The 72,089-nt window shown below is 38.9% G+C and overlaps 3 protein-coding genes across 3 annotated transcripts; all 3 read right to left on the bottom strand.

Annotated features, from left to right (window-relative positions):
* Nucleotides 1-8,249: 8,249 nt before the first annotated feature.
* Nucleotides 8,250-24,392, bottom strand: LOC139715001 (ubiquitin carboxyl-terminal hydrolase 44-like). The gene is made up of 12 exons (XM_071626639.1): nucleotides 24,105-24,392; nucleotides 23,401-23,519; nucleotides 21,844-22,017; nucleotides 19,861-20,271; nucleotides 19,240-19,390; nucleotides 17,878-18,041; nucleotides 16,402-16,551; nucleotides 14,442-14,651; nucleotides 12,612-12,845; nucleotides 11,853-12,011; nucleotides 10,049-10,095; nucleotides 8,250-9,513 (listed from the first exon to the last, which is right to left on the bottom strand). The coding sequence occupies exons 1-12, from the start codon at nucleotides 24,210-24,212 to the stop codon at nucleotides 9,317-9,319; spliced, it is 2,124 nt and encodes a 707-aa protein (XP_071482740.1). The 5' UTR covers nucleotides 24,213-24,392; the 3' UTR covers nucleotides 8,250-9,316.
* Nucleotides 24,393-39,763: 15,371 nt separating this feature from the next.
* Nucleotides 39,764-51,505, bottom strand: LOC139715002 (E3 ubiquitin-protein ligase RING2-like). Its single transcript, XM_071626640.1, has 10 exons — nucleotides 51,491-51,505; nucleotides 50,504-50,537; nucleotides 49,629-49,824; nucleotides 48,548-48,671; nucleotides 47,207-47,320; nucleotides 45,265-45,525; nucleotides 43,865-43,972; nucleotides 43,356-43,500; nucleotides 41,940-42,031; nucleotides 39,764-40,355 (listed from the first exon to the last, which is right to left on the bottom strand). The coding sequence occupies exons 1-10, from the start codon at nucleotides 51,503-51,505 to the stop codon at nucleotides 40,263-40,265; spliced, it is 1,182 nt and encodes a 393-aa protein (XP_071482741.1). The 3' UTR covers nucleotides 39,764-40,262.
* A 13,553-nt stretch (nucleotides 51,506-65,058) lies between these two features.
* On the bottom strand, nucleotides 65,059-72,077 carry LOC139714999 (uncharacterized). Its single transcript, XM_071626638.1, has 4 exons — nucleotides 71,524-72,077; nucleotides 70,609-70,758; nucleotides 69,733-69,948; nucleotides 65,059-68,828 (listed from the first exon to the last, which is right to left on the bottom strand). The coding sequence occupies exons 1-4, from the start codon at nucleotides 72,062-72,064 to the stop codon at nucleotides 68,521-68,523; spliced, it is 1,215 nt and encodes a 404-aa protein (XP_071482739.1). The 5' UTR covers nucleotides 72,065-72,077; the 3' UTR covers nucleotides 65,059-68,520.
* Nucleotides 72,078-72,089: the final 12 nt, after the last annotated feature.

Below are 72,089 nucleotides of genomic sequence, written 5' to 3'. Positions count from 1 at the left end.
CAATAAGAAGAGAAGATATATGAAACAAAGTCAACCTTGCCCAAGTTGAATCTATTTGGACTGAAGAAATAGCTTCAACTTTTTTAGAGAAAATTTTACTTATGAAGGATTTAAAAGATTTGAAAAGACCCTGACTTAGGCGATTATTGGACTTATGCGAGGGTCAACGTAAGCAAGGTCGCCTTTATAATAAATGAGCTTTCTATATCCATGCAAAGAGTCTATTTCATCCTTAAAGTTTTTGTGTTCCTTTTGTTACCCTGAAAGCTAGATTCTTTTCAAAAGCTGGTAGCCTATATTGTAGAGGTAGGTATCTAAGACCTTTCTTCTGAATAATCAAACTGCAAACTTCTTTATGATTGAGAGGGAGCAATACTATAGATTTCCAGTGAATTCATTCTGACCCTGAAAAAAAAATCCAATTACCGATACTCTCGGGACAAAAGTGAAGCACATTCTCAGTGTTCTTGGTGTTTAGTTTTTCATTTCTGTTTCAAGAACTATGAGGTGTATTACTGTAAGATTACATAGAGACGATATTGGGAGCTATTACATTTCAACCATGCAAAATGTTGTGACATTTGCAAAAGGGATACACAACCTTTTAATGAATAGGATGTACAACTCCCCGACTCCTCTACCTGTTCATAGGGCTACGTTGCTAGTGAAAGCAGGCTTTCAAGCGGGATAATGTAAAAAAGTAGGAATAAAGTAGGAACAAAATCTCTAAAAAAGTAGGAAAAAGTAGGACATGAGAGGGAAAAAGTAGGGCAATAAAGAAAAAAAAAAAGTAGGAATAAGTCAGGACATGTGCAGGCTTTTTGGAGTAGTTTTCGTCGATACTCACCAGAACTCTTGATGTTACATGTAAATCTTATTGTACTCACAACCCTGCTGCCTAAGCCTCACTTTTGCTCCTGGGAGAGCCTGGTAATTTTGAGCGATGATGAGAGCTGCTTGAGCACTGCTCCAAGTCCTAGGCTGCAATATCAGTGGGATCAATCACATCTGCACAGGAGCAAAAGCTGAGGCTGGCAGCAGTCTTGTGGTTGATTGGTGTGTGTTATCCCTCTTTCATGCTGAAGAGGCTCTCCCCACCAGTAAGAATCTGCAACTAGAGTCTACTAATCATTTCTGAATATAAATTATTCAAGTACCCTTGCACATTTTTTTTTTTTTTTTGCGGGGTTTTTCACCAAAAAAGTAGGAAAAAGTAGGAAAAAGCAGGATTTTGAGCAAAAAAGTAGGAAAAGTAGGGACAGCAGTAAAAAAGTAGGAAAAAGTAGGAAAAGTAGGGCCACTTGAAAGCCTGTGAAAGGGTTTCTTGGTTTTAGACATCCCAAACTTTCTAAGTGATAAATAGGGACGATTTGGCTCAAATGTAAGGAAAAAAGAGCACTTCTCATGGGAGTACGTAGTAAAATTATCAGGAAAAATAGGAAACTCCTACTGAAATAAAAGCTGGGAATGGCCACGATTGAGATTCTTTCCTCCAAATTCAGAGTGGATGGGAGGTCTGTGGTATTCATACGATCAGTATCATCTCAATTTACACTGTGCGTCCAGCTTATAACCATTTCCAGTTGACGTAATGCACTTATCTTAGTGATAACACTTACCTACAACCCTACGGGACTTTTCCCTACAAATGCACGGCCGCTATCATGTGCACAGCCAAATCTGGGGGATTCTCAAGGGCCATAAAAGCAGGGAGATAAACCGCGTCTCACATAATACATCTCACTAATAAGCCAAAACATTTCCCAAATTCGGGAGGTAGGGAATATCCTTTAGTTAGCACATAGAGGAAATATCAAAGTTTTCGGAAAGCCTCCTGCTAAATCTGGGAAACTTTGCAGGTTTGAGAACACAGAGAAAAAAAAATGACACCGTAATAATCACATGCATTGTTCTTGCTCATAGTAAATTATAGTTGATTCTAGATAGCATCATACACCAACAAGTTTGCCAGTCTCCAGATATGGCATTAATTATAAAAATGCCGTTGGCAACATAAGGAAAGCATTGAAAATATCTGTCTACAAATTAAAAAGAAATCATTAGGATGCAAACACTCCTAAAATCTTTGTGTGAGCATTTAAAAGCAAACTAAAAAAATGCAAAGTGCTACTTCTGACTAAAATGTGACTTGGGTGATGTGGGTTCTTGAGCGATACATCCAAAGCACTAAACATCATGCACAAAGAATAAAAGGACACTCACAAACAAATATGGCATAGCAATATCTACAGGTACACAGCATCTGAATTCATCTTTATGCAAATAACCCTGAGAAGGAGGTGTGCCTTATAATGTGCCACGCCCACACCTGACAACCGCTGTCAACAATCAGCAATACCCACTCCACTTGTTATCAAAACAAACAATTCTGCAATTGATACAATCATGTAATGCATACGCCACATTCTTCCCATAGATAAGCCTTATATGACAACACTTACACAATGATTTATGTACTCACTTTTCTTAATCCTGACTGTGCTAATCTTCACCAATTGGCACAGATATCTGATGGAAACTAACTGTCAATAAATAGAGATTACCTAATCCACCTAATCCCTATAGTGTCACTATGGCCTTCCTGTTGGACTGAGACACATTGTTACACCTGAGAGGGCTTGCTAACTTTACAGATACAGTCAAACTTGCCTACATGTATGTTGAATCTATTTCGACTGAAGAAATAGCTTCGACTTTGAGAAAGTTTGTCTTATGAGGGATCAAAATCAATAGAATATAAAGGGAAGAGGACTGGAAAACGCCTTCGACTTAGGCGATTATTCTACTTATACGAGGCCAAATTAAGCAAGGCTTACTGTAGACTACTGATAACTGAACGTTAATGGAAAAGCTGGACAAATTAAGCGAAGTGTCTGTGAACATAAAAGGTTAAAAACTTTGCAATCAAGTCTGCAATAAAGATGTGCCACGAAATATTGACTTTTTACAATCACTTTGCACTGAATACCTAACCCCTTGTGTGCATTGAGTGCTAATTGGCACAGAAAACACCATAGCATTGTACACACTGTCCAATGTCCCTGGCACAGACAGGATTACAGACTCTGTTAATGGTGGCCTTAAGTTGAAAAATTGGAGGCAGGAATGGCAGTATAATCGACATGGCAGTATTCAATGACTGGTGATTCAAACAAAAACTAGCAAAAAGTAATATTGATGAGGCCAATCGGCAAATGCTGCATTGAAGACAGAGACTCCAACTCTCCTGTTTTCGACGGGAGATCTCCCGCCGAAAGCCCATTTTTGCAAAATCTCCCGCTCTCCTGCTCGAGATTTAATTTCTCCCACCCTGGCTCTGTGTCTCCCGCTTAAAATGATTTCTTACTTAATATCATTGTATGTTGAAAAATAAGCCTTGGATAGCATGAGAGAGCATCTAGAACCCTAGAGCTTCCAGGGTCCTTAAGCGGGCCCTGGACCCCGGCCGCAAGAACTTCGTGCACATCAAATTGGAGTCTCCCGTTTGCAAGGGGTTTCAGGCGAGAGAATCTCTCGATCACAAGGTGCTTGGGATTGGAGTCTCTGTGAAGATTCTGACCCGGATTTTGTGTCAAAGGAGCACGAACTACGACAAGTATTTTTGATGAAAATACCCACTGATTGTTGGAACGCTCCTTTGATGAAGTTTGGTCAAGGAAATGTTAACCAACCCAAGCTAAATGGAATAGGCAAAGGACTGATATAACCTGTATTCATAATCTGTATTTATACTGTATTGTATCAATTTTCTATCAATCAACTTGCGTTCAATTGTGCATTTGAGCAAATTATACAAAATCGGCGAGCTGTCGGCAGACTGAGTCGGGCGTGCGAACATAGCACAGAAAGAGTTAGCGCGGGGATGGGAATGAGAAGTTTGCGTGAAGTATCGCTGACTGTTGAGATTCGATTTATGTTTTGGTGTTTGATTTTTCTCAGAAGTGGGCATGGCAGACCTTCACTCCAGCTGTCGCAAACAATCTGGAGGATTACATAACACTGGATGTATTTACAATTTACACATATGTATGTACGTATGTATGCATCTACGTATGTACAGGGTCATAAATAGATTGACAAGCTTACAGGGTATGCCTTATGCACTTTTGGTCATAGTACATTTTGATTTCATATCATTTTTGTCTTCTCTTTTTTAGGCAGCATGACAGCAGAGTATATTTCAACTTTCTGACAACGTAAGCAAAAGAAAATAGATAAATATGAAATAAAATTCCCAGCAGCTGTGTCAGCAGAGGCATGAAGAACAAACATTTGAAATCGTAAGCCCCAGTCACATATAGACACGGATCCTCAAGGATCTACACGATGATCCGGGGAGTTCCTGGATAATTTCGCCCTGGATGGAGCGTTGGCGAGCGTTGATGACTGTACACAGGGTATCACCACAGCAGCTACATGGATAAGGTCGGAACAGCATGGCAGCTAGGCGGCGGCCACATGGACCATCCCGGATTGCTCGGCAAACATGGCACTCCCCGGATGACGCCAGATGTTTTTGACCTCCAAAAGTTGCCGTGTTGGCCTCCCGGATGTCCAAGGATGCCCAAGGCGTCAACACAGATCTCTCCCCGATCAACCCCGGATCAGATCCAGGGTGATCCAGCATGTCTATGTGACTGGGGCTTTAGAGGATAGACGAATGCGTACAAGGTCTACACAGCATATAATGTCAAACCACTATGGGAGCGCACAGGCTTTGATATTTAGCACTGACCTCACTAGAAAAGTTGCAAGCTACATGTAGTTTCACCAACAATCACCATGCAGCATTTCAGCAGATCCTAGCAAAACTAACAACTTTTAGGCACTAGGCACTAGGCACTAGGTAAAGTATAAATAAGAAAAAAAAAATCAGACTACAAAAATAAGGACTAAAAGAACTATAGAAGCCTTGAACCCATAAAAGAACAACAAGCTGCCTTAATGAACACAAAATAAGCATACTGCAGCAAATGATACAACTAAAATTCTAGTGAGGTTGTTCTCAAGACTGACACAAATTCCATCACCAGATGATAGATTAATGCTAGCAAAGTAATGACCCTATTGCTTCTTAGCACTGCAAAAGATTTCAATGTAAGAATATAAAACAGAACAGACTTGGCCTTTGGCTTTGTATCTTATCTTTGCCTGCACTCCGAATTACATGGAAGGCCCAAAACGATAACCTTCAAGACAGCAACTATCTGCAACTACCAAATCCACAATTTTGTTCAAGTCCATGTGCTGACCGAACTGAAACACTTTGTGGCTTAGACTTTGTGAGCATACATTGAATGCACAGTTGTTAGCAGCAAATCCTCGCAGGTTGAAGGGAATAACAACTGCACAAGGACATTGACTTGGGTTGACGTCAATTCCACAGAAATCATATCAACTTGATATTCTTTTGGATGCTACCAAACATCTTAGCTTGAAATGTTTAATGAATTGAAATTAAGCGTCTGATACGTTTAATTTACATATTACAGCAGTCAGTTTTTTTGGCAGTATGATATACATGACAAAATGTTGAGTTTAAATACCATTCAGAATAAGTTAGATTTAAAAAAAAATGTAATTACAACTGGATAGATAAATTTAAAAAAAAAAGAAAAATGTTTGAATTTGCATAGTCTTGGTAAAAACTTTTCATGGGATAAACTATATGGAACTACATCTTAGAATTATGATGGAAATTCCACATCTAAGGTAGCAGACATAACAACAGCTATCATACTAGCAATTTTGGTGCTCATCGGACATATGTTGCACTGATAACGTCTTTTTGCAGCTCACAAGGTCCTTATAATCTAAACTACACAAAAATGTGTCAAGTACGCTTGATACCCTATGGCAGTTCAAGTCTGGGTGGAATAACTCTCAAAACGGTATCAGATCTTACCTAAAGAAAAGATAATTCCCTACATCTGAATATTTTGTGTCTAGTTTTGGCTTGAACTAGTCATAGGAAGAACTAGAAATGTCGCTATGGCGACTGATGCCTCCGCCATAATGCATGATTCTCCCAATAGGCGTATAGTACAATGACTTCACAATGTGTGATCCATGACAGTTTCACATAACTGGCAAAATATTGATATGACAGGTTTGTCAGAAATGACTTGAATGTTCACTTTCCTTGAACTGGGTTTGCTATAATTGTCGAAGAGCGCAGGTACAGTATATTTGGGGAATTGAGAATTTTTACTTGAATTCTGACAGACCCTTTTATAAGTTTATGCATTGAGTAATTTCCAAGGTATGAAGAAAGAGTGTAATTACAGTACAAAATAGATCTATTTTTTTTTTTTTTTGGTGGGGGGGGGGGGGGGGGGGGCATTGAAACCTGGCCTTTGACTCTTAACCTTTGACCTTTGACATTCTTATGCTGACATGAAATCTCTCTGGAGAATCTGCAGTAGTACATGTCTACACCAAGTTTCAAGTAATGCATAGATATTACATAGCAACATTTTTAGCATTTGACCTTGAACCTTTGACTAATGTCACTATGCTCAACAATTTCATCATACATCATCCTTGTGTATGATCCAGTTTTGAGTAATCACGTAGATATTTGACCTTGATCTTTGACCTTTGACCTCAGTCCGATTTCACTAAAAAACTAATCAAGTAATTGTCCCATCATACATCATCCTCCCACAAAGTTTGGTGAAATTTGCTCGATCCAGTCTTGAGTTATCGCGTAAACATCATACAATTTCATGATTTGACCTTGACCTTTGACCTTTGGCGGATTTCACCCAAAATCTAATCAACTAATTGCCCCATCATACTTTATACTTGGACCAAGTTTGGTAGAATTCAAGTCAATATTACTCAAGTTATCGCGTAAACGAAAGCGGACGGACGTACGGACGTATGTACGGACGGACGGACAACCCGAAAACATAATGCCTCCGGCACCACTTCGTGGCGGAGGCATAAAAAGGTGACAAGCCAGACTGAAGATTCTAAAAGTGAAGCTGAATAAAATTCATTGCCGGGATTTTAAAATATACCTGAGGGGGGCCCAGCCTTCCTGCTACATACTGTGAGCAGACTACATGGTTTTAAAGGGTGTGTACAGTTCTGGTCGAGGTGAGGATTTAGCTTTTAACGTTTTGCGAGATATTCAGAAACCACTCTATGAGATGCCAAAGAGCATGCAATTCTAAGGGGTATCAAAAGTTTATGTGATGAAAATCGGTTTTGAAATGGCCGAGATATCCGAAAACAAGGTAAAACAAAGAGATCCTAATAAAGTTGTGGCATGTCACCTTCTATTATCATCACTTTTTTGGATATCTCAGCCATTTGAAAACCAATTTTCATAAAATAAATGTTGAATCCTTCTTAAAATGACATGCTCTTTCATATCTCACTTAAGAATGTTCAAAACATGAATCCCCACCTCAACCAGTACTGTACAGTCCCTTTAAGCTACGGCATTTGACTGCTCTAATGAGGCCCTTTTCATAATCACAGTATGATTTGTTATTTTTCATGGGAATGAAGCCATGAAAGTTTCAACTCCATCACAATGACCTAAAATGAACTATCACCTTTGACCTCATTAAATTCTAACCAAGAACCAGCACTCTTACACTAAAAATCATTACTATAAAGAAACAAAATAAGTTTTGTTCAAGGGACACAGTCCTCACGAAATTTAAAAAAATATGTTGTTGTTGGTACCTCCAATGAACTACTTTCATCAAAAACAAACTTTCAAATCACCAAATAAGCTCGTACATTTCGGTTAAAAAAGTGTGACTCTGCAAATGAGCAAGTCTTGGCGGAGAGTCATACGTCATCGATGCACAACTCTTTCCAGCGGTGTTCTGCTCGTCATCCCTAGTTATTCATAAATACATGTTTACTATTTATTTTTATATTAATTGTATATATAAATAAGCTTGAAATATTTTGTTTGAAATGATAAAACCACATATTGTCACATTTTATGAAAAAATCAGATATGATCATTTTGAGCGCTTAAATTGGTTTTCTGAGGCACGGCTGTCAACTTGAGAGTAGGGCATCAATGACGTTGCACCTTTTGGCAGGCTCTTACACGATCGCTTGCAGGAATTATTTTTTGAAAATCGCGTACGGAGACAATTTTTGATGTCCGCGCGTATAAATTGGTGAAAGGTTATATTTTTTACTCTTCTTAATTATCAGTACAGTGAAAATCTCAGGACTGCTGCCCTTTCAGTAGTCTCATGACAGTTAGAAGAAAAAAAAAGAGAAACACTTTCAAGGAATGCAAGATGAACTGCACACAAATATATCACACACTTTCAGAAGTTTTGAGTGCGTCCCTTACGGTGGATCTTCCCTGAAAAGTGGGGAAAACGGATGTGATATCTAGTCTCATGTAAAGATCATTTCAGCGATGCAAGTTACTGAAAAGTCACTCTACGAAATCAGACAGATCTGGACGAAAGTTAGAGTATGATGCAAACTGAAAATAACAGACATAACCAGACCAAAGCAAGAAGGTGTTACCTCCACACAGCAAAGCATTAATGTCCTTCTGCCTCTTAACTGACATTATAAGGCTCACTTCTGTCAGTAAAGAATAAAAGGGCAAAATTGTCAACAACAACAAAAAATCAGACAAAAAAACAAAACTATTTTAAAGACAACACCCTCTTTGCTAGTGGGTCCGATTGGCGTGCAGTTTCCAAACCAGGCTGTGGGCTTTAGACACATTTGAAGAAGATTATATAGCGAAGTCTATTCCCAAAACTGGATGCTCTATCCTGGCAGCGAGGTAGCAAATACATGCACCACCACCTTGCAGTTTATTTTTTCATTTCTCTTTCATAGATCCTATTCACACTAAGGAAATAAAAGCATTTCTCTTTGCAGCAATCAATGAGACCCTTCTAACAATCAGTCTGAACACCCATCCTACTTTCCCCCGCTTTTTGAAGATCAAGTTAATGGGCATTTGGGGGCAACAATGACGAACTACTGTGATGAGCCTCATTTGGAACGCTTTTCTCTTTACTGAACGGGGTAATGGCAGCTCTAAGAAAGTACCACGCCTTAATAACACTTGTCTGAGGTAATTGGATGATAACTCCTGCAAACTACTTGCAGGAGTGGTTGTACATTGGCTTTGGCTTGTTTTGGAGTGCATTTCACACAAGCCATCCGGCTGGAAAGCACCCTTACATGTCGGGTGTGAACAGGGCCTTGCACTCGCTGTGAACGTCACACCTCGCAATGAATGGACAGCTCCCATGCTGAGCACACTGAGGAGCACCACGTCCAAAGTTCAGAGTGTGAATCGCCTCCGCTTCATCCGCCCCGGCGCCGCCTCCTCCTCCGCCTCCTCCTCCTGCTCCTTGCCCGGGGTGGACGCCGTGGCAACGGACGTTCGCTTGGTGTAGAAGAGGATGTAGGCCTGGCAGGCTGTCACGTCCTCGATGGAGCACAGCTCCAGGCGCGCATCATTACAGTGGACCCAAAAGCCTGGGAGGTGGGAATAGAGAGAATGACATTTATACATACAGTATACATTCAGATATATTCAGGGCTGCCAATGGTCACACATCAAAATCTGGGCAATTCCACATAGCCTCCCCAGAGATTCTCACATATTACACGCATCTCAATACGCAACCGCTTTCCTTTTTCTTATCGACGGTAAATGACTGTAGGAAGCAACATAAATCCAAAATTACAGATAATTGCAAGGAAGACTTTTAAAACTCTAAATTTAGATACTAGCATGGTGACTTGACTGCTGTCTAAGACGTACCACAATCAACTATTGCACATGCACTTGATACCAGTGGACTTCCTGAGAACACAAATAATGCATCAGGCAGAAAACGTTACCACTTCTCAAGCAAACTACAGCACTTTACTATAACCCCCCTCCCACTCCTCCTCGACCAGATCACACTTTTTCAGAAAGAAGCAACTCTCTCCTTGTTGTATAAAGGTGAACAGCTTGTAAATGCAAGAATGATGATAAGAAAAAGGATAACGAAACAAGTCTTACCGCCTTCATGATTCCAGGAATATGCGGTGTAATGCCCTGAGCCAAATCTGGAAGGAAAGATAAACATGATAGGATCAAGATGTAGATCTTGATCTTTCTATGTTCTTTCTCATCTTTCATTATCGCTGTCCCCTTCTTCTTTGTTTTTCTTTCTTAGCATCACCTGCGTACATGTCCGTGCATGTTTTGTTGTGTAACTGTTTTTGTTGTGTAAAACTAGTTTGTCTTGTTGTAGAGTGACAGTTGGTTGAAACTGTTTAATTTATCTGACGAGGCCCCAATATCAAGCTCACTGGGGATCCTCCTGTGTGGTACCTTGACTTTTTTGTTTATTATCATTATGTCTTCATTCTTTGTCACAAAGATTTGATTACCTGTCATGTGCAAAATCAGCCATGAATTATCATGAATCATGTGTTTACTTCTGAAAGTGATCAGAGTTGATTATATTGTGCCATACAGAAACAATTGAAATGAAATGAAATGAAAGATGATTTATTATGATTATGGTCATGCAGAGAGTATAATGACTCCTCACTGCCTCAAAATCCAATTACTGTAAAACAAGGAATGTTCATGTGCACTTTGATACAGCAAATTTCACGAGAGCCAAGATTTGCCAAAGTTTTTGCTTACGCCATACAAAATGAATGCCAGTGGCAATTCACAAAAATTCCATGCCGCTAAGAATACCATTACCTCCAATTCGCAATAATTTTATGGCACAAGTATGTTTACAGTACCCTTCTTTCTCTCCTTTTGCCTCTTTTTCATCTTTTTTTTTCTTCTTCCCCTCCTCCTCCCCTTACCCCCTTATTCCTTACAGCAAATGCGATAACTAGATTGATTTTGCAATCAATTACTGTATATGCTATATATTTCGCAGGGGGGGGGGGGGGGTTATTTTCGCGAATTTCGCAAGCCGGGAGCTATTCGCGAAATTAACAACACGCGAAAATATTACCTTCCAAAATGAATCCCTTGCCCTGATGATACGAAACATTTCAGTACTAGTATACCATGTCACGGCTTACCGAACAGACCATACTGGCTAAGCTTGTTTACGTAACACAGCACGTCCACGTCTACTTACGAATACTGTTGAGAGCAAATCCGTTATCGCAAGGGGACCAACCACTCGTCAGAAATCTAGCGCGATGGACTTAACCACTTCAAAGATGTTGAATTCTAACTTACTAGTTCGCAGAGTTTGGTAAGTTTTTTTTCATGCAGTGTATAACTAGATCATTCTTATTTGCTAGTAAGTTGAAAATTCACACTTTCTTTGCCACTTCATATTTTCTCTGGTCCCCCAATCGCGAATTTAACCACTCGCGAAAATGTGTGACAGCGGCAATTCGCGAAAATTTATGTACGCGAAAATTATAGCGTATACAGTAAAGGATTATTTAAGTCTTCTTTCTTTTCTCATCCTTCTCCTCCTCCTCCTCCTCCCCTCCTCATCGTACTCCTTCTCCTTCTTCTTCTCCTCCTCCCTTAACTCCTAATTCCTTATAGCAAACTTGATAGCTAGATGGATACTGGAATCAATTAAAGGATTATTTCTTCTTTCTTTTTACATCCTTCTCTTCCTTCTCCTCCTCCTCTTCCTTCTTATCACTATTATTATCATATTCTCCTCCTCCTAATACCTCTTAATTCTCTCACAGCAGATTAAATACTATATAACCATTGGTAATATTGCAATCAAATCCAGGATTATTTCTTCTTCCTTCTCTCCTTCTCCTCCTCCTCCTCCTCCTTCTCTCAATCTTCCTGTGACTTACCCCCTGCCGTGACTTACCCCCTGTGGATGACCGCTGCGGTCAGGTCATACATGTAGTCCTCGGCGGTCAGTATGCGCCGGCTATTTGGGTCCAGGAGACAGAACTGCCTCATGTCCAGTTCTTCATCAAACTTGACCGGCACGTGGATCTTCTCTCGGTGGTTCCTCCCTGACCACCTGGGCAACAAATGACGAAACAATACACTTTCTATGAATAGATAGATAAGTAGAGAATGAGATAGTATAGATAAATAGATAGATAGACAGACAGATTGATGGACTGACGGACAGATAAGATAAATAGACGAATATAGATAAAGAGACAGATAGATAGGTGAATAGATATGTAAATAAACATATAGAAAGACTGTATGGACAGATACATAGACAGACATATAGACAGATAGACAGACAGATAGATACATGTAGATGAACAGATAAACACATTTCTATGCAAATTGACAGATAGACATATAGATAGATAAATATATTGAAAGACAGATAAATAGACAAACAGATAGAGAGATAGATAGATAGATAGATAGATAGACAGAGAGCTAGCTGGATAGATAGATACATGTAGATAGATAAATGGATAAATAGATAGATACCTAGCTGGATAGATAGATAGACAAACAGTTAAATACATACATACACTGTAAATAGATAAATAGACACACAGACAGACCAACAGATCTACAGATGGCCATACAGTATGTTGTGCTTCTCTTCAACATGAAGAAAGATCACCATCATCACCACGGTAACCAGATTTACCTGAATCTCTTGAGGTGGAGGCGGAGGACATGAGGTAGCTTGGTGATGAGAAGCCGCTTGGTGGCCTCCGTCCGGATGACGGGTTTGCCCGAGGCCTGCCTCCGGCGGCTGTTGCACTCCTCGCACTGGTAGACGGGCCCGTCGAGATGCTCCACCTCGGTGAACTTGGACAGCATCTCCGTCAGGTGGCAGGTGTCCTCCGAGATGTCCGTCCGGTGGCAGCTAAACTGATACCTGGAGAGAGCAAAGAAAGAGAGAGAGATAAATAGACAGGTACAATGAGAAACAGAGGTGACAATAGCCCCATTCACACATAGGAGTTTATCCGTTTTTGCATCATGGACTGATGAATCTATTCTATTTGCCAAGTGATGACATGAGTTGCGTGCACACACCTAGGAGTTTCTGGTTTTTACATTTCGTCATCGTTCACATGTGACCAAAAAAAAAAAAATAATAATTTGGCTGCATATGAACCATATGAGGGGGGGGGGGGGGGGGGGGGGGGCATCAAAAGATGTGGGAGACTCAAAAGAAAAAAGTCACGAAACATCACAGCGAAAGCTTTTCGCAATAGCGAGGGGGAGGGGCCTCAGAGCCCCCCGGCCTAGCTAGGGTTAAATCTTTGAGGTTTTGTCTGTCCTGATGCAGCTGTACTGATACCTTGGAGAAGAAAGAGATATGGGTAGAAACCACAAGATAATCGTGGTGACACTACATGCATCCACACAAAAGAGTTATCTGTTTTTGCATCGCGATGAGTCATGACGAGGCCACAAACCATAGTATCCTCTAAACTCTGTTCGAGCGATACAATAAGCTGGACAGATTTAAACCCATTATACCAAGGTCAGAATTCACTATGAGGTAATTTAAGGCATGCCATGCTTTTTGACAGGAGTTTCTTTGCAAAGCTAAAAAGGGAATCGACACATCTGAAAGTAGAAGGGTCAAAGAGAAATTCCATTGCAGCTGAAAGTTAGTCTGAAAGAAGGAATAAATTTTTCTTCGCACAATAATGAAACTTTGATGAAATCACATGAAAAATATTAAAGCAAGATATGACATTTTGAAGTTTCAAATTTTTCAGGAAACAATTTTTGAACAGTCAAAATGAATATCCATCTTTGATGTAAACCAAAAACGGTTCGTCTTCGGACTTTTATGTGGTGTTTTTTTTTTTCAATAAAACCAAAATTGAATTGAATTGAATGCTAATGGTGAAGTGACCATATCATCCCCTCACAACTTGCCATATAGTTTGTACATAAAATTTTGAAATTTCCAGTTTTTCATTCAAATGCAATTACACCCCAGGCTCAGATTCTGATATATCTAACTGATCATAATTCTGAAGATATTCAACCAGGAAAAAAAAATCACATGTTTTAAACATTGAAGTTTTTATCATCATCATAATCATCATTTTTTTTTTTTTTCGTACACAATCCATGGAAAATTGTGGTGATGACATGATCAGCTCACTCATTTGCATATTCATATCAACTCTCCGAGAAAAATGCTGCAAAAATTAGCAAAGCTTCGCAACATCATAACTTCCCTAATTTCCATCTGATTTTGACATAATTTTTACTGTTACATTCATAATATTTTACTCTTTCTTATCAGACTAACTAAACTGGGCCCTGTTTCATAAAGCTGTTCGTAAAGTTACGAACAACTTACGAGCAACTGGTGATCAGTTCTGATGTACTATACTTATCAGAATTTCAATAATTCAGCACAAGAACTGATCACCAGTCGCTCGTAAGTTGTTCATAACTTTACGAACAGCTTTATGAAACAGGGCCCTGGAATGATTTGCCTTACCTTTCTGGGAACTCTAGGGACAGGTCCCAGAAGGGTTCGTACGTGTTGGACTTGGTCCGGCACTTGAGGCACATCACTTGGGACACCAGCCATCCCTCAAAGATGTTGGGGACAATCTCCTTGGTTGCCACGGCAGCGCCGCTCCCTAGCGACAGGCTGACGGGCGCGGCCAGCCCCTGCAGCTCTGAGTGAATCTTGTCCATGAATTCACTGTAGAGAGAAAAGACAGGGAAGAGGTTTAAGTACAGTTTGACCTCGATTATCTGGCCTCCTTTTATCAGGAAATCTCTATTATCCGGACGCGTTCATGCAGTGAAGGACCCTTTTTTTTTTCATCCAAAACTTGAGAAAAAACATTGACTTTAACATCTTTTCATGGATCTATTTCACTACTTTCATAAAAAAGTGCATGATAGGTTTCTCAATATCTAATGAGGTAAAACATGCATGATTTTCACATAAAGATATACTTCATTTTTGTGAAAATGGGACTACAATTTTGCGCAGGCTAGCATAGATTACACCACCGTTGCGGGATACGCTACCTGCCTAGCTGCCAGTGTACTGGGACGGCAGCTTGGACGGCAGCTACATGTGTATACATTAACATTGTGTCTCCCATATCCAGCCAATTCGCTTATCCGGATGGGCGCCGGTCCCGACATGGCCGGATAATCGAGGTCAAACTGTAGAAATCATTTCTTGGACAGCTCACAGATTTCTGGCTCTAAAGGCCTCTAGAAAACCTGTAAATAGTACTGCCTGTGTGCTCTGAAGACGACATCTCTTCTTCAAGTTGTTTTTGATTTCTTCTGGGCTAAATCATCAGTGTCTAGTGAACGATTCGGGTTCGTTGAGGGCAGCAGACAATTTGTGGCACTGGGTGCAGCCATTAGCTCAAATTGCGGTGTTCCAGCCGACCCCCCCTCCTCTCCCCCACCCCCGGGCAACATGTTTATCACGCACTTAGTAGCAGGAGTACGCGCACTTGTAACAAAGGTTCGCGCACTAAGCAAGCGTTCGTGCACTCAGTACGAGACGCCTATTGGCTAAAACAACCATGCATCAGTCTTTCATTCCATGCGCGTGAGAAGGGTGGGGGAGAGGGAGGGGGGGTCGGCCGGGACACCGCAGTAATGGCGCTGCCCATGCCAATAATACACAAACCGCCTCACAGAATCAGTCTATAAGCTCCTGTACTTTTTTGGGGGCTCTTTCTTTACCAGTCTACCTCACCCAGTGACTGATAACAGCCTGTTCTTAGCTGAATGTTCAATTTGTTTTCCACTACTGTCTAATCCCTTTTAATCATCACAGCTTACAATGTATGTCTGTATCCTTCTAGTGGCATTTCCATTTCAACAGACTGATTATGATCGATCTCTATTTTCTCTCTCTCGTCATTATTCATCTGTCAGCCCATCTGTCATTCTCCCTCTCCCTTTCCATCTGTCCATCTCTTTTTCTTTCTTTCTTTCTCTGTCTGTCTGTCTGTTTCTTTTCTTTCTCTCATTTTTGTCTGTCTCTCACTCTTTTTCTGTCTGTCCGTCTTTCCCTTTTTCCGTTTCTCTTCCTCACATTGTCTGTTTGTCTGTGTCTGTCTCAGTCTCTTTTTCTCTTTTTCTGATTGTCCATGTCTCTCTCTCTCTCTTTTTGTCACTGCTGTTTGTAAGTCTGTCTGTCTGTCTCTCTCTCTCTCTCCCTCTTTCTGTCTGTCCATCTTTCTACTGTAAAACCTAAAATTTTTGCATGCACTTTGATTTCGCCAGAGCCAAGATTTGCAAAATTAAAATGCAAACGAAAGTTCTTGTCTACACTCTAATGCATTTGATCCCAAATTGGCGATTTGTGAAAATTTCATGTCACGAAAAAAAAAAAGGCCGTCAGCTCCAGATCGCGAAAATTTCATGTCACGAATATTTCTTGCTTTACTGTATCTTTCTCTTTCTCTGAGACTCACCATAGGAACTCCTGAGCATCTTGCTGGGAGTACCCTCTGAAGGACGGTATCAACCTCCAGACGGAGCTGAGAATACCATGGGGCGAGACAATAGCCCACTTCCCAGACCACATCACCCGGAACAGCATGTGCAGCTCATGGCATAGTGGGCTACAAAAAACAAGAAGAAAAAATATGAGTCACATAGTGTACATCAAGGAAAATGTTTTCAAAAAAGGCCAAGCCATTAAAGTAAAATCCATGAAAATTCTACACAGAATATGAAAGTCATAATGGAGCTGTGGCATGGTGGATAAGACTCCCAACTCCCTATCGGAGGACCCGAGTTCGATTCCCGCCCAGTGCTCACGTCCTTGGACAAGATGTTTTTACCCATCATGTCCCTCTTGACCCAGGTGTATGAATGGGTACCTGGCAATGCTAGGGTAATCATAATAGCAGGGCCCTTTGGTAGAGCAGTGGCAACACTGAAGAGGCTACCCTGGTTAAAGAAGACCTTATTATACATGTATGTGATCCTGCATCACAAAACGCACAGAAAGTCGCCAGACATGAAATTTTAGTTAAGAGCATAATCTAAAAGAGCAGACTTTATGCTTTAAAATGATGTATAACTCAAATCAAATGGACTCTCCTAACCTATCTAAATATTGGAAAGAAAGCACACACTCAGGAAAAGTGTGAACTGAGAAAAGAGGCTCTGAAGTGCAGTGTCTCTTCAAGCACTAAATCTTTACCAAGCCGCACTGGCTGTGCAACGAATGGGACAAAAAACAGGATGTAAACCACCAGAGTAACAACAATGAAGGGATTTTCAGATTAAACTGAAATTGAGCGTGCCTTATTAACACATTCTGTTCATAATTGATGCTAACTTTCAAAGCAGTAGCATCATCCTTTCAAAAGTTATTAGAGTTGAAAGTGAAGAGTGTGTATAAGGTTTTTAAGAAATGAAAAGGGGACTCTAAAAACACACCAAATCACACTATTCTAACAAAAAGTGTTCAAGATAAACTGCTAAAAAACACACTTTCCTGCCCGTTTTATGATCCCAAATTTTAGCATAATGTACAAGAAGACTTGCATCTTTCAGAAAATATGAAAAAGTCAAGATCGGTTAGGTTGACCCATTTCACTTATTTTCAGTCCTCACACAAAAACAGTGTGTGCGACTTTATGTTCGTTTTGTAGTGCACGGTCACATATCATAGCTGAGAATACCATGGAGCAAGACAGTGGTCCACTTCCTGACCACATCATCATGCATGACAGCATGTGCAGCTTGTGGCATAGTGGGCTAAAAAAAAACCAGATACATTGTACATCCTAAAACAGCAGGAAAAAGCAAGAGCTCATATACCAAGGGAAACAAAATTTTCAACAACAATGCAATATTTTATCCTGTGAATCCACTCTACACTTTACTGTCATTCAGCCTTAACAAGATTAATGAGCGAATATCTGATGGTCACTCACTAGTTGTTGTTGACCTTTCGGGGGTCTTTGCACTTTGAGGGGTCAACAGCCTCCTTGGTGTCGTCCGAGCCGCCGTTGAGCCCGCCCCCTCCAGGGGAGCGCTGCCGCTGGTGCCGCTGGACACGGCTGGAGCTGGACTCACCACTCCTTGGAGTCTGGGTCAGCTGGAGGGAGAAAGGGTCACAAGGAATAATAGTGATGACAATAACAGAAATAGTAGCAGTAGTAGAAGTAGTAGTAGTAGTAGCAGTAATACTAGTAATCATAACTAGAGAAGCACTCTGAGAGCGCAAACCTCCGCCAAGCAGCTCATTTCCACCACTGATCTTCTTCTTTCATAGAGATCAGTGATTTCCACCCACACATACGCCAATGCATGTTGGACATTGCCCAATTTCCCTATATAGAAGCCCTTGTTACGTCATAAAATTCAAGCTGCTTGGTGCGCCTCGCCCTAGCAGAAACTGGAGCACTCACTTTAGTGTACGAATGTTAAACCTAAAAAATGCGCAGCTTGAATCATTCCCAAGTTCATTGACCCTACCTGCCAAGTATCAAAAACACTTCATAAAATCCACAAAAGTTTTTGGATTACTACCAAAAATTAATCATCTGTTCCTTGTGTCATTTTCAAACTTTCCTGCAAGTTCCATCCAAATCTGTGCACAGCTTTTAGAGTCATTTTGCACACGGACAAACAAACCAACAGAAATGAACACATAGCCTCCTCCCTTGGCGGAGGTAATGACGATAATCATCACAATTATGATAACAGCGAAAATGGTAAGGATGATGATAATTAGAATTAAAACAAGGGCTGCTAAATGCTTTTCAGGGCAAGTGGGGGAGCTGCAGACAGGGGAGGTCAACAAGGTCAATGGTACCCTACCCCGGCTTGAAAGGATCTGAGGACATAACCTTCAGAGAGTTCTGGGGGGCATTTCATGAAGGAACTTGTCGGATAAAATGTCCGACAAGTCAATTATATGCGACAAGTTCAGAGAAATCAGCCAATCAGACTAAAGAATTTCTCAAAACTTGTCGGATAAAAAATCTGACAAGTCTCTTTTATCCGACAAGTTTTGAGAAATTCTTTAGTCTGATTGGCTGATTTCTCTGAACTTGTCGGATATAATTGACTTGTCGGACATTTTATCCGACAAGTTCCTTCATGAAATGGTCCCCTGGATACATGGTGGTGGGTGGGGGGTGGGGGAAGGAAGGGGGGGGAGCTGCAGCCCCTCAAAGCCTACATGGTTCCTTGGCCCCTAAATAAGAACAATAACAATCATCATCATTATCACCATCATCACCAACCTCAAATATTCAGATGATGGAAGTCTAGCTTCCCAAATACAGTACCTTAAAGCATTCCACTGTGGTTTGTCTCATGTACTCGTGAGTCCTTTTCCTGTTGGTTAAAACCGCATTCTGACCCTTGACCTCTGACCTGGAGCTGGGTCGCAGGTCAATCTCCACCTTCAGGAAGCAGTCTCGAAACTTCAGTAGATGGCTGTCAAGGAGAAAAGAAAACAAGGTAGAAATGGACAAAAGTTAACATTTCTGGTACAATTTAATATGAAATCATTTCGGTAAGTTTTGGTCCAAACTCCTAAAATGCAAGAGCACCTCTTTGGTATTAGATGTCTGAATGTTGATATGCTCAAGGATATGCTAGCGCTAATCTGTTTTGTTACATCATTATGTACACTGTAGGTACTTTATCAAAGTACGACATTGGTTAATATGTTGACATTGCACTGACTCAGCATGCCGCTTACTGTTTTTGTGTGCATTACTTTTACTTGAAATAATTAATATTACTGAGCTAGAGACAGGGCTACAATGCATAGAAGTATTTCATTTTACTGCGCCCACGCACAATCTATTTTCAGAGCTTCATGTAAGACTTCCTTTCAACATTACACAGAATGCAGTTACCAGAGGTCAATAAGACGTTAACAGAATGGAGCTCTAGTGTACCTCAGCACTTGTAGGATGGAGTTCATGTAACACGTGTTGCCAAGGTTACGTAGCCCCGTCACACCGGGGGTCAGCACCGTCCACTTGCGCTTGATCGGGGTCACCACCTTCTGGACCCGCTTGGCCACCTTGTGGTGGGTGTGGCTTCTCTGCACCCCACCACCGCTGCTGCCGACGCCCTGGTTCTCCACACAGCTCGGGTCCTTAAACGTGATTTCCTCATCGTCCTCCACGTTGGGCTCCCGCTTGGGGGTCGCGACCTTGGTGGGCGTCCGCTGGTGGTTTTGTCCTGTGACCTTGTCCCCGTGGACGAGGTGCTTCCACGCCAGGAACGTCGTCGATAGCAACACAAAGCGGCGGTGGATGAGGGCAGTGTGCCCCTTGTCTTTCATCACAAAGGAGTCCTCTTTCCTAATGAGAGGAAGTGGAAAGAATCTCTTCTGCCTAAATGATCAGACATCATAAAATCTGCTTCATTAGTATGCTGCGACACAGCATCATACAATGCGTGAGCACAACTTGAAATTCACAATGGTCTTGGTGTAAATCTCATTCTTTTGATAAAAACCTCCACTACTCTGGTCAAATGATTCTGTTCAATCCACTAAATCTCATTTGGATATGGTGTAGTACTGGGTAATTCCATGAAGTTGGGGCAGTGTCCATGTAGCATCGTGATATTTGAAAAATACATTTCAGCATAACTCAATATTAATTATGCTCTACATTTATTGTTTGTAGGCTTTACATTTGCATTGAGGCCACACATTTTCCTGGAAATTTTGTGCCATTCAGATTCAATTTTGATGAAGTTATTAAACAATATGTAACGGTGTCCTGTAGCATCGTGACGTGTCCACGTAGCATCGTGAAATTTGAACATTTGGTCCTAAGAGACAAATTATGGCAATTAGCTTGACCCAAATTTGATGCAATATGCATATTCACTAGATTAGTCAGATAGCTATTTCTCAAATTTCCTGTACACAGTTTTAATTTTAAAAGAAAATTACAAAATGTATCACGATGCTACGCGGTGTCCTTTTTTGTTACATTTGGTGGACACCGTGTAGCATAGTGACACATTGTCTAATTTTCCTCTAAAAGTAAAACTGTGGAAAATAGAGTTAAGCTCTATCTGACTAATCTAGTAATTATGCATATCATATCAAATTTTGGTCAAGCTATTGCATTGCATTAATTTGTCTTATAGGACCAGATTTTAACTATCACGATGCTACATGGACACGTCACGATGCTACAGGACACCGTTATATTTTTTTTAATAACTTCATCAAAATTGAGTCTGAATGGCACAAAATTTCCAGGAAAATGTATGGTCTCGATACAAATGTAAAGCCTATGAAGAATATATGTATAGCATAATTAGTATTGAGTTACATCATTGTATGCTAAAATGTAACACTTTGTGCCCCAACTTCATGGAATTACCCTACTCTATCTCAACTGTTCCAAGTATGGTCAGTGTGATTATTACAGAAATCTTGAAACTTTTATTTTTCTCAGATAATGAGACCATATAAATCCCCAGTGTACTGCAGCAACATTGCTACTATGGGAGTTACTGCATTAAAACAACCTGGGGCATTTCATAACTGACGTGAAAACCCAAGTCTGGGAGGGAATTAAGTTATTACCAAAAGCATTAGCTTGGCAAGATGTGTGCACCAACAGGGTTCAAGATGATCTTGTAATGAACAAAAATGTTTGTAATCTTTTTTATGGGTGTGAAATGGACTTGGCAGAGAGACTATACTTCCTTTCTACATATGTGAAATGGACTTGAAAGACAGACTTGCCCATAATTTTATCTGATCTTGTCATGACTAAACACCTCTTTTTCTAAGAGTGTGGAATGGGCTTAACAAAAGGACTTACCCATGACTGTGTTTGATCTTGTCATGACTACATACCTCTTTTCTATGAGTGTGAAATGGGGCGTGACAGACAGATAAGACTTACCCATGACTGTGTTTGAGCTGGCCCGAGTCGACGGACAGGGCACGCAGGAAGCGCCTGCCACTCCTCCCAGCATTCTCCTCAAACGTCTGCTTGGTGATCACCTCGAGCGTATCGCGCAGAAACTTCAGGTCCCCCGTCACGTTGTCGTTGAGGATGTAATCATCACAATCATAACTGTGCAGACGGGTAAAAATTGGAAAACATAACAGGCCTCAAATTTCATCAAATTTGGGTCAAGGGAACTTTTTTGAAGGGGCACAAGTGAGTAACAAAATGTTGTGGCCATGAATGATTTGATTTTGAAAAGGGCGTTCGCGACAGTGGGGGTGGGGGGGGGGGGGGGGGCATGGCGGCAAATTTCTGATGGCCAGTACATATTTCAAGCACTGATATAAATTAATGAATTCTTGCGTCGAGCGGTGTTTAATATTGCAACTGATCGACAATGCCCATGATTTTTTGATCATGGGTGCTACTAGAACACTGAATGATCACTGCTTTGGTACATTGATGAAGGGTAATTTGTCAATCAGTTGCAATGCCAAAAAAACGTGATATTGGTCACAAGACAAAAAACATCAGACATAGGATGTGACATGTGACACTGAAACAAGACACATTACACAAGGCATGTACAAAACATTGGACATGGGCCATACAAAACAGGAATTAGGACATGACATCGGAAAGCAAGTTACCATAGTAAAACCAGAAATACTCGCAGCATGAAACTTTCACAGATTGGACCCAACAGCCTTTTTTGCAGCATGAAGCTTTTAGGAATTGCCGCCCCTAAAAAAACTATGAGTATTCACTATACTACATGTACTGGACCATGTGGACAAAAAACTTGTGCGCGTATTTTACTTTTGTGAACTGTGGATTCTCAGCAAATTTGCAAAAGTTTCATGCAAGCAAATATTTCTTGTTTTACAGCAACACACATGGTGTATAGCACTCAACATATGTTCTACAACATAGGATATGGCAAACAAAATAGGGATAAGACTGATATGAGAACATAGGACATGACGTATGAAATAGGGTACAAGGCATTGAATAAGTAGGACATACTGTACAAGATGGGAATCAGAGCATGGCAGATACACTCACCATGCTTAAGTGGACCTTGCATGAAGTCAAACAATTGCCTTGAATAGTCAAAGGTCTTTTCAAAACCTCTTCTCTTTTGATTTTAATCCCTCATAAGTCAGATTTTCTCAAAGTCGAAGCTAAACTGTATGTCTTCAGTCCAAGATTCGACTTCAGCAAGGTTGACTGTAAAATAAGGTCACAGATCTTCCTGGCAAAATAGTCATTGAGCCTATTTTTGGATCATGTGAGAGAGGAACGATACACACTGGCACTGGTCCGGCAGACCAGGACCAGTAAAAGTCACTGTTGGACTGGTAACTTTTCCAGGAATAGACGAGTAAAAAATTCTATAGAAAAACTGGGTACCTACTTGTCCAACAGACAGGTCGGACCAGTAGAAAAAATGATTTAGTGTGCAGCCCTGGAGAGCGAACTTTACAAATGTGTCAAATTTGTCCTTACCAGAACACATAGTGTTCGTTGACTTCGATAGCAAGCGGGTGGCCTGTCTCCTTGAAGTGCTTGAGGGCGTGCTCCTCGTTGTAGCGGCCGCATGCCACGTTGGTGCAACTCAGGCAAGCCTGGAAAGGCCATGACAGTTCAGAAAGAGACACGTTTACATTTCGTATAGTTCAATGAATGTGTACACATAAAAATTTGAGATAAAGTTACGTAATATTCGTGATGCAAGATTATACAGGATAAAAAATTAATGATACAATATCGTTTGACATGGAATGATGACAATATCCGTGAGGTGTTTGATTTGCAAATTTTTGCTATTTTGAGAGACAACTTGCCCATCCCCTCCCCCAACCATCCCTCCTCCCTTCTCCTGACTTTCCTCTGCTATCCAGCCATGAAGTCCCGCCAGGAACAGTCCGTTGCATAAATTATCTCAAACTCATCAAACTAGCAAATTTGAATTTTACTGTATACAATTTTTTTTTTTTTAATATCATTAAGTGGCGACAAGTTCATTAGATCTGATCAAATTCAGATTAAAAAAAAATAATGTATACATAGGTAGTTGCCAATTTGAGAAAGACACTTGTAAAAATTTTAATCCTCTAAAACGTGTTGCTAAGTAACATCTAGTACATGTTCTAAAATGGAGTTAAATAGGTGGGACTACAATTTCCACACCTGACTGTGCTTGCACTCACCCACACACTTTCAGTGGTCCCGCACACGACGCAGTGCCATTCGGAAGGGTCGAGTATCGAATGCTTCTGTCCTAAGCACAGCTTGCTCAGGTGGCGGCAGTGGTCCATCTTTCGACGACGGGGATGTCTCGATCTCGCGGCCCGTCACGAACAAGTTCCTGCCGTTGCTACCGTGCAGCTGCTGCTTCAACTTCTCTCATTTCAGCGCAGAAGTGTCCATACGCAAATCATTCAGTTCTTGTATAAACTGCTCTTCGAACAAGTTTGGTCTCCTTTAAAAAGGTCAAGATTGAACTTTGACCTTTGACACACCATGGGTCATAATGAGTTCATTCTTGCACATTTTTAATCATGTACCATCTTACATTATCACTATCAGATGCATGCAGATTCCCCTCAAGTCAAAGTTAGTCTTGCTAGAGATGTTGTTATGGACAGATTCAATGACAGGGGCTATGTTATTTGCTTAAAAATCCAATATGATGGCTGGCCTCGGATGAATAATGGTCCAGGAAAGTCATTAGATGATCATCGATCTTGTCAGCAATGTGTCCAAAAGGCTCAATTGAGGACAAAACATCTGTAGGTTAGCAAAACAAAATAAAACATTGTGACTAAAAATGGCGTGAAGGCACAACATGCTAAAAATGAGTATACATTACTGGTACGGTAATCAATGTTTACAAATCAACAGAAATACCACTAACCTCATGATGCATGCTACTCTACAGGTGGAAAACAATGTCATCACAAATTCTCTGCCATTCACCTTTTATCCCCACTTCCTGGTAAACGAGGTACATTGAACCACAGTATTTTTATTTGGTTGGGTGCATGAAAGTTTCCCACACACATTCTGTCAGTCATGAAATCGTCCACGAATTCATTTTACACCACTTTTACTGAGAAATTCATGGATAGACACAATTATCGATAGATTTAAACATGCAATTATTTTTTAAGCCAAGGGCCGAGTTCTTGGTGACACTACATGACAAAAACAATGTTACTGAAATCGATATTTCACACTACATGTGGCCGTGCATCACAAAACAAACGAAAAGTCGCATGCAGTGTTTTTGTATGAAGACTGAAAATAGCTTAAAAGGGTCAACCTAGCCAATCTCGAGTTTTTCATGTTTTTTGAAACAGCGACTCTTCTTCTACATTGTACATTAATGCTGAAGTTTTGTATCATCAAGTGAATAGGAAAGTATGTTTTTAGCAGTTTTTCTCGAACACTTTTTTGTAGAATAGTGTGACTAGGCGTGTCTTATAGAGTCCCCTTTCCATTTTAAAAAAATCCTGAACACACCCTTTTCACTTTAAACTCTAATAACTTTAGATAGTAGAAAGAATGATGCTACTGCATTGAAAGTTGGCATTAATCATCTACCTTACAGAATGTGCTAATGAAGCATGCTCAATTTAAGCTTAAAACCTGATAATCCATTCATTGTTGTTGCTCTGGTGGTTTACATCCTGTTTTTTGTCCCATTCATCGCACAGCTAGCACAGTTTGGTAGAGATTAAATGCTCGAATAGACCCTGTACAATTCCGAGCTTCTTTTCTCAGTTCACACTTTTCCCCGAGTGTGTGCTTTCCTTCCAATATTTAGATAGGTAAGGAGAGTCCATTTGAGTTGAGTATTCCATTTCATAGCGTACAGTCTGCTCTTTTAAAATCCATGTCTGGCAACTTTTTGTTGGTTTTGTGATGCAGGGTCACCTATAGACATTCCAAGAAACCCAAAATCCCTAAACGGTGATTTTTTTTTTCTTTCCTTTCTCTACTCAATGCTGAGAATTTGTTGAATACAGTGAGATTACTGCTCTAGACCCCTACACCTACTCTAGTGTGATCTAACTACAATGAAATTTCACACTCTATAAACCTGCTTGAATATCTCTGCATAAACCTTGTGTGATTTCATTGGATGCATACTTTGACAGATCTACAACTACCTACCATACAGGTACTCATCAACCATTTTTTTTTTTAATTAAATACCTTGTATCTAGAAAATATCCCTCAGTTTCACCCAATTTTTTTTTTTCCCACTAGAAGCAGAAATGACCAGTCCAGAGATTCATCTCGAGCTCGGATTGTTGACTCCTACCGTACAACGGTACGCGCGGAATTCTCAGTTACAAACACAAGTGACTTTTATTACCTCCACCAAGGGGGGAGGTTATGTTTTCATTACTGTTGGTTTGTTTGTTAGTTAGTTAGTTAGTTCGTTCGTTCGTTCGTTCGTTCGTTCGTTCGTTCGTTCGTTCGTTCGTTTGTGTGCAAAATAACCCAAAAAGTAGTCAACAAACTGGGATGAAACTTGCAGGAAAGGTCGAGAATCCAGTCAAATCCAGTGAATAGGCAAATATGTGTTTACAATAATTACCGGTATGTGTATTACTAATGTGGATTTTCTTCAATTTTTTTCCTCCCGTTTCCTCAGGTTATTTACCTGTATCTTCCTAATTTCTCTTGATTTGTATTCATGTTCAAATGTTCCAGTGTATTGCGCCCCGCCCCATGCATACTTTTGATTTTATAATTTATATGCGAGAAAGCCATCATGCGATACAAACAATGCATACTGTCAGTATCCCTCTAGGTAACTCTTATTAATGTTCTCATTTTTTTTTTGTAACCTTGTTTTGGACAGGTTCCATACCGGTAACAATTGAATGAACAGTGAACAGGGTGAAGGTAAGAGTAGACAGAAAGATCCGTCTGTCCGGAGGTCTTTTTTTTTTTTTTTTTTTTTTGACGTTATAGATCTGTGAAGCCAGACACAGTCTCCACGGAACATATCCCTGACGACCAGATAATTTACAGACCGATCTTTCGGTCAAAGGCAGCTAACGTTAGTCAGTGCCGTGGCAAAGGATGCACTGGCCACGCACTGCATTGTCAACTGTGCTGATTCACTGCTTCTGTTCTAACGTTTCATCGATCCTAGTGATCTGTACAGCGGATGTAGCTCTCACATAATCAACATCTCATCTCAGCTACTTGGATGTCAAGTGAAATAATCACTGTACCAACCTGCTAGCACATTAGCAGCTGCCTGCATCCGCATCTGCATCCTCAGCTCAGGCCTCACAAACACTGACTGACACACACACGGCAGGCTACACACGTTTCTAACGTGACACATTTTGAATTTTGTTCATCTCAAACATCGTCTAAAAATACTAGCGATAGACCCTATAGAAAAAAAAAAAAAAAACTCTATTTACGAATAAATTCGCGGAGTTAAATTGGTGACATCATTTCTATAGATCCCAGTGGCAATAACAAATCTAGGATTTTTTGACGATTGTCACTGTATGCTCGCAGAGTCATATAATAAATAAGGTCTATTAAATAAAGGCAAAAAGGTCTTTACAAGTCCTCCCCTCCGAGCTCGAGCTCCTCCGTAACTTGCTTGCAAGACAGTGGGATCGATCGGCGGATCCGGGCGCCATGATACCGCACAAGTCTCGCCTGAGCACTGTGTGCAATCCTACTGACAGCCCGTAAACATACACCGTGGATTAATGACACACACCACACTCACAAACGTCATTGGACTACTTGAGACAGAGAACTCAAAGGCAAACTTAATTATGAATTAAACGTTTACTTAGATTTTACCAAAATCACAATATTCTAATTGACATGGACTTTCTGTACGGAAATCTTGTTTTTAATTAAAATCTACCGACACGGAAGAGTTATAACTTACGCTCGTGTTTTTCGTTCTACGCGAGTCCAGACCGTACGAAATGCGCCATTATGTCTCTGTACAATTCTGTGTTTGGGTACCGGTAGGACAGCCATTCGTCGTAGAAAGATCAGTCCATGTCGTTGATTGCGCTACATCGTGCCATTGGCAAGTTGGTAGAGCTCTTCCTTCGGTGTCAAAAGAGCCCAGCAGTTTCTGTGGCGAGAAGTTGTAAGCTCCCATGATGCATCATTATTAATCGAGCTAAAGTATGAACATCGATCGATTGCTAAGGGATCATCTAAAAAATTAGTCAAGGCATTCATCATCTCTGCTGCCTGCTCAGTAAGTCGTTGTCGCTAATTTGATGCAGTAACATGCAGTATCTATCGAGGTCTAAACAGATTAAAGGGATGTTATAGTATTGGTGGAGATGAGATTTAAATAGACTTTTAACTGCTTGTGAGATACAAAGAAAGGCACCACTTATGAAATAGTACAGAGCATTTAACATTCTAAGAGGAATTCAAAGTTTATTTGATGAAAATCGGTTTGGGAATGGCTGAGACATCCAAAAACAAAGTAAAACGAAGCGATCATAATAAGAGGTGGGTCAAATCTTTTAGTCGGATTGCTCTGTTTTGGTTCTCTTAGCCATTTCAAAACCAATCTCCATCAAATAAACGTTGGATTTCTCTTGGAATTACCATAGATGCTCTTTCATATTAGAGGTTTCTCATTCATATCACTCAAAAATGTTAGAAACTTAGGTCTCAACCAAAACTAATTGATCCCTATAACGGAAAATAGAACAGGTGATCCTGGAAGACATCTTCATTTTGGTTTCAAACGATAATTTCGATTCCATCATCCATCCGTAATTACAATTAAACATTCATTTATTGTTTACTACAGCTGCAAGAGATTTCAAACATTATTACAAAATAATCATTACCAAATATGATTCTCGGGACTACCATAAAATAGAAGGATCACATCGATCCCTGGTGAGACATCGGATACTAGTAATCAACCTTGACAGTTTGCCACTCCCCCCCCCCCCCCCCCCCCCCGTGTGTCCCGGAAGCGTTTTTTTTTTTTTTTGTTTTTTTTTTTTTTTTGTTTTTTAGACGGCACAGATTGGGGCATGGCGCGTATCAAACCTATGGAAAACCACGTTGGGTTAGGGTTAGGGTTAGGGTTAGGGTTAGGGTTAGGGTCCCCAATCTGTGCCGTCTAAAAAAACACGCGTCCCGGAATGGTGCCGGAACGAGGAGGGGGTATCAGGCATTTTAATCTTCAGATGTGGACCTACGGACAAAGTATTCATTGTTATTTCTTGCTATTTCGGGAGGATTGTATAGTTTCCTTTTCTTTCTTTGTCCCCATCTCTGTCCATTCCTTCCTTCATCCTTATATCTCCTTATTCCTTGATTCTTTATTTTATTCTTTCCATAATTCTTTCTTTCACCCTTCCTTTCTCTCTTTGTTTCATTAATTCTTCCTTATTTTTTAATCCTTTCTTTTCCTTTTCTCCTGTGAAGGCAAAAAAAAAAAGAATTAAAAAATCAATGGTCCTAAACGTTTTGACATTATCTGGCATTATTTTTCTTATCGCATATAAACAGGAAAATATTTTTGCCTGGATATTAGGGTGTGCTGTTCAGCATTTTTTTACCCGATGCCTCTAAGATTGGAGTTGTGATACGAGCTATCATCAATAACATTATGCACAGTCCACAAACTGATACAAAAAAATTATCTTCTCAAATATTCTCCACAACCTCCGATCACTATGTGTATTTTACATCACGCATTAGGACTGCATCATTGAATTTTTTTTTTAAATGATTCTTAGAATTTAGGCAATTTCAAACAAGTGAAGAGTTTTATTGCAAAGTGGGAAAAGGGCAGTTTTTAAACATTTCAAAGTAAGTCCATCATCAGATAGAGCAAAATTGAACCTTTCCAGTATACCTCACGTGTAACATAACGAGGGATATATAAGAAGTTATGATTTAAAAATCATGTATTTTCTTATTATTTGCTTTGTTTTTAGCAGCTTTAACCACAAATATCTCACCTTAACCATGGTAACAAGAATGGATTTTTTAAAGCAGGCTTAATAGCTAGTTTTGCGATAAAAGTCTTCAATATTCAACGCAGATGGCGCACTGCTATTAGCCGTACAGTATATTGCAGCTGCCATTCTGGTAGCCTTTGCCTTTTGATCTAGGCCTTGTGGCTGAAGATTGAGACTAACTCACCTCACCGAGCACCAGCGAGAAACAGACTGGTGAACGCAAGACCGAGTGGCTAGGCCATAGCGCAGCAACTCGATCGGCTGGCTGCCTGCGAGGTCTCGCGTCCACCCGGTCTCTCGCAGTTAGTCTCTTTTTCAGCCACGAGGCCTTGCTAAAAGGCTACCATTCTGGAGACTCCAGAACATACTTCATTTCCGTCTTCAGGGGAGGCGGCTACTCTTTACACATTTTTTTTTTTTTAAGTTGGGGGGGGGGGGGGACTTTATTGGAGCAGGGACTTCGATTAGTTTTTGATGATGGACGGGGGAGCATTTTGCTACAGCATTTCCAAGCCTGGTTAGTCGCGGTTCGTGACAAGCAAGCAAAAAACAAACAAACAAACAAACAAACAAACAAGGGGGTGGTCCACGTTGCGACGGCCCTTGTCTTCTATTATTTTGATTTTTTTACCACGTTCCAATTCTTATCAACCTGGAATAACTTGAGCGAAATTGAAACGTCAAAGTAAAAACATGAAATGAGACTTTGAGTATGTTCCTGAAGCCACGAGACCTGTCTCTGATATTCTATTATTGCCATATTAAGTTTATTTCCGGATCTTTTTTCATCCTGGATTCGTCCATCCAAGGGTAAAACATTAACTTGTTTTTCATGTTTCAGGTCTATGAAGCATCAGAATCTGTTGGCGCTATGAAGTGCCGCGTCGTGCTGCAAAATTAGGATACCCACTCAGGTATAGTATAATAATCTTGCTTATAATACATTACGATTCTGTCATCTCCACCTGTTTTTCATTCTCTTGGGACGTCAACTTGTAGATTAATCATGCTTTGAAGTCAAATGATCCATCTACATTAAGGATTTTTAACGGTTTGTTTGATTTCTTTTTAAGAATTCCAATAAAGCAAATGTCCTAAGTATTAAACAGCAACCGCAAAAAAGGAAAACTTTTGCTATTACGAAGCTTCAACAAGCATCTATACTAGAATTGACAAAGCTAATAGAGAGTATCAACTTTTGAAAGAATCAATCATAAAATAATACAGAATTTTAGCTGATTGGGATGAGTGATTCAGTTCTGTGTTATGTTTCGTCCTCCCTCCTATCTTTGATTTCAAATAATAGACATCTATGTTGGGATTTTTGTTTCTTTTCCAGAATTGAAATATTAAGGAAAAGGCCCTCAGTTGGTCCATTAAAAACGTTACCAATGGATAACTTTCGTCATTAAACATATATGTTAAAAAGCTGCAGCTAAGTGAGATTTTGTGTATCTGAAAGAAACAATAAGCATTGATAAGGGACAGCTTTATTGGGAATAAAAAGTCCGGAGTTCTGTGTTTTGTTTACAAACGTCTTCCCTCATTTCTTGATTTCAAATGATGGAAATATGATTTGGGGGATTTCTGTTTCTTTTTAAAAGTCGAAATAAAAAAAAAGGGTCCTCACCAGTTGAAAAAAACTGACAAATAAAACAAAAAATTGACAACTTTCAAGCACCTGCTAGAAGTGCGATTTCAAATAGAGAGTATTAAAAAAATAGCTAATTGGGGTTAATAAATCCAGTTTTGTGTTTCGTTTTCTCCTCCTACAATTTCTTTGCCTTCAATGATCGACATGATTCTTGGGATTGTGTTTTCTTTTAAAAGACTGGAAATGAAGAATAGGCCTATAGTAAAAAGAATAACCAAACAAACAATGAGAGAGAGAGAGAGAGAGAGAGAGAGAGAGAAAGAGAGAGAGAGGGAGAAAGAGAAAGAGAGAGAGATAATGGACAACACAAATACTTTCACCACTAAGAGTACCAGTAAGCAGGCAGCTGCTGCAGAAGTGAGATTTTTGATAGAGAATACTAGTATGAAAGAAACAATAAGGAGTATATCTGATTAATAAGGGGGGGGGGGCGTATCCATCAGGTTCAAGCTTTGTTTCCTTCAGTCTCTCCTCCTCCTACCTTTACCACTTCATTCTTCATCAGTCTCTCAAACATCAACTCTTCCTTCGCCTTATACTCTCCTTAATTCTTCTTTTTTTCTTTCTCTTTGCTTTCCCTCATCTTCACTCTCCTCCTCGTCCCGAGTTTTTGATTTTTTTCTTCTTATACGTGTACCTCCGCTTCCTCCTCCAGACCTCCTCCTCCTCCTCCTCCCTCCTCCTCCCTTCTACTCTACTCATCTCTTCCTCCTCCGCCTCCTCTTCTTCTCCTTCTTTTTCTTTCTTTGCGTAACAGGGCCGGCGCAGTGTTTTCAAAAGTGTGGGGGCCCACTTCCGGGTTCCATGAGCTAACAAGCAAGAAAAAAAAAAAAAAGAAAGAAAGAAGAAGAAAAAAAAAAAGGTCCTCAGCTCATTCTCTCCCATCCCATTCCCGGGTGTTATGAAAAAAAAAAAAAAAAAAGAGAAAACACATAACCTTACCGCCGCCATACCTCAAGATCTCTATCTATTTCTATTTTAGTGCCACTTATGTACTTCCGGGTTGAAAAAAGTGTGGGGGCCCAAAGTGATGACACCTTATGTATTCCTTTGTATGGTGCACAAAAAAGTCTGGGGGCCCGATCCCCCACGGCTGCGCCGGCCCTGCGTAACACCGCATAATTTTTATATTGTATGTATGCGTGATTCAATTTCTCCAGAAAGCTCGTTATGTGTTTGCATTCTTATCATTTTTATTTCTATTTTTATTTCTATTTATCTATCCATCTTTTATTTTATAAGCAATTTAACCTCCTATTAATGTAATCGGCCATTACATGACCCCATCACCCACCTTCCATAAGATCAATGCCTATAGTTTGGCGAACAAGCATAATCTGTTTTATGTTTGCTCAAATCTGGAGGCGGAACAACGGGAGGTTCTTAATTAATTCACTTCAGCGCAGCCACCACGCAGTTTAACTCTTTCTGTGCTGAGTTGAATGTGCATAGTTATTCCACACATAAACTTATGGACTGGTATTTGATGTGGTTCGCAAAGGGTTAAAGAAGAATCAAAGTTGATTTGTTACGGTGTAAAAACAGCTTTTGGCCATAATGTATATATCACGGTTAGTATTGTATGTGGTAAAAGTCTGTACAAATCAGTTACTGGACTACAGTGTCTCCTACTAACAATAGATGGCGCTATTGTACTACAACGCCGCAACGACTTCAAAGCCTCTTTACGCGACCAATGTATTCTTAAAAAAAAAAAAAAAATGTGTATGTTATTATAATATGTGTATGTGTGTGTGTTTGTATTTATGAGGAGGGGCTACCCCCCCCCCCAAATAAAAAAAAAATAACAACACCATTCCGCGAGGTCACCTTTGAGATCGATAGGAATCCTTTCAGCATACTAGTATTACCTGTAGGCCCTATTTGTGACCCATAAATGTTTAAGAGACCTATAATATACTTTCTGAGGTCTTGTTTAACGACTGCAAAATGTAACTTGTTCAGGCTGCCTGTCTAACTTTGTTATACAAGGATTATTAAATGAGACAGATCAAATAGAGGGAGGAATATTAGAAAATAACAATAGGATAAGATAAAAGAAAATAAAGTACAACACATGAGTTAATTCACAATGTTGGGTAATAAGTGTGTATGGTTGAATTGCATGCATTTTTTTTTTATTCTACTGATTTGTATGTCCAACTTTAAGAAAATGTGTAACTGTAGTTGGGAATATCTTTGAATGTATCAAAAAATAGTTACAATGTAACATTTCCTCTATTTTTTCCTTTTTTACATACATTGTATTATATTAAATGGGTTAGTCAAATAGCGGGTAGTGATGGCTAAACACAGTCATGTGATGGAGGCACATTCGTTATGTTCGCCCATGGGCGAACATTCTTGTAATGTTCTCCCATGGGAAAACATTTTCACGTAACAAATGACAGAAGGCCTAGGACCGCGCGCGCACAGTCATGAGGCAAATCTCTCGTTTGAAGAAGCTACACCCCTGTAGACAATGCCAGTGTATATCTTGGCAATCAAGGACTTAAAAACCAAAGATATAAAACACCTTTTTCTTGACCCTGGCCTAATCTAAGCATCAGTCACCGCCACTGGGGGGGGGGGGGGGGGGGGGGGGGGGGGGGGGGGGGGGGTGGGGCACCCGCGAGAGGAGGAGATTGTTTTGGTTTTGGCATGGGCCATGTAGCTCCATGGTGCGTGTGTGTGTCGACAAACTTCTACAATGCTCTCCTTCTTATTCCTGTATTTTCGTAATTTATGGGTCAAATTTTTTCGTTCGAAATTCAAAATGGATGACTATAGAATTTCTCAATAGAATATAAAATCTAAAACTTTAGAAAGAATAGAGAAAATTGAGTGCACTTTGAATGGTCTGCCACAGGCAGATATCCTTATCATGCTCTTACGTAATACGACAGCTGTTGCAGTCATTAAACCCTGGCTTGGCCTCCAGGTTTGCCACGCCTGAGTAGAAAGTTATTTTGCAGTGGGCAAATACATCTTCTCCCACTTCTCAAACGAGGAATCGTTAGGGGGGTATAGCACCCCATCAGCTTCGTTTGGCGATGGGGTCTCGCCTCAAACGGGGGTTTGACGGCATGGAATTTGGCTCTGCAACACGCGAGCGAGCAATCGAGTGCGTTCTGCTGGTGGTGGACGTTGACGTATTTGACTAACCCATATAATATAACAGATGATGACTTTTGTTGTCGGGAACATGTACCAAACGTTCCACCCTCAGGGTTTGAAATGCTACTTCGGGAGGCTATAAGTTCCTCGACTTCGTCTCGGGACTTATAAATAACCTCCCTCAATAGCATTTCAAACCCTTCGGGTGGAACTTTCGGTATGTTCCCTCCCCCGCCAGTCATCACCTATATAATGTGATTTGGATAAAGCACACTGCACAGTCCTGTTGTATCAAGGAGGTACTAGGCTTACCTAGTATATCTCCTTGGTTGTATTCTCATGGGTGACTGTATTCATATTGTAAATATGAAGAGTTTGTGTGCAAAAACCGATAAGTCCATATTTGCCAAATGGAGATATTTGCGATTAAAGGTCAGGAAAAATAAAGAGAATAATAAGAAAATATTTGCTTCTTTTAACCATAACTTCAAAAATGTACCTATATATGTAGGGACCAATATGTCATTTAAAAGGTATCATTTTGTACTTTCTGACCGAGACCGTACTTCAAAATCTTCAAAAATGGACTTATCGGTTTTTGTGAACAGAATCTTCATATCATGAAGATCCCATTCTCAGAGACTCCAACTCTCCTGCTGAAAGACCAAATTTTTGCAGAATCTCCCACTTGAGATTTAATTTCTCCCGCTTGAAATGATTTCTTACGTAATTTCATTGTATGTTGAAAAATAAGCCTTCGATAGCGCGAGAGAGCATCTAAAACCCTAGACCGCAAGGAATTTTCCAACTTGATGTGCGTGAGGTGCACATCAAGTTGGAGGCTCCCGTTTGCTAGGGGTTTGAGGCGGGAGAATCTCCAGATCAGAAGGTGCTTTGGGTTGGAGTCTCTGCATTCTGATGTAAGAATGGACCAACTATTCATGAAATAGCATTGGAATATCTTACCATAAGTACAGTTGAAACTTGGTCACTGTCTCTTAAAGTTTGAGTCAAATACAGCCTTTGTTTGATATTACACATTTTGATTCCTTTATTGATGTATTCCAAACTGGTATATGTTATATGTACACCAAGGGGGAATGGGGCAATAGTTTGAGAGTACAAGGGTCTTGCTATACACTAGCAAAATCTGTACAAGCAGTAACGTGCACATTGACAAAATGATGCTTTAAACCTTTCACCTGCTCACGCACTCAGCTTAACTTGAGAAGCTTTTCAAGAAAAAAAAAAAGGAAAAAAAAAAGAGAGGTTAATATAAACTTGACCTAGATGGAGTTACACAGGCTTAACCCTAATCAGGCTGGGCTTTTTTGGCTATGCTATATCTGGGGGGGCGGATTCCGCCCCCCCTTCAGATCTCGCCTATGGAATGCGTGATCGCGCCGAAAATCGGCACACGCGACGCCCGCGACGTATACTATCAAAATGTATGGTTGCTTTCTCAAAAAAATTTTTCTTATATTTTATATTAATTAATTATTGTAATTTATGCATAAAATCAGTTTGGGGCTCTGAATCACTTATTAATGCTCTAATTAAGCTAATTTCTTTTTAAAAATGTTTCTTGTATCATTCTCCTGAGACATAGGATTAAAAAAAAATCTGTATCGAAATTAATTTCTTATGTATTTGATTGTTTTTTTGAATTTCTTATGTATTTCCTTGTTTTTCAACCTTTTGTTTTTGTTTGTTTTTCGGCCAAAATTTGTCACAGACATTTTTCGAAGCTTTATTATGCTAAAATAAATTAATTTCGTCCATTCTAAGTCAAGATTTGAATTTTTATGTGAATTAATTGAAAAAACACAATTTGCATTGGATTTGTACACAAAATCACATTTTGGAGCAATTTTGGGGTTGACAAATTTTTTTCGAACGGGCGTCGCGTCAAAACGGTACGCGCGGGCGCAACAATTTTGGTCTCAAAAGTTGCGCGATACTTGAAAGAAAAAAGTCATGAAACATCGCGGCGGGAGCTTATCGCGCTGCGAAGATATTGCGCGAAACGTTGAGGGGGGGGGCGGATTCCACCCCCCAGCCTGATTAGGGTTAACCCATTGAGGACAAGTTCCAAGGGCAGGGGTCTATGGGAAATGCGTGTTGTAGCAAAATCAGCCCGTCCTCAACAGGTTATTAATCAGGTGCAGCAAAGTGCCTCAGTCCAACCAGGAGACCATTCATGGGACACAATAGGGATTAGGGGGATTAGGTATTAAATCTCTAATCTATACAGTGAGAATCAGTTGCCAGTCAGTGAAAAAAATCACTCCAGGGCATGCTCTAATCTGTGAACAAAGCACAGGAAGGGGTATATAAAGTAACACTGTGTATCATGTGGAGTGGTGCGCATGTCCAGGGAATTAACTTGGGGGGGGGGGGGGGGGGTGCTGCAAGAAAGTTGCAATCAATTGCAACTCCCCAAAATCAATCGCAAATCCTGCAATTGACTGCAAATTTGAAAAAAACTTGCAAGCTCCTTTCTTGAAACAGAAACTTGCGATTGATTGCAAGTTGCAACTGATCTATCTATTGCAAAGTTTGTATTATGACGTTTGTAATCCATATTGCAACTCAACTTTCTTGCAACACCCCATAGGACAAGTAGGTAATCCTGCACTGCGATGTGAAGTGGCCAGATGGAAGTGGTAGTTGCTCACACTTGGGGAAACAGAAAGGATGTTGAGAAAAGAGCACTTACAGTCAGGGATAAAATCTAAATACAGTGTAAAAGCCGCTATTTTCATATACAGATATTTTTCCGCAAATAGGCTGCAGGCAATTTTGCGGGATGTCGTTTTCACGATTTGACATCGAGGCTATGACAAGTGTGTACATGTATATGTGTACAAAGAAACCATATTAGATACCCTAGAGCGTGGTGATATTTTTGCATGTCGTTAAATTCCTTACCCAACAGTTATTGAAATATCTGTGAAAAATTAAACTGTAAAAAAAAAAAGGAAGCTTATACAGTACCCTGACGTAACTCCTGTCATAAGCTTCACAGCAATAGTTTTGCTTTCACACAACATATTACTTGTTTACAGTCCCACAAGCCTTCAGAGTTCACAGGAAATAAATATTTGTGCACATACGCATGTATCTTACCACTAGCAGCAAGCATCGCCATTTTTGCCACTGATTTCGAATAACAACTAAGCTTCACCTCTACACTGATTTAGAAGTTTAAAGACAATTCCCCCACCCCCCCCCCCCCCAAAAAAAGTCTATACAAGGTAATGTGAACATAAGATCCCTTTAAATTTGACATCTGATATTATAACAGTGGCCCAAACATATCGTTGTTTACAGTGACTTGAGTTGTTGAGTTTAGCAGCAATGACCCCCTAAAAGACCAACAAAGCAAAACAAAATGGTAATCCACGACAATTTCTGACACCTTTAACATCTTTATCAGCTTTTTTCAAATAAATTACATTTTTGCAGCACAGTGATTGAAAGTCAAGTTAAAATGCTTGACCATGTTCAAGTCTGATCTAATTTCTAACATCACAACGATTCTTTGCAAATATCTCGACCCAGTTTTTATCAACTAACGTACCTTTGGTGGATGCACCACAAATGATCACAATGCAATGCACTTGCAAGAATTTTCAGAAAAATCCCCCTGATTTGGTACAAATTCCCTTTCTTTTTGTGTGATTACTGTCATTTAGGTAAAATTGTACTCTTGAGAAAAGAGGTTTTGAATTTACAAAAACCAATTTAAAGGGACATTCCAGACGATTTTCATAATTTCACATCATGTAGTACATAAATCAACAGCTCCATGTATAGATTTGTTGAATTTATAGTGGTTCTTGAGCAGAGAAACAATACTTTGAAAAACCTTAAACAAATTACAATGAACAAGGATGATGACATAGGAGGCTCACATATTTTGGAAATGTAGCAGCGTAATTCCATTATAATACCGCTTGCTTGCGAGTTCACCAGTGTATAATCTATGCATGCCTTCTTCTTTTGTTCTGCTTCCTTGAGCCCGAAGTCATGCATTCTTATGGTGACTCTGCCATGTCATCATCCTTGTTCATTGCGATTTGTTATACATTTCGAAAATAATCTTATTCTTCATCCCAAATATCATAAATCTTTAAACTCTGACCTCAGTATAACTAATTTACAGTTGTTCAAATGTAAAAATCTGAAAAATCATCCAGAGGTCTCCTTTAAGTTCACTGATTCACCCTTTGCCAAGAGTAGAACAGAAGGGGGAGTTTAAACTTTTGTAGGCTTCTGCACTTTTTCAGCCATATGATCACCATTTTGCAGGTCAGTCAGCAACTTCCAAAGTTGATAATGATTCTGAAAATGTGCCACACAAGAGACAGTGTCTGTCCAGTGGGCTGGGACACTGCATGTCTGTGATGTATATGCATATTTTCATAATATGCTCTGCACTCATGCTCAGGTAGTAAGTTAGCAAATGCTACATCGCACTGTAAAAAGACCCACCATGTTACACTGTGTTTTAACAATGGTACTACATGTACACAGAGATATTGGTGTAGAAGTTTCACACCAGGATACTTCATGAGTTACACTGGCCATGAATAACACTTGTCTATGTCACTCAACATTCAGAAGGGAATTGCAATACGTCCATTATCAACGTAAGTGTTTCGTTGTAGTCTTGTTGACACTGAAGTTATACAAATGCTAATCCTTCGGCAGACAAAATATGATACAAATATACAAATATATGTCAATAAAGCTTCTCTACAGCCTACAGAATGACAATATACTCATAAGAAGAGAATGATACCGTCCTAAATCTTGAAGTCTTAAAATCTTGTTTGAAACTAAATGTTGTCTTGTTATATACACCAACAATAAACTGAGACTAGTGTTTAGGATATTTTTTATCATGATCACTTCTTTTGTTTCCCTTTCATAAGCTGTGATTGCAATAAAACAACAACAGAAACAACTCCATGATCATGCAGACTCTATATCGAAGGGACATGATATCCAATCTTGGTATCTAGACTGTCTATATAGTCAACTCACAGATCTCAAGCTGAGCTATGCCATAAGAAATGATACCAGTCAAAACTCTCATTGATGTCATCGAGTTGTCAACTTCTGAAAGATCATATTGTGGAAAGGCTTTCACATACAACACAATGTCTTGAAATTAACATCCCTTTTTCTGATGTGTTCATGTGGTCATAGTATCACCTGAAAAAATAAAAAGGTTACTAGTCTTCACTAAGAAGAGAGTGGTGCCATTTCTCATGTCACAGGCCAATGAAGTGAACAATTAAAAGTACAAAGAAGGGATATCAGTCACAGTCTCCATAAGAGTGGCATCATTTTCTCACGTCTTGTTCACACAAACCAGAAAGTAAAATACAACAAATATGTTCACCAGTCCATGGACTTCCAGGATCAATACAAATGTTCATCAGTTCTCCAGGTTAAACACAGTTTTCAGATGTCTTCCAAAAGACTGGTGTTAATTCTTGAGTTGGTGCCAAGGAAGCTTGAGGGTGCACTTGACTGCAAGAGAGGGTCACCAGTCTGAGTTTTCAAGAGAGTTGTACCACTTTTCACTTCTTGGCAAGGAAGTACATCTCCAGTGGTCTGTTCACTTTCCAGTGTCTCTCATTCACCTGCTCCAGAGTCAGGGATCCACTCAGAATCTGCAAAGTATTGTGGATATTAAGTCAAACAAAACAATGATATCACAAACGGCAGAATAAGGACAGATAGTGTTCACATGAGTATAATACAGTACGTAAATCCTGTTATAATGAGGACCGAAAAACCATGACAATAACCCTGTTATATCAACTTTCTCATAATATCAGGGCTGGTACAAAAACAACCCCCCCCCCAAAAAAAAAAAAAAAATAAAATAAAAAAAAAAAAAAAAATAAATACAATAAGGAGTTGGAACCTGCACAATAACCCTGTCAATACACGACCTCTTTATAGAGAGGCTCCATTGTGTGATATCTCGCCAACTGGGAGTAGCAAGACAATATTGCACGTGGCTGAACCACTGCGACATAATGAAAATGAAGTATTTTCCCTTTTCAAGAGAAAAGTCAGTGATTTTTCCCCTCAGAGATGATACCATTTGTGGAACTGGAGAAATCTTTTCTCAAGCTGTCTATTTCGCAAACATCACAGTGAACACTATGAAATATACTGCCTTTGAACTACAACTACAATCTGAAATATCACAACCCCTGCAAGAACTCTTGCTATGCAGTTAGTGAACTGCTCATCATAGGACGTCTTCTAGAGAGTACCACTGCACGCATACACTAGATATCAGGCATGCTAAATAATGCCACCTAGCAGTGCTCAATGACTTCACCAAATAAGACTGCAAAAGCATGTAGATGGTCCAGGGAAAAAAGGTCAATGAATATGGCAGAGCATCAGACATGACAACGCGAAACCGAATGTAAGAAGTGTCGAACATATGTGACCCTGCACCACACACACAAAAACAAACAAACAAACAAACAAACAAAAAGTCGCCAGACATGGATTTTTTATTAAGGGCAGATTCTGAAAGAGCAGACTCTAAACTTTAAAATGATGTATGAGTCAATTCAAATGGATTCTTCTAACCTATATAAATATTGGAAAGAAAGCCCACACTCTGGAAGAGTTGGAACTGAGAAAAGAGGTTCTGAAGTTACAGGGTCTATTCAAGCACTTAATCTTTACTAAGCCATGCTACTTGTGCCATGAATGGGACAAAAAAAACATGATGTAAACCACTGGAGCAACAGCGATGAGGGATTATCAGATTTAGCTGAAATTGAGCATGTTCTATTAACACATTCTGTCCATGATTAATGCCAACTTTCAAAGCAGTAGCATTATCCTTTCAAAAGTTATTAGACTTGAAAGTGAAGAGTGTGCAGAGGATTTTCAAGAAATGAAAAGTGGCCTCTAGGTAAGACCTGATCACACTTTTCTACCAAAAAAGGGGCTGTTGAAAAAGTACTGAAATCCCACTTTCCCATTCAATTTATGATCCCGAACTCAAGAATAGTGTAGAGGAATAGCTCTTTCAGAAAATATGGAAAACTCAAAATTGACTTTGTTGACCCATTTCACCTTTCTTGAGTCCTCACGTATAATCAAGGGATGCGACTTTTTGTTTGTTTTGTGATGCACAGTCACATGTGGGAGTGGGTGGAAAGTTGGTCTTCAAGGGGACACTGCGGAGGGGGATATGTAGGTAGCAAGATATAAACATGTACCTGGAACTGGCCCGGTGATGTGGAAATGTAGATGGCGAACTCTGCTCCCTCGTTTTGAGTTGATGAACTTCGGCTGTCCAGCGAATTAGCGTCTACAAATGCACCATAAATCAAAGAGACAGCAAAATATGTGAGTACATCCACTATAAGATTCAATACGTATCTATACAAAAATGCCATCTGCAATAACTGTTTTGCTAATTCAAGGACCCTCCAACAAGCAGAAAGGAGCATACACCTTTTCCTTCATTAAAAAAAAAAATGCAAATACAGTTAAGTGAATTGTTTTGCATGTAATCGAATGGTATGACACATGAGCAACATTCCAAATGACTTTAAAATTTCCATATTCATCCATTTCTCGAAATAAAGCAAGGTGTCTTTGTCTACACTACAATGTAAGTATATGAAAGAGAAAGCTCCCTTAGTTTTGTATTCTACGTGTAGGACTTCACACTCTAATGTGTCTATCTTCATATCTGAGTACCATGATTTTTACTGTACTCTGCGTATTATACATTTCTCATGCCCAATAGAAAAGGAAGAATTTCTATCTTGGGGAAAACAAATGAAATATAATGGACTGAACAAATGCTGGATCATGTTAGAACATTTCATGTCATTGTTTATCAATTCTGGACTTCATAGACTTTGAAGTCTTTCAGGAAAAGTTCATGCAACAGCATTCCTGAGGTATATGATCGATGCAATTTAAACATGTAGGCTTTTCAAATCTCAAGCTACAACAGAATCCAAGCCCTGGTATTCATGATAGTAATAATACTGACAAAAATAAATTCTGCAAAACATGATATATTCGTGGCATTAAATTTTCCCAAATTGCCACTGGAATTCAATGCATATGGTGGAGAAAAGAACTTTGCATGCATTTTAATTTTGCGAATGCAGGCTCTCGCGAAAATTGTGAAATCAAAATGCACGCAGACATTCCTCGTTTTACGGTACGGTCTTCTTTGACCTGGGTAGCCTCTTGACACTGTTCTACCAGAGGGCCCTGCCATTATCAATACCCTAGCATTGCCAGGTACAGATTTATACAGCTGGGTCGAGAGGGATGTTGTGGGTAAAACTATTTTGTCCTAAGACATACACACCGAACTGGATACAAAGTCGGGTCTTCCAAGTGAGAGTCAGGAGTCTTAACTTTATCCACTACTGCAGAACCACATTTTTTTTTTTTGCGTGCATGAAACTTTTGAGAATATGACAAGGAACCAAGATTTGTGATAGTAAAATGCACTTGAAGGTCTGTGTCTACACAAAGCATTGAATGCCAGTGGCGATTCGCAAAAGTTTCATGCTGCTTAAAGGGTTGTTGGCTCCAATTTGTAACAATTTTGTGCAGTAAATGTCCTCCTGTATGCCACAGTGCCCCCAACGCCCAAGGTGACTTACCCCTGAGGTCGAGTGCGATCCTCATGGAAAGGTACTTGGCAAGGTGGTCGATGGATGCCAGAGCGGAGGTCTTCAGGTAGCGCACCAGGGTGGGGCGATCCTGAATCTCCTCCTGGGGGTGGGGCTTGAAGACCAGCTCAATCTCCTGTAGAGGGCAGCAGACAGGTAGAGAGTGATTTTTAACCCTTTATGAACCACGGCAATCAGCATATACAGTAGGTAACTTGCCAAGATTTTTCACAAGCATTCAGGAATCTCTCCAAACTCGTCCTATTGCATCACTCTGATTGACAAGTTTTGCTCTTCACTGACATAAATAACACTGAATAATTGCTTACTATTTATGACAACGAAGGGCAATATGTCAATCAGTTGCAACAAAATACTCTTTAGCAACAATTATCTAACTGAATAAACTTGACCTAGTTGTAAAGTCAGCATAGCTCACTCAGGTGTAGCAATGTGTCTCAGTTGGTGGGAAAGGTACTCATATCTCAATGGGAGCTTACATTGGATGTGTCGGGCATGTCCACACTACCCTCCGCCTCAGCCTCAGCTTCTGGATCCCCGACGCTAGACTCGTCAGAAGTTCTCGGCCGCTTTGGCATCTGCACCACCTGAGAGAGCAAATAAAAAAGAAGAAGAAGAAGAAGAAAAACACAAAAACCCCATAATTCTATCAGTTTAGAATATTCAAAATAGTGGGAATATCAAAGTCACTTTGAAATTTGCTTCTCTAGATTTCATTTCTTCTTTACCTTCGGTTCCTTTAATTTTTCCACAATACACATGTACCCTTTCCATGCTACCTTCACGCGATGCATAACTTACTTTAAACATGATACTACAGCAAAACTTACAAATGCAGTTCCTTGCTTCAGAGGTTTATGACTTCATCATCTAAGTATCATCCAAATAAATCACATTCATATGTTACAAGATTCTTCAAACATAGATATACCCAATCAATGTGCAAATGGTAGGAGTACCAGTACTTGTAGAGTTGAAGGGGGAGAGGAGAGGGGGAATAAATGACATATTAAAGGGCTGGTATAGTTCTGGTTGAGATGGGGCTTCCGGCTTCCAACTTATTGTGTAATGACAAGAAACCTCTTCCGAAATACAAAGAGTATGCAACTCTGAGAAGAATTCAAAGCTTATTTGTTGAAAATTGGTTTTGAAAATGGCTGAGATATCCAAGAAACAAAGTAAAACTAAGTGGTCATAATAAAAGGGCCTGTCCTTTATTTGGACTACTTTGTTTCTGGATATCTCCGCCATTTCAAAACCATTTTTTACCAAATAACATTTGAATTCCTCTCAGAATTGTGTGCTCTTTCATATTTCAATGGAGGTTTTACATTATCTCACAAAATACAGTTGGGAAGCTGAAGCTCCATCTCAACCAAAACTATACCATCTCTTTAACCTTCATGTCTTGTCTACAAAACTATACCATCTCTTTAACCTTCATGTCTTGTCTACAAAACTATACCATCTCTTTAACCGTCATGTATTGTCTACAAAACCATACTATCTCTTTCACCTCCATGTCTTGTCTACAAAACTATACCATCTCTTTAACCTTCATGTCTTGTCTACAAAACTATACCATCTCTTTAACCTGCATGTCTTGCCTGAGACAAGTCATATACTGTAAAACACAATATTTTCATGGCATGAAAATTTCGCGAATCGGAGCTGACGACATTTCTCGGGGCATGAAATTTTTGTGAATTACCAGTGTCATTAAATGAATGTTGTGTAGGCAAGAACTTTCGAGTGCATTTTAATTTCGTGAATGTTGCCGCTCGCAAAATTCGTGAAATCAGAATGCACAAGAACATTCCTTGTTTTAAAGTACACCTTGGCAGAACAGAAAGAAAATTCTACATTGAGAGGAAGATACCTTGTGTCTGTTTAGGCTCAGGGCTGGACTAGCATGCTGCAGGTCCTGGTCTTGGGGTAGCGGGAGGCAGCTGGAGCCCAGGCCAGCATCCTGTGAGTGGCTGCGGGCCAGGCCCGGGAAGCCGTCCTCCTGGGGGGACTCAACGGGCGGAGTGAGGGGCGCGGGGTGCCTGCCGTCGTCGCCAGACATGGGCGGGGCGTCGGGGTCTCCGTTTTCCTCCACCTGGTCCTCTGTCTCACCGTCCAGGGGGTTTTGTTTCCTCTGAGAGGGGAGAGAGAGACGGAGACTTTTGAAAATGTTTGAAATGGCATGTTAAAGGGATGGTACAGTATTGGTGGAGATGAGAATTGGGCTTTTATCTTTTTGCGAGATACCAAGAAAGCACTTATGATATAGTACAGAGCATACCATTTTAGAAGGAATTCAAAGTTTATTTGATGAAAATCGGGTTTGGAATGACTGAAACACCAAAAAACAAAGTAAAACAAAGCGATCGTGATAAAGTGTGGGTCCCATACTCTATTAGAATTATTCTTTTTAGGATATCTCAGCCATTTCAAAACCAATTTTCATCAAACAAACATTGAATTCCTCAAAGAATTAAATGTTCCTTCATATTTCATAAGAGGTTTCTCATTATCTCACCAAAAATGTTAGAAACATGAAATTATGTCTCAACCAAAACTATACGATCCCTTTAAAGGGAATGTATAGTTTTGGTTGAGACTTATCTTCAGGTTTATAACTTTTTTTCTTGTGAGATAATAAGAAACCTCTTATGAAATATGAAAGAGCATGTAATTCCAAGAAGGATTTCAATGTCTATTTGATGAAAACTGGCCTTGAAATGGCTGAGATATCCCAAAAACGATCCTAATAAAATTGACAGGCCACAGCTTTTATAAGGATCTCTTTGTTTTACTTTGTTTTTGGATATCTCAGTCATTTCAAAACCAATTTTCATCAAACAAACTTTTGATTCCCCTTGGAATTGTATGCTTTTTACCATTTCATAGAGTGGTTTCTAAATATCTCGCAAGATGTTACAAACTGAATCCTCACCTCAACCAGTACTGTACAGTCCCTTTAAAGCATTGAGAGACACAGACAGACCTAGGGCGCTACTTGCCTGCTTGCCAGGGGCAACTACATCTTTCTGTCGGGCAAGTGCAATGAATCGTTACTTGGCCGATGCCCATTTGGGCAAGCATGATCTCTTTTATTTCTTTTATTAAATGCCCAATGGACAGACAAAGTTGCAAGGAGTTCCTGTTGTGTTGAATTAATTTCATGGAATTACTGAACTTTGAGACCAGTCCTTGGTTTAAAAAATAACACTTAATCAGCACAGCTCTGTTTGTAGAACTCATTCATATAATAAATTTTGCACCGATGGCAGCTAGGCAAATCTAGAAATTTAATTGGTCAAAGTGACTACCCCCCCCCCCCCCCCCCCCACACACACACACACACCTGAATTACTCAGTAAGAGCGGTGCATAGGTTAGAATTTCTATAAGCTCATGAATAATAATCACATTTGCAGATCTCTAAAGCAATTGTGTGCACAGAGACGCCAACCATGTAAACAGTATTGCAGTATTCTGAGGGCCAAAAAGGTATGTTTTTTGTGGAAAAACAGTATCTAAACTATCTTTCTTGCAAACATGCTGCAAATAAGTTGTAATACAATTCGGGTAATAAAACAAACAAACAAACATGACTTCTCCATGAAACATGCAATATTTTTGGTGCAAAAACAGGACAAAATACTCGCAAAAAAAAAAAGCAACAGTTGGCATCTCTTTCTCACTGTCCTGCCTACTTGCATGAATCTTTCTCGGCTGCTGCACTAGGTTTCAGTATTCTTTTGCCACAACTATCAATGCTAACAAACAGCACGAGGGCCTTTGGAGGTGGATAGCCCAGAGACAGACCCTTACCTTACAAACGACGCGCTGGGCTCGGTTGAGGGCCTGGACCTTGAGGCCTTCCTCGATGCTGTTGCTGAGGGCCGAGGAGTTGTGGTTCTTGGTCAGCTTGGCAAGCACTCGCTCCTGGAGACCACAAAAAGAAACTTTGAGGTTGATATCCAGTCATACGTGATATAACGAGATAATTTTGCGGGGTGCCATTCCTTTCATATTCTTTTGTTTTCATCCCTGGCATAATTAGATACCAATAATGAGGAATTGTAGTGGTCTAAGGCAGCTTGTTTTAACCTGTTGAAGATGAGTCCCGAGTATACTTGGACAGGTGCCTACAGGATGTTGCAGCAAAATCAGACCAACCTCAACAGGTTAATGAGGCTCCTCTGTATGTGCTAATGCTGATACAATTTGTATTCTAATTTGCCTGCAATACTTTACTGTGACCAACAACCACAAAATGACAAGCAAATACAAGAACTTCTAATAGCATGCTAGATCTGTTGAAGGCTAGTGATGCTTTACCTATTCCAGCCTGGCTGTGAGTACAGTGTAAACAAACCAATATGAACTATTGTAGCACATAAGCAAGGAATATGTAAAATAGGAGGTGATAAGGCACACAGAATATGTTTGGAGAGTAAGGGTATACTGTAAAAGTATAGGAAAGTTTTGTGCTACTTATGGTGATCTCCCACAATCAGTTGGTTGAGATGATTTTTTTTGTGTTTTGAATTTCACAGACAGACGTGACTCTTTAGAGAACACTTTACACAGCTTAATGCTGCCATAGCAGCTAAGAGCTTGACAGCAAATACTGCTCTGCCCTACTTTGGCAAAAGGAAGCAAGTGACATACCATCCGAATTTGAGTTATTGATGTTTTCATAATTCACAAAATGAGCTCTTCTTCCAGGACAAATTTCATGATGAAACACTTATCCTACTAAGAGATATGATGTTAGATAAGACATCATGATAGTCCATTGACGTCAGTGTAAATGACAGACCAAATTGCTCTTTTACGAGAAATGCGACTTTTGTCACTTGCTTCCTTTTGCCAAAGTAGGGCAGTGCTGTAGAAGAAAAGTGATCTACATTACTACAGCAAATTCACTCATGCTACAGAACTAGCGAACATGAAGAAAACTCCAAATAATAAAAAAATAAAAGAGGAAAAAACACACAAAAAAATTTCCGCTCTCTTAGTTTTGCTCTAGTTTTGTGTGAAGTGAAAATTTCCACACTGCAAAAATGTCTATCTTCACAGTAGCCCTAAATGTGTATCTAAGACGTCGCATCAGAAAGGTTATTTATTTATTTATTTATCTATTTTTTTGTGTGTTTCTAATCTCACCTGGTGTGCCTCATACTCGTCTCTGCTGGGGTAGATCTTGGATATGAGGTCGTCAAAGTTACGATCCTGGCGCAGTGAGCGTTTGGATACCAGCTTCTTTCTGCATGTTGGACACTCCTTGTTCCTACAAAAAAGTGAGCAGCAGATTACTGAACACTGTCACCAAACTAAACTCCACCAAAAGAAATTTAACTAGGCAGTTGAAAACATAAATCAATAAGGTATGTATACACTGTATGATAATCAGCTGTCTCTCTGTGTTTTTTTTTTTTTTCTCTATCATTTGTTTGATAACTTATACACCATATATCAAGTGAGTCTAATTTTTTCGTGAACTGGGAATTTCCAATGATTTCAGGAGTGGCTAAATTCGTCACATTCAGGTCTGGATCAGAGTAAATATTTTTGCATGTCTTTAAATTTGTGAACAGCATCCGACTCGCAAAATTCACAAATATAAAAGCTTTGTGACATATTTGGCGTATACATTTAATGTATATCTCAAAAACATTGCGGAGGTATCGCAGACAAAACCAGAGTCCATCACATGGCTGGAACTGAGTAGATGTCTCAAAGACCACTTGCAGACATGGAAAAGTCTCTAAAAAAAATGATGAATTCATGTATTTGCTTTTCCTGTGACTACAAACAAATGGAGACCCAGCTAGTCTCCAGAAGGCAGCACAGAGATGTAACTGCAAAAAAACTCTCCTAAGACTTGCATGCAACGGACCCCTGGTCGCCACTTATACATCTCCAAACCAATGAGATGCACCCACTTTTAAAGGGATGGTATAGTTTTGGTTGAGATGGAGCTCCAGGTTTCCAACTGTTTTGTGAGAAAATGAGAAACCTCATATGAAATGTGATCCTTTTATTAGGATTGCTTCGATTCACAGTACTTTGTTTTGGGATATCTCAACCAATTCAAAACCAACTTTCATCACAGAAATTTTGAATTCTTCTCAGAATTGTACACTCTGTATCATTTCATCTGAAGGGGCTTCCTAGTACCTCGCAAAAAGTTAAAAGCTTGATCCTCATCTCAAGCAATACTATACCATCCCTTTAATATGCTCACCCGCTCCTCAGGGCCGTGGTGATGCAGTCCTGGCAGAATCGGTGGAGACACTCCTTGGTGGTGTACGTGTTCTTCAGCATGTCCAGGCAGATGGGGCACATGAGCTCGCTGTGAAGGCTGCGGGGGGAGACGGCGATCTCGGTGTCGTCCGTGATGGCCTCCTGGGGTGTGCGGTGCAACTCGTAGAGACTCAGCTCTGCGGGATCAAGATGATGATGGAGAGAGGTGGGGGGGGGGGGGGGGGTGGGGGAGGAGAGGAGGAGGAGGAGGAGGCGGTGGAGAGGATTGGAAAGACGTTGGTTAATCCTCACTCAGGACTCTCATTGTCATTATATTCTACTGACACACTTAGGCATGCTATAATAATAAATATAGATATAGATATCGTAATACACAAAGAATCTAATGAACAAAACAAACTTACGTGTGTGATGTAATCAACAAGATGCACATTCCTGTAAAGAGACATTGTTGATTTGCTAAAACCTTTATCACTGTATTGTGTCACGAAGTAGTTTAAATGCTTCTTTCTGTATATCCCGCCTGTATACTTGTACTTTCTGGGGGGTGTTTCATGAACTTAGTCAGCGCTGACAAGTTGTCATTTTCTGACAATCACCATGGTAACAGTCAGTGACCAGAGCATCTCAGCCAATCAAAACCAAGGATTTTGCTCAAATTGTCAGCGCTGACAACTTGTCAGTGCTGACTATATTGATGAAACACCCCCCAGATCAAATTAAATCTTCAATTACAACAACACAGTCTACAGCAAACACCCTCGCACAAATTCTGTGGACTGACAGATGTTGTTGTTGTGTTTGAGGCGAGTCATTCATGAGGCGCATCAGATTTGGCCATCACTGTAGTCTTACCCCAAGACTTGCTTGGCTGAGAGTTTCCTCCAGTCTAGGAAGAGAGAGAGAGAAAAAAAAAATAATTGACAGAAGTACACATAGCAATAACATGTCCCACATACATAATTCACTAGATAGAGAAGCACTCTGGGCCCCGTCTTATAAAGCCTTCAAATCAATCACAAGTCCCTAAATCAATCGCAACTTGCATTGAAGCTCACATGAAACTTGTGATTGATTTCTATCACAAGTCTTTATAAGACAGGCCCCTGGAGAGTGCAGACATCAATCCATGTCATGGTACACCCAACAAGGAGCACAATGCACTGAAGGAAATAAATATTGCATTCGAAGAAATTATTTCAAGAAGAAAAATGTGAATTTGCATGTACTCCAGCAGCAGCAGGGTCGGGTCTTGAAAAAAAGATCTGACTGTATCTAGAGACTAGAGTCTAGTCATCTGAAATATGTTCTGTGGAGACCGTCTTGCTTCACAGAATCCCTTCCTAGTTATGGAGGAGAGCAATATATATATACGACATGACAAGTTAAAAAAAACCAACTTCTTACTATTATGTAATCTTAGGACAGGCGGATTTTACTGTTATTGTTACGCCAGCCAGCCAGCCAGGTCGGGGAGGCTGCGTCCCATCGGCATCGGATTACAATTACATTTCATGAAACCATGCCCTACGACAATACGTATGCCATGGATAAAAATGAAAAATCTTGGATATTAAAGTAAATTTTTAATAGTTTTAATTTCTACTTGACATTGATTTGCATTGAAAAGTATAAGTATTCATTATCATTTTTTACAAACTTGTGTTTCCTATAGACCCTACTTTACATTCACTCAAACTAATTCTCGCCAAAACAGAACAAATCAAAACACTCAAAAAGCAAAGCTTCCTGGCCTTTCATGCATGATCACTACACTGTCATCATCATCATAAATCACGCGTCCGTGTACGATCCGTCCTCCACATAAAAACGTGAACTTACCTGGGTTACAGCCATTTTTCTGTTGCTCTAAAACCCACTCAGAGCCAGGTGAGTAGCAAGCCTTGCCTCTCTATGAGGTAAAATTCGATCAGTTCCCTGGTCTTTTCACTCTGGTGCTTTTACAATGACGATTTGGGTGAGTGACAAGACTTTTCCGGCTCTCTGGTCTGGCTGTCGTCTTCTTCTTCTTCTTCAATCTTTTGAGCTCTCGTCCTAACCTTTAATTCGTACGAGATTACGAGTGACGCTGTACTTTTAAAATCAAAATTATTATTTTTTATTCAATTTTGTAGCTTAAAATAAATATATCAATATAAACAAATTTATTTTGTAAAGAAATAGGTTGTATAAATTATTGTATTAACATATTTTTTTATGATAAGCAGAACTAATACACGTTAACCTTTGACATCCCTCATCGTAAACAATTTTAGTTGTCAGGAGTGAAATTCCAGTGAGAGCTACGATCAATGGTAAGAAAATTTTGCAATTTTCGCTCCACTTTATGTCTTTTTCAGTTAAAATGACATTAAAACGATGGCCAAAGATATGGTATTATTATCCAGTAACAGAGAGCTAATCGTTGTTATGGTAGAATGCTGTAAGACCCCGACTTTTCTCGCAACCTCGCCCCGCCAACGAGGCCAGCTTGCAGTTGCGGTTCGCTCGACTCGGTCGGTCGGTCGGGCTGTTCTCCCGACGCCTCCATGTCGTGTGCCTTTGCGATGATGCGGGCCGCAGGCAAGGCGGCTGCTTACTGCGTGTGCGCGGCGGGCTGGCTGCCAGCTGGAAATGGCGCGCATACTGAAGCAAGGATACTATCACAATTTGCCTCATTATCACGCCGTCTATTCGATGATGATGCATGTACCATTATCTGCATACGCGCATGTTGTCTTCCTATTTTTTATTTCATTTAACCGTTGGCGTTAAGAGTCTACTTATGCCAAGTGTTCTAGACAAGTAAATTTTCAGTAGGGGTGCTGGTCCGAGAATGAGGATCGTATTTGTATATGAGGGTCGTCTTCGTATACGGTGACGACGTCACAAGCTGCCGACTTCTCGGCGAACGGCGTCCCGATACGGACGCGTCCTTAAAAACCGATATAAGCTTAGAAAACTATGATTGTCCCCAAAAGTAAGGACGCAAAAGCGCGACTGTTGACTGCTTCTTGCTTTGACCCTCGTAAATAAGGACGATGTGCAATAAACAGAGATCACTGCTTTCACCGTTTTCTGTGTGCCCATGCATATGTTTTGTTGTAAGTTGAAGCTGACATACATGTAATACATGTATGATATAGGGCCATCTCTATAATACACTGTACAAATGTACCTTCGTTGTACCGCTGCATGCTGCGCATTGCGACATCAAGTCGAGCAAATTTTGCGTTTCTAGGACCAATATGGATCGAGTGTTATTAGTGAAATGCTCTTCAACCTAAATGTGAGTATCGATGTCCTACTATCATTGTGATGTTTATACAGCTACAAGCATAACATTGTACCTACAATTGTAGATCTATGTAAAATTTAGAAGATCTCTAGATCTAGATGAGCTTGGATTCATGGACGTTTCAGGATATACTGTAAATTGTGAATAATTCTTGCAAGCGGCCTATTGTAGCATGTTGACTTGTATGTGAAAGGCAGACGAGTTTCACGTCAGTTTACGTCTATCATTTAATTGCTACCGGTACAATTTTTAATTGAAAACGACACACATTTAGTATTTTCCATTCAATGTTATAGCGCTGACGAAACCTGCATGTATTAGAAGTCTTGTGTGGGTATGCATGTGTAACTGGGGGTGTTTGAGATACCCAAATGCCAGGAAATTGTTATCATACATTAAGAACAAACAAACAAACAAAACAAGCGCCAAGAAATCAGGTACCGGTACCAATTAATCACAAACGCACACACACACAAATCTTCACATTTTATTTCCAATTCTATAGACAAAAAAAAATCAGCTTTTAAACAAAAATAGGCACAGGTATCACAGTACACGATACATGCATGTATCCTTTCTGTGCTGACAATAATGCTATAGACTAAAATTATAATACAAAAAAAAAAGACTAAAAGCCTAATTACATTGTACGCCTAGAATAATGAAACATTCAGCAGTAAGATAACGTACTGGAAAGCAAAAAAAAAAAGAGAAACAAATAGATCAGTGACAATTTAAGTATAACAGACATAATAATAAACTTAGTAAATTGTAAAAGATTTTAGAGTATTGAACGTGAAATTGCACTTTAATTGTTATTAAACAGTTACCAAACGGTTTGGCACACACAGAGCTTGGCCTTGGAGTTGCCGAGGAGGGCACAAACAAAAGTATGACTTTATTATAGGAGCTGATGTCAAGACTTTTTATCTTTTGTCCTCGGAAAAAGATAGTTTGGTGACTTTTTTTTCAGTTACAAACAGAATGGGCAGATGCTAAGCACATAGCTGTTCATACACAGCAACATATCAGGAAGGAATGTCCCTTAACATTATAAACAACACCGTTGGTCAAGTACACAATATTTTAACATTATGCGTACACTTTATGATCTTACTTTGATATCACACAAGTTTTCCCCGTTTCGAAATAAAAATGTCATTTTCTTTTTCTACAGAATTAATTCATGAGAAGTAAAGGTTACAGCATCATTCCCATCAAGAACAAGCTGAAGGAAAGTCATTAAGCAGTAATTCTGGATGTTAATTGCATGACAACAAGTGCAAGCTATGCTTCATGACGCCGTGACACTGGTACTGAGAGCCGCCGGGAAAGCCGACATTCGTGAGGAGCAAGCCGAACATGCGAACATGAATTGAGAGTAGCCCAACTTGCATGAACATGTGCCCTTCAACATCAATTTCTAGAACTGCTGTCGTGTTCTGTCCACCAAGATCATTCCCTAAATCAAAGAGAAGAACAAATTAATACTGTAATTAATGTGTACAACAAAAGTAACTCGGCAGTTTAGAGTGTAGTGGGCAGAATTATACATGAAATAAACACATCTGCACACTAAAAGGTATCTTGCCGAAGTACAGTGTACTGACGTTAGAACAAAGTCTTTGGGATCGGCAGTTTTGTTTCGTTGTATCAAAATTTTGTGTACAACAACACACAAAAAAAAAAAAACAACACTCAAATATGTGATTATCGACTACTCATAATACGCTAAAAAGCAATATTAAATGCAATGTATCACTTTAATTTCATCGATATTGTACATTTAATAGAGAAAGTTGTTTGTACTTCATGCTTATAGTTTGAAATCACATCAAAGTAGTTGAGGATTCGAGTACTATTCTAAAGGTTCGTTGTTCCTAATGTCCGTTGTAGGGCAAGTCCAAGATAACACGCGCGTTACGTATGGGACATTCAGAGACTTTTATGACCTGAAAAATAGTGTTAATGGCTTTTGATCATATTAAACTTTATCATGGTGATTGATATCTAGGAGAAGTATAATCATGCAAAAAATGGAGAAAAATGACCTTCACAATTATATTCTAGAAGAGAAAATATGTGCCGTTACGTATGGGACCAGAAAAATTTTGTTTTTTTGAACATTTTTTTCAACCTCAAAACTCTCTGAAAGTATTTCATTCTACAACTTGTAACTCACTGTGATGAAAGTCACAACACTCAAGATTATCACAGGTAAGTTTCGTGTCATTAGGCAAAAAGCTCTAATTACAGGTTCTAATTAAAGACAGACATGACGTGTTACGTATGGGACAATTACGTATGGGACAGTTTGTCCCCCATTCATTTAGTGTGTGAAGAACCATGTTTATGGGTATTTTGCATAATTATTGAAGTAAAATCAGTTGAAACTACTCAAATACTGATCCAGATTGTCAAGGAAACAATATTCCCCAAATATTCACCATCATAATCATATTCAATCATATTTTTATATTTTTATGACCAACCTGAGTATGCATGCCCTTTGTCCCCCATTCGTTTAGTGTGTGGAGAGACATGTTTATGGGTATTTTGCAAAGTAATTTTGCAAAATACCCATAAACAAATTTTTGCATAATTATTGAAATGAATCAGTTGAAACTACTCAAATACTGATCCAGATTGACAAGGGAACAATATTCCCCAAAGATTTACCATCATAATCATATTTAATCATATTCTATATTTTTATGACCAACCTGAGTATGTATGCCCTATTTTTATCAGGATAGTTACTACTGAAAAATTGACTAGTTTAAAGTGTTTACTTCCATTGATGAAGGGCAGTTTGCCATTTCGTTTCAATAAAACACAATTTGACACAAGAAATATTAATTTTTATAAATAAGCAATACCTGCTGCGTGGAACCCCAGTGATCGAGTAGATATGATGTCTGTCTAGCAGTCAGGTCGTTGATTCGAGTCACACCTCAGTATGTATACCCATGAATTTTGTCGTGGCTATTATTGAAACCTGAATAAGGACAATTTGTGTATCACTTGCAATTAAAAAAAAATCATTTTACTTTATATTTTTTTTTAATATTTATATTACAACCATTTCAAATTGGATCTCCATCACTAAACTTTGAATTCCTCTAGTCTTAGGATTGTATGCTCTGTAATAGTAATTCATATACACAATTGGTTTCCAATCATCTCATTAAATGTTGAAAACTGAATCCCCATTTCTAAAAAAAACTATACCATCCCTTTAATGCTGATTTTTCATTCTGTATTTTGCCATTTTCCCCTCCCCCTTTCTGAAAATTGTTCAGTCAAGTACATGTATTGTTTAAAGTGTCTATAACTCAAAATGTAGCCACAATGTTGGGATGCTTTCTTCAGGATGATTGACCATTTGTGTACTGAGAGACCTTCCCAGCTAGCTACATGCATTTACATGCATTATGTATGAGGATGTCCCATACGTAACGCATTTGTCCCATACGTAACATTATTTCAATGCCTAATAAAAAATATTCCTTTTACTGTTTTTTCTTTTTTCTATGGTATTTAATTTCTCTAAACAATAAATTAGAACTTTCCAAAAGGGCATTAATATAACCTTAGCAATTTCAGAAAAAACCTAAAAAAATGACCTCAATTTGTTACGTATGGGACATCTCATGATAGGACACGAGCTAATTTGCATAATCATTTGCATAATCCCTAAATTTTCATACCAAGTTAAACTATTTGATGAACTTCTTATGTCCACATATTAATCAAATATCATTTGCTTTCCTTTGAATTAATATGAATTTTTATAAATGTCCCATACGTAACGCTGTGTTTCACATTTATGCAAATGAAGCCCTTGAAATTTGCATAAATTTACGTAATATACTTTTTTCCTCCTTGAAAATCAAAACTTCAACTCATAAGCTTCAAAATGATACCAAACATGTTAATATTAAGCAAAGATGAAATTTTGCCTTCTGAGGGGACCTTATCTTGGACTTGCCCTGTACTATAAAAGGTTTGCCGTTTCGACGGGTCGTCGGTTTTACGGCTCGCTATTCCCAAGGTTCGTAACAGTTGTTCAAAAGGTTCTTTTTTAAATGAAAAGGAAATTTATGGTTTGTTATTCTGAAAGTCCATTAATCCGAAATGAAGTATCATTCGATTTTTCCGAAGGTTTGTTCATCTTCAATGAAAGGTTCTTTTTATGTGAAAAGGAAATTTAAGGTTTGCTATGCTGAAAGTCCATTAATCCGAAATGAAGTACCGGTATCATTCGTTTTTTCCGAAGGTTTGTTCATCCGTCAATGAGAAAATGTTATTTCATTTCGTTTATCATAAAATGGAAATAAGGTTCATTGTTCATAAAAAAGATCGTTCATCCTTAAATGAAAACGGTTCATTATCTGAAGACTTGTTGATCTAAAAACAATGATGTATGTTTTTGTTAGCAGTCCTATAATCACCTCTTCATTTTCGGATTAACAACGATTTTCATTTCCGATTAACGAACCTTGAAACACAAAGATTCCAAACATTTTTAGGTTAAGGAACATTCGTAATAGCGAACCTTATTTCATTTTCGGATTACTGAACGCAAGGAAAAATGAATCTTCGCAGTAACGTCATATGCCATACAAACTATGTCGCAATGACGGACAGTAGTTTATTTCGGATTTGCAACGAACATCTAGGTACACTGCAAACAGAATTTGTGTGTTTTGGAATTACGAACCTTCGGAAAAAACGATCGTTATTTCATTTCGGATTATCTTATAATATGGCCTAATGCAAGTTCCCTGAAACGCAGAGCGATTTCTATTTAAACCCACAAAAATGTGATGCGTTCTTCAACAAAGAGACGCTCGCTAAATTTTTCTTATGCTGAAGTCATACTGTATATCGTAAGCGTCCCGCATTTCGTTATAGGGCCTTATAGAATAAATTTCGTTCATTTTTCTTTTTCAATGTCGCCCGGAAATTACTTCGTTCAATCGAAAATTTAGCTATAAATGTTTTACTTTTGAGGGACTCAATGACGTTTATTTTTAGATCTTAATTTTTGCATGTGCTTCGACGTTGTAACAATATGTCGTTCGTGGTAACGCAAGTGCACCATATCTGCTCCTCTTGCCAACGCAACATGCAGAATCATTGTTGAGCATTAATAATGATTCAGGGAAGAGTGGAGAGCCTATTTCAGGGCTGCCATTATCCTACACATCGTACGATCTTACCTTGCTCAACTTCGATTGTGCTGTTGGGATCTGTGCCATAAGACAAGGAAAGAAAATATATCAAAAACTGTTAAGAAATGTTCCAGTTTCACAGAGAGAAATACAAATATGCAGTGTGATATTAATACTGAATCAGATTGGTGGCAATATATCAATGTTACTTTTATGTGTAACGTTGCTTACCTTGTTCGTTTTGGCCTTCATTACGCAACTCCTTCATTTCCTGAATGTGAACATCCATCAGTTCTTGGAGGTCATCTTTATGAAATTAACAGATGTAGTTTGGTTAGTATACTTGCATCTAGATTCAAACAGAATTGATGTGGCACACGTGTAACACTTCTACAGAAGTACGCATGTAATTTGTTTCTGCTTATGATGCGCTTATGATGCAATAACCAATAAAACAAATGTGATATCATCATTCACCGACCAATTAATGAAGCATGCGTGTGGGCCATCATGTGAGAAGTTCTGGTAACTTTTCTTACCATAGCACTGGCCTCTCCCCTCACTTGACTCCACGATGATGGGCGTGCTACCGCCGGACCTGCAGGTGAGAGCTCACCCTCATAGATACAATGATTCATAAAATCAAACACGGTTTGGTTAAACTATCAGCACTGCATACTCTATAACTGTAGTGCGACCAGTCTTTAAAATTGCTGCAGTACTCGCTTACGGGAGCCATTTTCGTTTGTTTTTGTTTTGTTTTGTTTATAGAGTTTTGTTGTTAGTTTTATTCAACCGTTCCTTGAATATTAAAGCACTTGCCGTTTTGTTTTTGATCATTTAAATGCCCATGTGCATGCATACATTATACATGGGAAACTAGCGTCGGTAGCTGCGCACGTGCAGTCGGACATACAACACATTACTAGCAAGTAGTTTTCAACACAACGATGTGTTCACAACGGGATTTGTAGGCACCGGCATACAGTCGCCAAACCAGACAATCGGAAATCGGAATATTAATTAACAATAATTAGAATTAATATTTTATTCATAAGAAATATTCATACCGTTCAAATTTGCCGTAATTCCACTGCAAAGTGCATTGGTGACTTCGTAGGTGTGTTAAGTTGCTCCATGATGCGTGTACATGTATTGCCATTGACAGCACAGCGACTTTCACATTTCGCGCGATAAATCCACGGGAAGACGGACAACCCACAAAAGTAGACGGTGAACTAGGGGTATTTGTACACGAGGAATCCGTTTATCGCATCTAGAACGTGCGGTTCGGTACCCCTAAGCCCGCAAAGCCCCCGAGGAAAAAGATCGTCCGCGAAAAAGCTACCGATCCCGATTTTCACGGACGCGATTTGTCCGCGTTTACGAAGATACCCTCGTTTGTGCGGACGATCCGCATTCTCGGACCAGCACCCCTACTGATTTTAAGTGAAGATGATGTATCGCCTGTCTGTCTGCAGCAAACAAACATGTTGAAGAGGGTTGTTTGCTCTGATTCTAGTCTAGAACTGAACTCTAGACCAGTCTTGACGACACTTATCATGACAATACATGATGAGACTTGTAAGTTGTAACTTAACGGTTAGTCAACATGAGCTAAAGGACCGCTCTCCCCCGCGCTGGAGGTGGGTGCTCATGAGAGGCCTCTTTTTCACTTCTCTTCCTTCTCACATCTGACATACAGTCATTAGTGATTACAGAAATTGTTGCAAGTTTGCTTTGTTGCACACACATGTCCACTCTCCATGATGAAAAGAAGAAAAAATTATGTGTGTTCCTTTTTTTTTTTTGACAAAAAATTGAGTTTTAAGCAACTGATGATGTGCAGTTACCCACCCGAAGCATTGCTGGCGGCAGCGGGTCTGCTCAATGCAGCTATGCAGGGCTGCCACACCGATCTATTGCCTTTTTTATGGTAAAGTATTGGCTTCATCCGACCTAAAATTTTCGGTGCTTTTTTTTTCCTGCTGCCCTACAATTCATAACCATATATAAATTGTATTACTTTTGTGTATTTATAACACTCGGCATATATTTAGACATCACTACTACCAGTACTACTATGTACGGTACCCGTTGTGTAGTACTAGTAGAATCTATTTATCAGGAATTCCGTTGCCGAATACCCCAACTAATGCCAGGCCATTTCAACGTGCTTGCATGCGTGCATTTACGTGTATGCGTGGGTGCACGCGTAAGTATAACGCTAAGTATTTAGTACACAGTACCTATATGTTACGACCAGCGTGCACAATGATGTGATTGAACCTTGGATATTCTGCCTTGTTCCCCATTAATGCATGCTAAAGATCTATCTAGATCTATTCTAAATTACAATAACTTTTATATCTATACTGTTGCTCCTACTATACTAGTACACTCTATACTGTTTTCTATAGTACATGTATGTGTGGCAATAACTGCGACCAGCCCCAACACGCAGTCGTGTGTGTAACTGTGTATACGGAGCGTCCCGGGGTTAGTGTGGCAAGTGCATATATTTTTTTCCATTTATTTTTTTTTATCCAGATGCAGCATCTAACAGTCATGACAAGTTGGTTTTAAGATTTGCAATCAAAAGCTCTGCAAATACTGTTGTAGACTATCTCAAATCATGATAACACATTCCATTTCTGTTCATTATTCTCAGATATAGGTCACAGGTTCATAAAATCTTCTTTTCAGGTGCTTGAGCATGGATGTAGCCTCTTGCTGCCAAATGTTTTCATGATTGGTGGGGGCATCATGCCTGGAGAGATGACCTCATGGATTGCTATGAGAAAATCACGACATTGGGACAAGGGGGTGGTGGAGCAGTCTACCTGGTCCGGCACAAAATCAGCAAAAAGTAAGTTTGTGAACGACAACATACCCTATGATGTGGAATCGCCTTTAGATACAAAATAATAACATATAGATTGAAGGTGAAATACATTTACATACAGTAGTTAGTAGCATTGCCATCAAGGTACAACGTAACTTGAAATTTTTCAAATGTTACGTAGGATTAACTTCTCTTTTCTGAACCTATAGTATTTGAGAGAGAGAGAGAGAGAGAGAAAAAAAAAGCAAGCAATATAAATGCATAATATTTCACACCATTACTTTTTGACTGTCACTGGCATAGAATTCTTCTTTTCTTCCTTTCCCCGTTCTTTTCTTTCTCTCTTTCTTTATTATACCCCCGCCAAACGAAGTTTGAAGGGGGTATATAGGAATCAGCGGACTGTCGGTCGGGCGGTCGGGCGGTCGGTCTGTTGCAAATCTTGCGTCGCGAACTACTTCCTCAGTTTTCAACCGATTCCCATAAAACTTGGCACAGATGTGTGCCTTGGGTTGTAGATGTGCAAGACGTATTTTTTGACAGTACCCAAAAGTACGTTGCCATGGTAACGGCATATTATGGGCAAAAATGGGTACAAATCTTGCGTCGCGAACTCCTCCCACAGTTTTTTATCAATTTTTATGAAATTAGGTACAGATGTTCATCTGAATATGTTAATGTGCGAGACACATATTTCCGCAGTGGCAAAAAGTGCGTTGCCATGGTAACGGCATGTTATTGGTAAAATATAGGGCAAAATGCTTCATGGCAAAACTACTTCATCAGTGTTCTTCCAATTCTCATGGAATTCATATTGAATGTTTGTCTTAGGATATAGGTCAGCATGACACATTTCTTGACAGTGACAAAAAGTATGTTGCCATGGTAACAGCTCACATATTATGAGCCAAAATGATGGAAAATTTTGTGTTGCAAACTACTTCCTCAGTTTTTGCCCAATTTCCATGAAACTTGGTACAGATGTGTGCCTTTGGTTGTAGATGTGCAAGACGCATTTTTCGACAGTACCCAAAAGTATGTTTCATTTCATTTCATTTCATTTCAATTTATTTTCATATTTCTCACATATATCACAATAAAGTATATAAATACGAAAATTATACAAAACATAATTCAGATGAGACTTCATCAGAATGTACAGAAGTTTGATTTGGTATAAACACGAGGTCTGTATGCATGCGAATTACACTGTGGTCATAATGCGAAAAAAAAATATGATGGGGCCTGCGTAAAAGCATTAGCTTGTACAGCCGCAGGTCCCGTGAGTAATCAGATTAGGGGAAGTTTAAAGTACGGATGTTTTTTAAGACCAACTATATCTGGGGAAACCGATTAAAACAAACAAAACAAAAAATCCAATTAAATATATATCACTAAATAAAAATACAGAAAAACAGAAAGCTGAAAGGTCACATGTTGCAGCAGTGAACAACAACTGCAGAGATTCAAGGGGTGTGTTGCAGAGTATAGAAAATGGCGTAACTGTATGTCATAAATACATAAGTAGAAGGTGGGATAATGAGATTTGTCGTGAATGTAAACAATACCGAAAGCTCAGGAGTAACATTCCAGCATGGGTCCTAAAACCAAGCATTCCGTGTGACCATAGTAACCGACAGCTGTCACGCGCGAGAGTTTCGATAACCGAGTGGAACAATAGGTGCATGAACAGCGCAATAGGCAGACTGTTCAAAAATAGTGTTCATGGTTAGGATCCCGCCAGACTAAGGTGGGATAGACAAGGGGTAACAGTAAAGAGCAACAAGAACTATACACTATGCATGCCGTACAATGTAGCTGCTAAGAAGATATTGCTTCAGTTTTCGTTTGAATGAGGTTACAGTGGTACAACTTACAAGTTCCATAGGGAGTTCGTTCCAATATTTGGGCCCAGCGAACATAATGGTTTTTTTCGCGAAAATTGTTCGGGTACGTGGAAGGTGATATGCGTAACGTTGACGAGTTGGATAATCATGAACTGTATAATTTCTTGTAAACATTTGGGAAAATACGTCTGGTAATTGGCCAGTTGAAAATTGAAACATAAACAGGCCGACGTTGTAATAAAATAACTCGGGAATTTTCAAAATTTTATTACTTACAAAAAGTTCGTTCGTGTGGGATAAATATCCAGTGTGGTTAACAATTCTAACAGCTCGTTTTTGTACAAGAAATAACGAATCGATAAGGTTTTTAGAAGCATTTCCCCACGCCAGAATCCCATAGTTGAGATAGGGAGATATCAAAGTTGAATATATGCTCTGTAGAATATTACTTGGAAAATAATAGCTAAGTTTGTTAAGAACCCCGGTATTTCTAGCAATAATTCTGCTTACATAATTAACATGGGTTCTCCAAGATAAATCACTATCGATATGAAGACCCAAAAATTTTGTATTGTTGACCTGTGACAGATCAATGTTGTTTATCTTGACAGAGAGAGGTAACACAGGTAGCGAATTACTGAATAACATATACTGAGTTTTATCAATGTTTAAGGATAATTTGTTCGCAAAAATCCAAGATTGGACAGAAACAAGTTCTTTATTTATTATGTTTATAAGCGCATCAGGATTTTGATGAGAGAAGAACAAATTTGTATCATCTGCAAAGCAAACGAAGGAGAGAATCTTAGAGGAGTTCTGGATATCATTAATATATAAAATAAAAAGAAGTGGGCCTAACAAGGAACCCTGTGGAACACCACAAGAAATCAGTTTTGGTTGGGAATCGTGACCGTGAATACTTACAAATTGTTTTCTATTCGTTAAATAATCAGTGAACCATTCTAGCGCCCTTCCCCGAATTCCGTAATGATTTAACTTATAAAGTAAAATGTCATGGTCTATTGTATCAAATGCCTTGGAGAAGTCAAGGAAAACACCGACAGTGTGAGAAACATCATCTATAGCATGAGCTATCTTATCGATAAACTTGAGTAATGCGTGAGTTGTACTATGTTTTTTCCGAAATCCAAATTGAGATTCAGTAAATATTTTTGCCTGAAGAAAAAAATTAAGGGTGCGTTTATACACAAGTCTTTCGAGTATCTTTGAAAAAGAAGTTAAAAGAGAAATGGGGCGATAATTATTGACACGGTCTTTTCGCCCTTTTTTAAAAATGGGAACAACTCTGGCTACTTTCATTTTTTGAGGAACTTTACCAGTAGACAAAGATTGATTGAAAATATAAGTAAGAGGCGAGATTATTTCATGAATCACATTTTTTACCAAGAAGTTTGTGATTCCATCATATCCCGAACTTTTTTTATTATTTAACTTATCAACAATCTTTATTATTTCATCTTCGACAATTGGGACAAAAAATAAAGATTCCATATTCCTACTACCCAGGAAAGAGTGAAATTCTCGCTGTGCTTCAGGAATTCTATCAGCCAGATTTGGCCCAATGTTTACAAAAAAATCATTAAAAACTTCAGCTATATCTATGGGGTCATCAATACGAACATCATCCTCTTGAATATAACTAGGCACGTTATTATCAGTGTTACGTTTCAACGCTCGGTTTATCACCCTCCACGTACCCTTCATATCAAATTTACATTTGTCGAATTGATTCATAAAATACATCCGTTTGGCTGACCGTAATGCAGAAGTGAGGATATTACGATACTGAGTATATCTGGACTTGTTTGTAACTGTGGGTACTTTGCGATATTTATGATAAAGTTTATTTTTCTTATTGATTGATTTTAAAAGTGATTTTGTAACCCATGGCTGCCGGGGTACTTTTTTATGATTTGAGTTAGAGAATTTACGACAAGGGATAGCAATATTAAGCTGAGTTATCAAAATATCTATAAAAATATCAAAAGATAGATTTACGTCATTTTGATTATATACAATCGACCAATCAACGAGTTTCAACCTTTCTCTAAAACTATTCAGGTTCGAGTCTGACATAACACGAAAACCGGATTTTTTTTGCACACTGTCAGCAAGAGGGTGGATACTACCAATAAGTGCATACACAGGAAAATGATCAGAGATATCCGTAACAACAATACCAGATGAAATATCAGAAAATGACTTGTTAACAAATGGGTCATTCCATGAAGTTGGGTACACAAAGTGTGACATGAGGCTCAAAATTTCAAAACTAATGCAGAGCTTAGTTATTGTCATCTCAAGAAACATAGATACATGGAGTATATCAAACAAACTATTAGAAGTTTGAATCTTGCAGCGTAGCCACTACACATCATCACACATTCAAGATAACGCCCACTTGTTTCACATGTAACAGGGACACCAACCTTCCAATTTGATCTGAAGAAAATCTGCTTTTTCTCTTAGTTTGCCACAAGATATTTATAAATCAAGAAATATTTGGAAAGTATGTTGTGACTCTTTCCACACCAGCAACAGCAAAAAATACCAATCGAAAGTTAAAAATTTTAAAAATCCTACAACATTTTCTTATTAGAAAGGTCTGCAGACAGTTTTAGGGGTCAATTTTGAAATTCAATCTTAATGTAAATATATCTTTGAAATGCTGCACAACTAATACTGGAAACAGGGTGAAGTATAAGAGGACATGCTAATGCCTAAATAGGATCAGAAAGTGAAAAGGTTAACAAATACAAAAAGACTCTATTTTCCCAAAACCTTGTTTGAGGTTTCACATGTAACGATTACACAAAGATTCCGGTGTCCTGTTACATGTGAAACACTGAAACATAGTCCTTTTTGTTAATATTCTTTGAAATGAAGCATGAATAATTCAGGAAATATGGTGAGCCATAGGGGGACATGCTAATGTTTATAAGATCAGAAAATAAATATGCAAAATGACATACAAAAATGACTACTTTGCCCAAAACTTCATTTACGGTTTCACATGTAACAATTACACAGATTTTCTGGTGTCCTGTTACATGTGAAACACTAAAATAGTGTCCTATTTGTTAATATTCTTTTAAATGTAGCATGAATAATAAAGGAAATAGAGTGAAGCATAAGAGGACAGGTTGATGTTTAAATAAGATCGGAGAGTAAAGATGCGGACATACAGAAAATGACTATTTGCCCAAACTTCATTTTAAGGTTTCACAGGTAACAATTACACAGAGATTATGGTGTCCTGTTACATGTGAAACAATAAATTTGTCTCTCGATTTATAAGACTTTCAACATTTTTAAATTTCAAGTAATGACTGAGAATAATTATATAAAGATATATATAAGAATTTTATTCTTATAATTATAATGTATTTGTCCCAAAGTTTATTTGGTGGTTTCACATGTAACAAAGACACCAAGATACCGGTGTCCCGTTACATGTGAAACACTAAAATAGTGTCCTATTTGTTAATATTCTTTTAAATGTAGCATGAATAATAAAGGAAATAGAGTGAAGCATAAGAGGACAGGTTAATGTTTAAATAAGATCGGAGAGTAAAGATGCGGACACATATACAAAATGACTATTTGCCCAAACTTCATTTTAAGGTTTCACATGTAACAATTACACAAAGATTCTGGTGTCCTGTTACATGTGAAACAATAAATTTGTCTTTCGATTTATCAGACTTTCAACATTTTTAAATTTCAAGTAATGACTGAGAATAATTATATAAAGATATATATAAGAATTTTATTCTTATAATCATAATGTATTTGTCCCAAAGTTTATTTGGTGGTTTCACATGTAACAAAGACACCAAGATACCGGCGTCCTGTTACACGTGAAACATCAAATTGCTAGTTTTACTCAAATAATGCATGTATCTCATTATTTTTGTTTGATTTTCTTCAAGAACAGCTTTTAATTGAACAAAAATAAGCAATCACATGGATAATTTTAATTAATTACAATCGTTTACCCTTCTTTGAAAGATTATCTTTCCTCCTACACAATGTACAGATTACAGAAAACTTGATGCATGTAGTCTGGGTAGGCTCAAATTTAATGTGCATGCCTATCACAATGACATATTGAACGACAGAATTATAATTTTATTCATTAATTCAAAATGAAATTCCCAATATCTTCAGATTTTGTTACAACTCATATTCACATTTTCTTGCATGTTACCTTACTAATATTTTTGGCACTCCAGTTCTTGTATTGGTTTATCAATGCGTTTTCAAGTTACAGTGACTTTTATATTTACATCCATATTCTTGCATGTACATTATATTGATACTATTTTATTACAATACTTTTAATTTTAGTCACATAGTGCCTGCATTTTGCTTTTGTTCAAGTTTTGAAGTTATTACAGGAATTCTAACTTTGAATTTCTTTGCCATCACCGTTGTGATGAACACTACATTTTTTAATACAGGGGAATCTTGTTATAAAGAACAGTAGAACACTGATCTGACGAACTCCACTACTACAATGTAATCTTTCTTGTCCCACTTCTTTGTATTCTTTTGTGTTACTAGTAGAACATATTTACAATATAACACACTAATTTATATGGTCTTAAGGACCTCACTATAATGAAGTTCCCTATACTCATAATACTTATGTATAATAGCCCTGATACTATCAAGGATTCAATACAGCAATCTAACTTTGATGGTCCCAAGAAATTTAAGAATCTTGTTCTCGGTTCCCCTGTATTGTTAACTTGTGTCATTCTATTTAGTATTAAAGTAATGTCACATAAAAACTTGATTTCTGATTAGCATACAAATATCAATTCTATTAAATGAATTAAAAATTAAGTTCCTAAACCATGAATTATAACAATATCTTGTTGATTTAAGATTTTCCTGTTTCTCATGAGTTGTCAACAGTTTTTTATATGAGCATGTGTGTTTGTTTTTCAATCAATGTTTTGATTCAGAATTCAAACTTCATTTTTCACATGAAAAATTCCAAATAACCCATACTTTCATTTGCATTTTGTTCTAGTTGAGGCCACATGCTACTAGCTCCTCAGCTGATGACTGCAGCGCAGTCCTGCACGTCTACACTAGTGCTGTAGTAAAAAGGTTAACAAAGCAGTAACCAAACCGTCTTTGGTCAAAATGGTTTGGGTTTGGATAACTGTTTTGATTCTCATTATGTTCTGAAAATATTATTACAAATAGAATTACGAGTAAAATTATCACTATAAATATTACCTGCAAAATAATGAAGGAATATGTACAACCTGTATAAAAATTTGTACATTATATGACCGAAACACAACCATATTTTTGAAGTAGGTTAACTGGGTTTTAAAATAACCGAATACTACAGCACTAAGACTCTACACTGAATGATGTGCAGGAGATCCTGGCCAGTAGTGCCTCATAACATAAAAGGATCGAAACAGCTTCGGCATTTGCTAATTTTAATATCTTTCATGGGAAGAATGAAAAAAGGCAAACATACAATGGAATGAGATACGGAAGGTGAATTTTCACCATTAAACATTGTATTTTATTCCTTACATATACTCTTCCAATAAAACATTTTAGAAAATTTGAAGAATGCCAAAGCTGTCCTGAGGCTGTTTTAATTCACATATACATGTTCCTGTTCTAAAATGCAGCATCCTGTCCTACTAATCCTATTCTTCAAGATTGATGAATGTGTCGATTCTAGTTGCCAGTGAACGAAAAGTGTTTTCTTCAAATCCAAGATGTCTTGAGGACACAGGAATTGGTGGAGAGGGGAAGATGGCAAAGATCCCAGTTCTCCGAATCCAGTCTTGCTCCGGTTTGTCTGGCCAAGAGTACTTGTTATCACCCTTATTGAGTAAGAAGTTGATATGTGCATCTTCTCCTTTCAGCTCCAGGACTTCTCCGACCCACCACGTCTTACCATATACAACGGCAACAAAATCCCCAGTTTGAAGGTCCTGAGTTTGGCGATAAGCTGTATATATGAATAAAGATAAAATATCTAAAATTATAAAGTAACAATGCTTTTGCAAAATAGAAGAAAACTGTCACCAATAGACAATTCTCAGATAACCAGTACTGCACGTAACATAATCAGTAAAAGGATCTCCAGTGATCTTTAATATGAAAGAAGACATACATCCTCCTGCATTCAGACATAGTTATTCTGAAAGAGAATTTTGATCCACAGAAAAACTCATTTGAACAGAATTGAACTGGTATGTCTCTCCATAAATCTTGTAACAGCCTCCCTAAATATGCATAAAGTGGAGGTGTGATTAACTTGTTGGGAAAAAAATATCCCTTCACATGTACATAATATATTGCATGTGCAATTGGGTATATTAACTTTAAACATAAATAACACAGACATTTTGGGACTAGAATTGGGTGCAGGTGAGCATGTGTCCCACGTGTGTGTTCATGCTGACTCCATGCTGTAAGTGCACGTGGATACATACGCATTGCAGTGGGTGAGGTCACTGAGGTGTTTAAGTGCACATCAGTATTTTGGTGTGGGTGGACTTAAGCGTTAAAAATGGGGACATTTGCAGGTGTGTGTTCATTTGTGAGGTATGTATAAATGTGTGTGTGTGCGCATGTGTTTGGGTTCATGCTGGTGGGGTTCCAATCCATGTGCGCTATGATTGTTAAAACCTAAATTGCCAAGAACATCAATACATGTGCAGGGACCAATTTCAATGATTAGAACAAGTAAAATCTTAAGTACATTTGTTAACATTATACCACTTGCCATTTTTTTCCTTTGTATATCAGAAAATTTGAAATGATTTCTATGCTTCAGTGCATGATAGTAAATTATTTGAATCTTGAATTGAACTTTGAAAGTTGAGATGTAAAAAATAATTTTTACAAACCTGTAACATGAACCCGAGTGCCAGCAGTAGATGGCGAGTGAGAAGTAGGGAGTTCCATGTGAAGCTGTGTGTCACACGTTGACGAGTGAGAGGTTTGGTCTTCAACATGAAGCTCAGTACCAGTAGACAGCAAGTTAGAAGTTGGGACTTCAACGGGAAGCTGTCTGTCAGACGTAGAAGGCGGGTGGGAAGTTGGAACACCTATGACCACGTTATCTGTGAAAGTTGAAGATTATACATAAAAAAGACCTTAATGGTAGACAATGACTTTTGCATGAAATTTGTCAGAATTAGTGGGAACACTACAGTATTCAAGCAGACAATATTGTGAAACCTCTGTGCAACTTTATTTATGGAGTTAAGTTGAAAACTATGATTCAAATTATTTTGGTATATTTATTATAAGGCCTTACATTTATTCTAGACTTAGTCTACCTTTTACAGACCTGTTTGATCGATTGATCATGTTCATGGTATATTTTATCACTAAAAATACAGCAAAAAGAAATAAGTGAATTCTTTACTATGACATTCGTATACCTACTGACATTATTATTTGGATTTTAAGTATTATATTACAGTCCCCGAACGATAAATGCACTGTTGTTGCTTGAATGCCGACTACACTACAACTGTTATCTTTTGAATTCTACACAACTTTTGATTTCGAAATTTCACAGATATTGCCCAAATACTAATATCTTTGGTTTCAAACAATGATTGGGGCATTTTGTGGGCTCTGCAAAAGGCATTGGCTACCTTAAATGTTTCATCCGAGGGACAAATAAACTGTTTTTCATATCGCCAAAATTAACTCCCTAATATAAAAAAGGGTTGAAGAAAACATAAACAGCGATATTACTGATTTGTACAAACCGGTAACATGCAGTTGTTTCACAGGTGAAGAGGAAGGGGAGGATTCGCTTTCCCAGTAATCATCTGCATCAGTCATGGAAGACGGGCCGTCAGCATCCAAGTCATCATCTGCAACAGTCATGGAAGACGGGTCTTCAGTATCACCTGTATCTGTAAAGAACACCTCACACTTACACAATTTTGCTGTTGTACCACTCTGTAACGAACAAAAACATTGGTCTATCCAAAGAAAAATATGTACAGATAGTGCGCACATATTTAACTCTGTAGTATAGAACAACATTTGGTCATCGTGGCAGCGTATGGCAAGACAATGGTGTAATGTGCAGCAGCAATTCATGAGTTATAAGTTTAAGAACATCTTTCAAAAACCCTGGACTTACAGAAATATATGTTAAAGGCATTGGTTAACAATGAATCCAGTTGAAAAAAATCTGAGCTACATGGTCCCACGTGCTACTAGTAAATCTGATATAGTGTAGAAATGAAGCCCTGCAAAAATTGCTGTGAAAATGATAATTCAAATACTACTGCAAAAATGTAAATTTGCAATGACTGTTTTACGATGCTCAAATTTCCCCATTGGCTATAGTGTTGAATAAACTGTTACTGAAATGGTTCATTCTTTATTCATAGAAATCTGGATAGTGAAGGCAGGATTTTCAAAACTTTTATATTCTTGGCCGTTTATTCATCCACTTGAACATTGTTACACTGCTTAGACATCGCAGTTGTACAATTTTTTAAATCGACCCACAATATTAACCACTGACTTTAAAACAACCAATGAATAAGATGGGTCTGTTTGAAAACTTTCTGCTTGGATCACAAATAACTAGCATTAGTCAATAATACTAAATGAATATATATATTGGCAACCTTCTAGGTAAATATTAAGGTTAATTTAGTTCTTACCATGAGATGTCTCAATCGTAGCAGCAAACAGCTTTTCACTTTTCCAGTCATCTACAGTCCCTCTGCTGTCACACTGCTGATTCCCGAGAACACAGCCTTTACAGAAACAAGACAGGTTCCTTGTCCACAGCCGTCCACTGCTTTCACCCTTTACACAGTGCAGTTGCCTGGTGCCCTTGATGGTCTGGACGTCCTTGTGATCTCTGTTGTGATTCATTTCCTCTACGAAGAACACTTTCCGTTGAAAGTGGAGACATTCGGCTTGGCTTGGTTGTATTGTCAATTCATCTTGGCAGAACTCATATACATCTTTTGCATTGTTCATTACTTTACGCCCAGAACTAATAGCTAATGAAGCTTGTCGTTTCACAACAGCCGTTTCCCCATCGCTCGGACCTTTCCCATGTCTGGCACCAAAATAGTGATGCTCTACTGGAACTTGGTAATGTTGCTGTGCAAGAGCAATGTCCTTGAATGGTCCTCTACTTTTGTATTGGGCTGCACATTGATCTGTAAATCTGATGATCTTGTCAATTTCCATGTTTTGCCGGAGATGCTGTACTGCC

Source organism: Diadema antillarum, unplaced genomic scaffold (genome assembly GCF_040938485.1).
Source record: "Diadema antillarum isolate AM-2024a unplaced genomic scaffold, OU_Dant_1.0 seq00002619_RagTag, whole genome shotgun sequence".
NCBI classification, from domain to species: Eukaryota; Metazoa; Echinodermata; class Echinoidea; order Diadematoida; family Diadematidae; genus Diadema; species Diadema antillarum.
The sequence above is the reverse complement of the archived record's forward strand: the minus strand, read 5'-3'. Positions and strand labels throughout refer to the sequence as shown.

Coding starts and splice junctions, on each gene's coding strand:
- LOC139715002 (XM_071626640.1), bottom strand. Junction 47,321..48,547: donor ACGAGTATGAGGCACACCAG/GTGAGATTAGAA, acceptor TGTGGTCTCCAG/GAGCGAGTGCTTGCCAAGCT. Junction 42,032..43,355: donor GATCGCACTCGACCTCAGGG/GTAAGTCACCTT, acceptor GTGCATTTGTAG/ACGCTAATTCGCTGGACAGC.
- LOC139714999 (XM_071626638.1), bottom strand. CDS start 72,064: ATGGAAATTGACAAGATCATCAGATTTACAGATCAATGTGCAGCCCAA. Junction 70,759..71,523: donor TACGATTGAGACATCTCATG/GTAAGAACTAAA, acceptor TGTTCTTTACAG/ATACAGGTGATACTGAAGAC. Junction 69,949..70,608: donor GAAACAACTGCATGTTACCG/GTTTGTACAAAT, acceptor CAACTTTCACAG/ATAACGTGGTCATAGGTGTT.
- LOC139715001 (XM_071626639.1), bottom strand. CDS start 24,212: ATGGACCACTGCCGCCACCTGAGCAAGCTGTGCTTAGGACAGAAGCAT. Junction 23,520..24,104: donor GGACCACTGAAAGTGTGTGG/GTGAGTGCAAGC, acceptor TGGCCTTTCCAG/GCTTGCCTGAGTTGCACCAA. Junction 9,514..10,048: donor TTCCTGGAATCATGAAGGCG/GTAAGACTTGTT, acceptor CCCACCTCCCAG/GCTTTTGGGTCCACTGTAAT.